We start from the raw sequence: 66,761 nt of genomic DNA on the forward strand, positions 1-66,761 counted from the left end.
GATGCACTGGAATTGGGTTCAGAAAGAATTCTCCAGGTATGTCTGGTGCTCAGTTTTCCAAGTAAATACCGCTTAACTCTGCTTTTAATCCAATGTAAAACCACTGGCTGAAGGTCCGAGCAGTTTGTGAATTTCACCTAAAATTTCCAATCTCTCTCAGTGTGAATTCATTCAGGCTGTAGAGCTGGAACAATTGCTATTTCATTATATAAAACGAGAACATTAAACTTGACAGCAATTCCAGGGCATAAAATTCCAGCAGAGCGGTGGAAGCGGTAGAGCAGCTATCTTCGACCTTTGGTCCATCGTAAATGGGGAAAGAGATGTTTGCCTGAAAGGGAGACAGTATCACGCTGACGCGCGGCCGCCTGCTCAGCCGTGCTCGCCCAGCTCGCGGGGCTCGCACCCGACCGGCAGCGCACCAGGGTGTGAGCGCAGAGGCAGAAACACCGAAACAGCTCTGCGGCAAACCCTCCCGAGGGCGCCGGGCGCTGGGCACGTTGGTGTCTAAGCTGTGCTGAGTAATCAACGCAATATGCCAAAAAGCACCCACCAAACGGGGCCGGCGAGGGATGTGCGCCGTGAGCCCCAGTGCGGAGCCGAAGGCCTGGCTTCTGCCCCTGCTCTTACTTCCAAGAGATGTTCTTAGGAGCCTTGAGGAGCTGGGCACAGAAAATGTGGAGGAAATACAAAGTACCAGAGACTTCTGATTTACTTTAGGGTTGAGGGTTTATAATGTTTATAAATATATCAAGGGTGAGTGCCACGAGGATGGAGCCAGGCTCTTCTCAGTGGCAAACAATGACAGGACAAGGGGTAATGGGATCAAGCTGGAACACAAGAGGTTCCACTTAAATTTGAGAAGAAACTTGTTCCTGGTGAGGGTGGCAGAGCCTGGCCCAGGCTGCCCAGGGGGTTGTGGAGTCTCCTTCTGTGCAGACATTCCAACCCGCCTGGACATGTTCCTGTGTGACCTCACCTGGGCGTTCCTGCTCCGGGGGGATTGGACTGGGTGAGCTTCTGAGGTCCCTTCCAATCCCAAACATACTGTGATACTGTGATACTGTGATACTGTGAGGCATGTCCAAGTTTCAGTTATAAATAACAAAGGAAGATCTCAATCTGTAATATCCTCTGCACTCCTCATAGCAGAAGAAACTGCAGATAATCCTTGGCCGGTGCTGATCAGAAGCTCCTCGTGCTCCACGCGGCTCCTCGCTGGCTCTCCGAGAAGCGCCCGTTCTCCCGTGTGGCCGCCAAGCTCAGCGGTGTTTCCCACTGACTGTACCCAGGAGAGCGATGAAGCTGCACTTGCATTCGCAGCTTCACAGCATCTCCCTGCTAGGAATATGTTTTTCTCGGGCATTGCACGAGTGTCCTCTTGGTACGCCCACGGCCACCTCCTGTTGCTGGCACAGCAGGGGTACTCCTACCCCCGCTCTAGGGGTATCTGTGATTTAAGGGGGTTTTAAAGCCACATAGCTTGAGCCAGGCAGCCAAAATGGAAAATAACACAGTGCACCCGTGCAAGGGCTCCCCTGGGCCAGCCTGCAGAGCAAAGGTGACCCCGTTCCACTTGCACAGTGTTCGACCTGCCCTGTGCCCCCCAGGGGAGCAAGGCGAAGGGCGCAGGATGGTGCAGGGCAGGGAGGGCGGCTCTGTCATGGGAAGGAGAAAGCAAGGGAAACTAGTTAAAACGGATGTGGAGCTGGTTTTTGCCACCAGGGCTGCTGCGGAGGAGCCGTCCCCTGGTACCAGCTGTTTTTGCAAATTTTGTAAGCCTTGAAAATGGTGAATTTGAAACTTTACTAAAAACACGTCAAATATGTGGTACTAATGACAGACGCAACATCATAGTTAAAAGCACTATGTTAATTCAACTGTGTTCTTATGGTTCTGATATTTCTGTGGAACAGCCATATTTTCTTCTGACATCTTTACAAGTTGGGTTCAAAACGTATCATTACGAAATATGGTCAGATGCATTAAAATTATAATTAAAAAATTGCTTTTCACCCTGACATGAAAAATTTAAAGCTGGTACCAAGGAACAAGGTACTTTAACCTACTGGATAAAAGGAAAGCAATGTATTATTTTTAAAGTGAATTATTTTTCAAGAGTTTATTTTATTATGGTATAATGACATTTGTGGACCCTAAAACAGAAATATTAGCCCTCACAGTTAATTAGCTCTTAGAGGCAATTCTGCAAACCCACGTTACGAGTTGTAATTGCCTGTTTCTGGATTCACAGTAAGGACACTGGGGGGAAGCAGCACCCCCGAAACCTGTGCAAAGGCCCCGGCCGCTCCGGAGGGGAAGAGGGGGGCAATAGGGCCCCCCCACGCTGCTGCTCCCTGAGGCCACCGTGTCCTCGAGCTGCGGCAGCCCCTCGTCCTCGTGCCTCTGATCCCATGGCTCTGTGGTGACCCTGTGCAGCAGCACGGTGGGAACCAGAGAAATGTGCCAAGTCAGGCTTTTTCCGTGATCTCAACTGAAAAAAATAAGAAACGAGGTGTTGCTCAAACAAGGTTGCACAAAAAGGTTAATTGTGAAGGGACTCGGTGGGGAAATCTGAGTCTGAGTAGCGGTTCTCCTGGAAAGCCACGAGGCTGTGGGGAGTGGGAGAGGATCAGGACTGATGCGGCTCCAAAACCATAACCATGTGAGCCAAATGGTCTCAAAGCGGGGAGACAGTCGCAACCCAGGGCGTGCAGGGAGCCAGAAGAGGGTGCTACGATATCTAATTATCCCGAGAACTTATTTAAATAACTTTGTTTAATATATTTCTGCCGGGGCTGCGAAGCCCTCCATCTGTCACGCACACAGCCCGACTGCTCCCGGCTGGGCACCAGGGTGAATTCGGTCACCGCGGGGGTCGGTGGGACCCCAGCACTGCGACGTGTTACTGGGCTAATGCGGTTTGGGTTGGAGGCCGCGTCCAAGGAGAAGGAAATGCAGGATGAAGTACTGGGCTGAGAGCTGTAGGCGATGTGGGAAACCCCGTTGCTGCCCTGCTCGCCACCACCAGCTTTACACAAGTTGTACCCTCTACTGCACCGACGGTTTCAGCGTGGGGAGCCAGGGAACTGTCACTTAGTTGCTCTGTTTTGGCTTGTCATGTAGTGTTATCTCCAGGTAATTATTCCTCGTACAAGCAGTGCAGTTCCAGAAATGTTGTGGTGTACTGGCCACAGTCCAAATAATATCAGAGATGGCTGCCTTGCATCTCATGATCCATTTTAACTTGTCTAATTTAAACCTTCACCTGACCAAGAGTGCCATAAAATGTACTTGTAAGACCTATATTGTTCATTACTTTGGAAAGTGCCAAATACAGGAGGGTGGAACAGCCTCTCTGCAGATGGGGAATTATCTTCTCCTGCTGCCAACCAGGTGGGTGCAAGGAAGGACAAACAGCCCTGGTGCCAGTGATGACATGACATAAAAGCCAACGTCAGGCACATTTTAAAATAGCTCCTGTAGGTGCAGGCTTCATGTTTCCGCTCCTTGGGACACTGCGGAAAGAGCTCTGGTCCTTCCAGAACCTTGCGCTGGGCGTCTTGACTTTACAGTCTATTAACAGGAATTCTGGAAATTAAAATAAGCATCAAATTAGCCCAATTGCTACTGCTGTTAGTACGTAACTGTGAACTGCTGAAAGAGCAGCCAGTGTTCCAAGAAGTGCAAGGAGAAGCTATGGTTTCCCATCCTCAGGAGCTTTGCCACACAGGCAGATAGAACAAGTCAGGCACAGGCTGTACCCTAATATTGTTTGTATGCCAGAAGCCTCTGTGCAGTAATTACAGAGATGTCTAGAAGCGCCATAATTATGAAGAGCTGTCAGCGTTTCCATTACAACCCCCTCTGTGCATGGAGCGAGGCTCAGACGCCCCAGAGGCAGCTCGGGGTGGGGGTCCCAGCTGCAGCCGTTGGGCCCCGCGGGTCCCTCCCGCAGCGCCATGGAGCTCCATGCGCCGGCCGGACAGACGGAGCTGCTCCGCCTTGTGTCTTAACGGTACGCCCCGTTCTCGCAGACCTCGAAACGAATTACAGCAAGGCAAGACATCTCCAGTGGAGCGGAGTGTACCGTTTAGCGTGTCAGGTTAAAGCTGGGGTGGCTCTGAGCTCCCGCAGCAGAGCGACACGTGCGGCTCCACGCAGGGCGCGTCACAGAGCAGCAAGTGCAGTTGCTGGGAAATATTTCTAAAGCTTTTAGCTTTTCTTTCCATTTTTTTTTCAAAGTTTTCCAGTTTAGAATTTTTAAGAGCAAATATTAAAAGCATCAGCAAACTTTTTTTTCCCTGCTTTTTTCTGAAAGTTTTATTCTTGACATACATGAATACTCTATAGGAAAAACGTGTTGTCTGGTTCATTCTGAACTGCTCTCCCCCACCCTCTACCTGGACAAAGGTAGATAATTCTGGTGATGTGAAGGGTTACTGGAATATGTGACACTACGCAATGTTTTTATACCAGTATCATACAAGCAGAAGATTTGGGTTAAAATGGAGTGGCTTTTCATGTCAGACATCGTGTTTCTGTTCTTATTCTGCTGTAGCTCACACTTGAATAAATACAATCTGATGCATACTACCTTATGAGGGTCTTATTTTAAATCGTAGATTAGAATAAACTTATAGGACTCAGACCCATGAAAGAAAGAAGGTTGATTTATGGTTTTGGCTCTGCTCGTTCCTCCTGTGTGTCTAAATGCAGCATCCTCTCCACAGCCATTTGCACTGATGGCAAAGCTAGTCAGTGGAAAAAAGATATTCAAGATATTAGGTATTTTAAGGCAGTATCTGGTAAATAAGATGCTATTGAAGCTAGTGAGTATTGTAAATACCATGGAGATGTAAACAGAAACTGTAAGCCCTTTTCCTTTCTGGTCCATAGGGAGACACAGGCACGGTGCAGATGTGTGGAACGTCTCTTGGGTCGCTGGGAGGATCACAGTGGCTCCAGCACCACACGTTCCCAGCAGGGATGTGCTGTCGTCCCAGGGGACCTGCTTCATCACTGCAGTAAGTCCAGAGCTAAGAGGAACATTAGGAGCTAATAACCAAAAGGCATCAATCTGAATCTACGATAACGCTAACCAGTTTAGAGAAAAAAATAACTATTAGCAATCCCTGCTGGATTGCTTAGGGAGGAAAGGCTGAGGGACCTGTCTGTGTTTTGAAATGCCATGTTATTTCGAGGGGAGATTGTATATTTGTCACTAGTGAGCAATTTCACTTGTGAGCACCGTTTGTCGTGTTGGGACCCGGCCCGGCGTTAGCTGGGCTGTTCCTAGAGCAGGGGTGCAGCCCCTGCCCCCCGGCTGCACAGCCAGCGCCGCTCCGGGAGCCGCGGGCTGCGACCTGGGGGTGCGAGGCACTCCTGGGGGTTCAGAGCCTGCTCTGCGCAGGCACCGCGGGGCACTCCTGGGGGTTCAGAGCCTGCTCTCCGCAGGCACCGCGGGGCACTCCTGGGGGTTCAGAGCCTGCTCTGCGCGGGCACCGCAGGGCACTCCTGGGGGTTCAGAGCCTGCTCTGCGCGGGCACCGCGGGGCACTCCTGGGGGTTCAGAGCCTGCTCTGCGCAGGCACCGCGGGGCACTCCTGGGGGTTCAGAGCCTGCTCTGCGCGGGCACCGCGGGGCACTCCTGGGGGTTCAGAGCCTGCTCTGCGCGGGCACCGCGGGGCACTCCTGGGGGTTCAGAGCCTGCTCTGCGCGGGCACCGCGGGGCATTCCTGGGGGTTCAGAGCCTGCTCTGCGCAGGCACCGCGGGGCACTCCTGGGGGTTCAGAGCCTGCTCTGCGCAGACACCGCGGGGCACTCCTGGGGGTTCAGAGCCTGCTCTGCACAGACACCGCGGGGCACTCCTGGGGGTTCAGAGCCTGCTCTGCACAGACACCGCGGGGCACTCCTGGGGGTTCAGAGCCTGCTCTGCGCGGGCACCGCGGGGCACTCCTGGGGGTTCAGAGCCTGCTCTGCACAGACACCGCGGGGCACTCCTGGGGGTTCAGAGCCTGCTCTCCACAGGCACCACGGGGAACCGAGAGCCAAAGGCATCCTGCAAGTGTCCGTTTCAGCTCAGCCTAATTGGCTGTGGCCTTTCAATCAGGCACTTCATGAAGACACTCAGGAGCGCGCCTGCTGCTCTTCTGCATGGGCAAACGGGAGATGATTTGAGGCACAGGTTACGAAGGGATGGGCCACCCCACCGCCATGATCAGCCCTCATCAATCACGGCGTCCAGCACGGACGCAGAGAGGCTGAAGTGCAGCTAACAAGACTTTGTCAGCTGAAAGCGAGAGCTGAGGGTACCACAAGTGTTAAAACACTCTATTTACTATACGTGAAGGTAAAGCAATCTATATCCCAATCGCTGGAGTCATTTGGGCCGCGCAGGCTGCTGACAAATGTGGATGGACAGATATGTAAAGATGATGCGTCATGAGCTCTGCTGATGAGTTTACAGCAGAAGCCTCTGAATTCACATCAAATGTGTCAAAGGGTGACAGAACTACATCACACCAACTCTGGCAGTTTAATTTGGTGTCAGCTATTAGTGTTGACTTTCAGCACTATTGCCGCTCAGTGTTTCTGCCAGCAAGGTGACACAGCCTCGTAGATTGCTGAATTTCTTTGTTGTAAGAAATGGGCTTTGCTCACTGCACACGTCCTCTAACAGAGGAAACCCAGAAGGTCAGAAAATTATTTTTGCAGGCTGCAATGCTCCATTTTGTGACCTAGACTTTTCATTACGTTACTTTTGGTTAAGTGTTTGATTGTGTCACTACACAGAGAAAACATCTGTGTCTTGAGTTTTTTAATTCTTCTCCGTTGTTTGGAAAGCTCTTATGTTACGGGCTGTGCTCAGCCATGCTGGAGTTCACCAGGTGGACTGTGGGACTGGAGAAGTGTGGAAGGCTTTGAGAGCTGAATTTTCCGTTCAAAATATTATTCAGGGCACAGCGATGGTTTTGGTGTGTTTTGTTCATCAAACACTTCCTTTGGAGACGGTTTGGGAGACAGGCGATAGAACCAAAACGGAAGCGTTACAGCTTCCCTTTATTCCATCCCTTCTCAGCTGTTGTTGCTGAGCCTTGCAGAAGATTGGGGAAAATAAAAAGGAATAAAGTGGAGTAAAAGGGGGAGAAGTGTGAAAACAAAAGCTATGCGCTATTTGAGAACAGAAGAGGCTTTAGGGCAAATAGGCAAATACATCCAAACCCAAAACATCTCAAAAGCTGTTATGTAGAACAGTTTACTTCATCAACAGAAGCGGGTGGCCAGAAAGAGCAGTCTGTCTTCTGGAAGGACGTAGACCGGTTGGTGTCCGCTCGCAGCCCTTCGCGGGAGTGCAGGGCGAGCAGCGGGTGTGAGCGGAGCGCGGTGACGCCGCGGGGCCGCCGGGCTCGCTGTGGCGCTCCCCGAGCTGCAGATGACAAAACGCAGCTCCCGGTGCCATGAGATTGTTCAACACACACGCTCTGTCATTCACCAGCGTAACTTTAAGCAGCACATAAGCCACTTTGACACAGCAATATATCATTCAAAACCAAAACCTGTGCACTCCGCACCGGGCATGGGCGGATGGATAGCTCATCAGGGGGAGAGAGGGTCTTCCATCAGCTGCCTTTCACCGGGTGATGACAATAATCATCTCAACCCAGAGTACACAACCTAGAGTGATGAAGGCAGCAGAACACATCTGGCCTGATCTCTTTAATACCGAATATTTTAAAAACCTGAGAACATTTGTCGGGGTGGTTCAACACAATGCCTGAGCCGTAGGAGAAAAGGTTACGTTTATTAAAAGAAGAGCCAAGAAAAAGGAAGACAAAGCGCCTGTGACAGAAAAGCATGGCTTGTGCTGCATCCCACTCCGACTGTGCCAGTAACTTCTCACCAGGGATGTCAGGAGGCCAAAAACATTCTACAGCTTTTAGCATTTGATCCAAAACTGATCAAAGTCAATGCAAAGCTCCCATGTGTTTCCATAAGCTTTGGCTCAGTACGTCATAGTTACACCATCCATGTGCTGTTCTATACAGCAATACTCAGTCCTTAGATAGTGCTTGTCCTCAGGGCATAGCAAAACGCGGTATGAAGGTGGTCAGCATCACTGCCACAGGTTAGCGAGCGAGACATGGATGCAGAGCAGTGAACTGGGTTGACCAGGGTCACCCAGCAGGTTCAGGGCAAAGCCATGTCTGGAAACACAAAACCTCTGAGTCCGCAGGTAGCGTTCAGGTGCGTTTGGGTCGGTTGCAGCCACAAAGCAAGCTGCCCGGTCTGGACGTGCTCTGGCAAGTGTCGCGTTGTCCGCTGGCAGATCGCAGGTCCCATACGTGTGCGATCCCACGCGAGAGCTGCACAGGGACCCCTCCCAGCCATGGCCGCCAGGGACGGTTCTGGTCTAGAGCTCAGGGGCAGTTTCCTGCCTGTCCCCTACATTCAACCAGTACACGTGAGAAGGTAAAGACGTCACGCGCGGCCACAAAGGACTGGCAGTATGGGAGGAAAGGCTGCGTGATGGGGCACGGGGGCAGGAGCTGCTTCTGCCATTCAGAGCCAGTCACACGCAGGAGAAAGCAGCCTGTTAGGAGCGGGAGGTCGCTTCTTGGCGTCTGAAGGGAACTGAGTGGACATGCACATGTGCAGCCCCCGGACATAGTTTTCTTACATGTGAGGTACAAATAACGACCCAAAGAAACCTGTTTGCATTTTGGTTAAATGGCAACGGGTGTAATTCGGGTTCTTGATGACCTTCTGCCAAGTAGGGGAACCTCAGCAAGTCCAGAAATAAAGCCCTAAAATAGAGCAAAATGATGTGTTTGGGTTTCTCCGAGGAGTACTTCACAGCGTCATCCATGTACAAACCCGGCTACTGCCCAGCAGCAGCAGTTCTTCATTTCCTGTGTTCAACGCAGAGCTTTTATTAAAAACCCTCTGTTAAAAGTGTCCTAAAAGCACAGTTAAAAATGGATTAAAAACTAATTAGTGTATTAACATACTGGTCAGAAAAAAAAAAAAGGAAAAGAGATGGAGAAAGGCACAATAAACAAGACAATATGAAGAAACAAAGCTAATTGCCAGCCTGGGAGAGCCATGCAGCACATTCCTAGTAAGCTGTCTGTCTTAAACCCTCTGGATCAAAAAGTGATTAATCCTGCAGACAAATGTAGCCTTGATGGTAGAGATACGCAAAATCCTCTAAACAGAGCGGTGCGGTGTTACACTTACTGTTCTGAAGGCCCCAATTAAAGGGTCTTTAACTCCAGCCTTTCCCATTATGTTCCCTGAGGTACCAGCAGATAATACCAAACTCCTGAAGTGACTTCAGGAATCAAAAGATCTCAGGTTAAGTGTAGCTGAACAAAGAAACCTTTCATATTATTTACACATTTACATGAATATTTCCCTTTAGAAGAACAAAGAAGATATTTTCTAGAAAATACCTTTTCTAAAAAAATGGAAGTTACTTCCCTCTTTAAAAAAAGCAGGGAGATTTTGGCTGTCTCTGCTGCGTGTTTTTACTCAGCACATCTCCTTTCTGGTTTATTACACGTTGTGTTAAGTGAGTCCTTTTAGACTCATCAGTACATCACTGATACAATGCATTAAGAGGCTTTAGAAAACACATCACGCTAAAAGTATGGGTGCTAGAAAACGCTCTAGGCACAGCCAGGCAGAACACGGGGCTGAAAGTCTGTCAGAACCAGACATCAGTTAAACAGGTCGCTGCTTTGCCACATCTGGCTCTGGCTGCGCTGTTCCCTGGGGCTGCTTGTGGCACCCACCGCTGTGACGGAGCGGGCACAGCACCCCGGCCCTGGGAAAGCCGACCCCCTGCACCCACCTGTGGGCAACCCAAAGGCCTGGCTCCCAATGGGCCACACCTGCACCCATCTGTGGGCAACCCAAAGGCCTGGCTCCCGACCGGCAACACCTGCACCCACCTGTGGGCAACCCACAGGCCTGGCTCCCGACCGGCCACACCTGCACCCACCTGTGGGCAACCCACAGGCCTGGCTCCCGACCGGCCGCGGCACCGGCGCCTCTCCGGCTGTGGTCCCGCGGAGCAGGCGGGGGTCTGCTGGCGGCTCTGGGCTCCATCAGCCACCTCTTGCAGTTATTCTATGTTAAAGAAATGCTCGAAACAGGCTTGCGACTACAGTGAGTGAAAACACAGACACGTGAGGAAAGGCTAAGCGAGCACCTTCATGGGTAGAGAAGTGAGGATGTGAGTTACGTGGCTGTGCTAGTGCCGCCCAGAAATATGTCTGAGTTCAGGGCGCTGGAGCAAACAGCCACATAAATGGGGAGAATCAGCCCCATGCATTCGATGCTGGCCTGGGAGGTAACTGATGTGAAACAAATGCATTGCTCAAATGTTTCACTCCATTTGCCAACTGCAGCCAGAATTCCTATGCTTATAAATAAGATCCTTGCCCTGCACAATGCAAGACTCTGCGGCTCCTGGCAGCGCTGTGCTGTGGCACATCCCAAACGCCGCTCATCTGCCGAACCAACTGGAAAGGACGGTGTTCCCATGGGAGGAGGGCAGGGAGCTAATACCTTCCTGACCCCTGCAGTTGCTCATTTTATGCTGTGAAACATGAAATTTGATTACTCTTATCATTAGCTTAGCTCACATAGCTACAAATGTTATTAGTAGCCATCAAATTATCAAGGCCCTTTTAAAATCCATTTTTAAAGAGTGTGTGACATGTATTAGCAGATCTGAAATCCTGATTTCAAATACCCTCACTCAAACATCAGAAACAAAATGTCGAGCTAAGTAACAGTGACAGGGCTTGAGAAGCGCTAATGAAGAGCGGTGCCATTGCCTAGGAGAAACATTACACATTATTAACACATTAGCCCACTAAGGCACTGTGCCAGCTGTAATAAGCAACCAATTTGGCATGCTAACTTAGATACACAGGACCATTCAGAAAATCTTCATCCATTTTTTTCCTCCCCGGTGGACAAACACACGGTGCAACCTGTTCCCATCCCGCTAATGCCCAGACAATCACAGTTCAGCTTTGCCCTAATTCCTGTGCACAGTTGGTCACTACACTATTAATACTTTGACACCGATCTTTCTGATGCAAGGTCCAGTTCACAAATTGGCGCCATATATTATCAGTGCATGGGAGTGTGGGAGGGATAAATCATATTCATTATTCACATTCATGAAATTCCAAACACATGGGAAGTGCTGATGGTGTCCTTGGGGAGCGAGAAACAGCTTGTCAGAGATATCCAAGTAAAAGGGGTGCAAAATCAATTATGAAAGGAGGTGTTTCCTGCTCTAACAAGCTAATTACTGTACATCAAGTCACAAAGGGAAAACTGATGCTTTTTATTTTTTTAATGGAGGTGCTGTCAGATTAAATCAACTTGAAAGGATGACTGAGTTTAATGTATTCCCTCAGCTGATGCTCTCTTTACACATTTACATATGCAAACATGTTAATCTTCTGTCGGAATCCATGAAATAGGACTGACAGGGCAGAACCTAACAAAACAGTTCTGTGACCCTGCTCCTGCAGCTTATTTACATCATTTACATACCCTGTAGCTCCAGCTCAAACTGAGAGCGATTGCTTGGGAGTCACTGCTGTGAAAGCAGGAGCATCTCACTGGGGAAATGACACATCCCTGCTGCTGGGAGGATCCATCTTAGGAGGCAAACCAAACCTATAAATTGCTAATGAACTATTCCTTCCTGTCCAGCACAGCTAGCAAAACTGCAGATGGTTGATTCCCCCTGGGATAAGAAATAGGTGAAGCCGGGGTATTTGTTAGAAGGCTTCCAGTGTTCCCACCAGGAGCAAACAGCTGTGCTGTGCTGCCCTCCCAGCCGCAGGGATCGGAGCGCGGGGCGTTTGCTGCGCCTCGCAGCCGCGGGCCAGCCCGCAGCGCGCAGGGCTCCCGGCCGCCCGCGGGCTCCTGCCCCAGCGTCTGCCTGAGCCCTGCCTGGTGCTTCTCTGCTTCCTTATACCCATTTCTCCAGCCTTCCCTGACAGACACACGTCTCCAAAAGCTGCCTGCGCACACAAGCGTCTGCATGGGGCAGCAAGGCTCCCCTGTGTTAGGGCTCAAGGCACTAGTGTTTCCATTCGCTGCTCGCTGGAAGATTTATTGTTTTCATGCCACGCTCTGCACTGGAGGCCAGGGGTTACACCCTGCCCACAGCAACATCGTGTATGAGCAGACACCCAGAGAACCCTGCACAGAGGAAGCCTTGCACCTCCCAGGCATGCGGCTGCTTCCCGGTGCTGTGGTTTCTGCAGCGTCAGGGCAGGGTGCCAGGGAGGCTCTGCGGTGCCGGACACACTCGAGAGCCCCATTCCATGGACACACTGGCCCCAGTGCAGTGCCAGAGGCTGCTGGATTAACAAAAGGTCCCATCACCCCATGTGCCTACAGGACAGGTGAACCAAACCCGGTCTGAGGTGTCTCTGACTCAGCAGAGCAGGCTCAGCAGAAGGCAACTTCGGTGGCTTGTCGGGGCGCTGCGGAGCCGGAGGCCACCCCCACGGACAAACGGCTTCCAAGGGGAGCGCACGGGCCGCACTCTGCGCCTGCTGCAGCCCCGCGGGCCGCCACTCGCGGGCCCAGCGTGACGGCTGCACCCAGCTGTGTCAATCCGCTTCCACCTCCAGCCGACTACAGCTGAAAGACAGATGACCTGTTATATATTTTCTTACCTTTAACTATTCCCACATGACCGGAGTGTTTCTGGGATATAGATAATAGGTCCACTCTTGAAGTCTTTATCAGGGCCAGGTTGTCACTGGTCCCTGCAACACCAGGTGTACAGGGGAAGATTAGAAGGAGCAATCAGATTTCCATTCGTTCAGAGCAAAGGCAGGAGAAAATTCCATGCTCAGTAACAAGCTGCTTTCCATTGTGTTCAGTGGGCAGAGCTTTGCTCCAAAGGGCTGGAGCATCTCCCAGCGCACAGCAGCCACCCGCAGAGCAAGCCGGGAGGGAAGGCTGCGTCTCCCAGAAGTATTTCAGCTTGGTCACTGTCGTATTGCTCTTTCAAAAGAGGAATGTGATCGAGCTCCTTATTCAAGCAAAACTCCCAGCACAGCTCTGCCTATGTGCAAAGGGACTGAGGATTCAATACCCAGTCCAAGATGAGCCCAACGTCTGTTTGTTTGCCTTTTACCTCCTGTCCTACTGAGTAAGCATGGACAACGCTGGGGAAACCGCGTCATTCATAACGTGGATTGATGTCCCTGGAGCTGTTCGGCTCCTTCTTGAGGGAAATGCACAGCCTGTGTCTTGCACTCAGATGGATTCACTCACTTTTGGAATTTATCCCTTGATACCCTTGTCTGACACAGGCTTTCCTTCACACGCACATCTGCAGACAGCAATTTCCTATTACAGATGCTGCCCATCACCTCCATGTTCCTTTCTTCCACTCACAAGGAATTCAGATGTGGGCACTTCAGAGCAGCCTGGGATGGTCACGGGGGCCCGGCCCCCGCTTGCCTGTGGTTTGGCACATTCCTGGTGTGGGACAGGGCAGGGTCTGCCCGGCGGTCCCGGCCCCGTCCCACTGAGATGCGCTCTCCAGTCAAGTGTGTCTCCTCAATAAAGGAGAAAATGGAGAAGATGGAGACATCTGCTGGGAAGCTGTCAGCTTTATTAGATACATACGGGCTTGGGGACGGAGCAGCAAGAGGATCTCAAGGAATCCAAGCTCAAAGAAATAAAGGCAACTTCAAAAGGCACAAGCAGACCAGCAGAATCACCTAACAACAGTAATTTTTTGCTGGCAATACAATTGAAAACACCTGAGAATCAAATTGGGATTCAGCCTATCCCTCTGCCTGGAATTGCAGCTGCTATTGATTCTGGGCACTAGATCTTAGGAAAGCTCCTCCGTAAACTCCTGACACTGGCCATTACAAGCGGTCCCAGATGTGAAAGGATTTATGGGATCCCCACACTTTAAAATATGTGCCAATTAAAGACCGTGCTAATTCTAAAGCTAGAGGGAGATCCTGCTGGTGCCCCCTTCGCCCCCCTTGGTGCGCAGTGTCACAGCAGTGCCCCTGGCTGGCAGGGACGAGCGGGCTCAGCCAGGGGACCGTGGGGCCATGGCAGCTCATGGAGGACCCCAGAGCATCCCCGAGAGAAGACTGGGAAAAACACATCTATAAATTCTCTGTCGCAAACCAGGTGAAGCTGCTGAGCATCTCCATCAGGAGACCTGGTGCAAAACACAAACCACCTGCAGCTGACAGTCCTTACCCAGGTCAGCTCTTTCTCATTACTTGAACTACCTTGCTGTGGCACAGAGGAAGGACAAGCTCCCCTTTGTCCCCCGCTGGAGGAACCCGTGTGCTGGGACAGGGCTGTAACCTGCTGGAGCTCCTGCGTGCCCCGCATCAGCATTGTGAATTTTCCTTCCAACTACATCCCACAGCTCCTGTCCAGGGGTCTCATGGCAGAAATGGGAGCCTAGGGGATGGAAACAGTCACTAATTATGGAGGGGGGGGAAAATGTGGTATTTGTAGCCTTTGCAAGGCGAAAAAGCAACCTGGTCCGCCTTCCACCCAGCCCAGTGCCCCTAATACCAGGGAATCAACTCGTATCGACTCAAGTCAGGGTGAGATCAGCCCCTTCGTGCTGCCAAAATAAATGAAGCCGGTCACAGTGGTAAATACCAGGTCAGCTGCATCCAGAGCAGGCAGCTTTGCTTCTGTGGCGTGAGGAGCATCGCTGCAAACCGCAGCATCACTAAAGACAGGCCAATGCCATGTAATTTCCTTGTTATTTGCCTTTAACAAAACAGTAGTCTTCAAAGTAAATAAATTACAATCTACCTGCTTGGAAAGCTGGGTGCGTGGCCGCTTGGCGGGGTTTGATTTTGGGCAGAGAATACAGCAAAGCTAGCTGCCAGCTTGTGCTCACACACATCTCCGAATCACCTGCGAGGTCCCAAAACCAGTGATCGATATGTTGTCTGTCGTGGTAAACAGACATTTTCAAAATATTCCTGTTTCAGAGTCCACAGAAGAATTTGATTTCTCTGCCTATTAAATAAGGATGGATTTTATGACAGTAAACTTAAGATCTATCATGTGACTGGGATTAACTTTTGCTGATAATCCAATACCTAACCCTATAGCAAAGTAACCAGTGCCTCACCTCCCCGGTGCAGCATCCACCCTCCTTCTGCAGCCTGAGCCCGGGCAGCTCCCAGGCGAGCTCCTTTCTTCCCCCAGCCCTCACCAAGCTATTGCCAGCTTGCCCTGCGCAAGGGAGGACATTCCTGAATAATTTGGGCACGAAGGTGGGAAGGAAGTCACCCAGATTCACAGGATCATTCCAGGGTATTGTTTCCTGTTCTTGTGTGTATTATATTTTAACGTAGGTATTGATGTCAGGTCCCTGTGTGCGCTCAGGTAGTGACAACTCACGGTTATTCCCATACTTTCTTGACACATCTGGCACAATATGAGCCTTCACCTTACTGTACTGCACTCTGCTCTCGGGCAGGGACTGTCGTGCGGGGCAGGGAGCCCTGGCCACGCGCTGGCACACAGTGCCCACCCCGCCGGGTACCAGAACACCAGGGTCTGCTTCCCCAGAGGAGGAAGGACTCCACCCTCCTCCCAGCAGGTGAGAGGCAGAATAAGTAACAGCTATCATAAGCTTCTCATTAACAAATTAACAGAGCTCATAAACAGAAAGGCAGCTTCCAAAGCGTGCCGCTTGGGTGAGTGACACAGCTGCCACACACATGCTTTGAACACACCCAGCCCCAGCTGAGCTGTTTGAAGCCCCACAGACCCCTGCACCGCTCTGAGTGATGTTTTCTTTTGCTTCTGCAGCCTCTAAGGTGAATACCTTGTAAAACTGTTGCAGCCAAGGGTACCAAACAGCTGTTCAAACCCTTCAGAAAATAAATGAAAGCTCTGCAGTCATTAACAAATACTTGTGCTACCACATTGAAAGAGAAACTACTCCCCTTCAGCAGCAAATGGTAAGTATATCAAACAAGAAAATCTATCAAATGTATCAAATTCTGATGTTATGAGGAGTATATAATTTGTCCTCGAAATGAAGGCCATGGGGTTCTCTTGCTAGGTACCATCCTGCTGCAATGATCAATGTTGTGGGCTTGCATGAGGTAGAGGAGCCAGTTACCATTGAAAGAGGGTGGAAACTCATTCTTCATTGCCTGGATCCCACGTCAGGAATCTCTCCTTGTCTGAGTATGTGTGGAATCTTGCAGGCAAAGCAGCCGTGGTGTTGGCTGATGTGGCCAGAGACCCCCTCTGACCCAGGGAGCGGTGCTACCATCATAGCCAGAGCAGCGCTGTCGCTCTGCCTCAGCTTGGCTTCTCAGCTCAGCCTAACCCAGGAGGCCAGCAGAGAGGCTCTCAGAAATGAGTCTGGTGTTACAAGGTGCCCCTTTTGGACCTACCTGGTTCCCCTGAGGGAGGACGGGGCAAGGAATGGGATGTTCAGATTGCCCCAGCAACTTCTGGGGCAAACGTTTACTTTAGATTAAGTGGCGTGTAAAGGAGAGAGGAGCCCGCTCTGGCTGGCTGCTAGGGTTGATAGTTAAATATTTATAATGTCCAATTAGCATAGTGAAAGCTCAATTCATCAATTTGTTCTGGTCTGTTTGGAGGAGGGGGAGGGGATGTTGGGAACCCTGCAGCCGTGGGTGGGCAAGGCGAGCGTGCTGTCTCCATCACAGGTCCACAGCACGGGCTCCCCCAGCACCAAGACTAGTTGCCCCCGTGAACACCCTTGGCAGGGCCGGGGAGAGATGGGCTGCGGGTCAGGCCTGCGGGGATCCCTCCTCTCCCCCAAACCCACTGCCCAGGGGCAGCCCCAGGCTGCCAGGGAAGCCGTGGGGAGCAGCCTGGCCAGGCAGCACCAGCACGGGGCTGCCCGTGCGGGGGCCAGGGAGGGTGCGGGCTGCTCTGGAAGGGTTAAGGCTTTTCAGACCGAAATCCCCCAACAGAAGGCAGGGTCAGCCTTGGAGCTGAAATCTAAGTGCTGATGACTGATGCCCTTCACCCCTCCGCTGCCTCCAAAGGCGAGTGCCCTGGATGAGCTGGGGCCGGAGAGCATTTAACATTTGAACTTCTTCTCGGCTGCGAGGCAGCAGGCCGTTGTGCGCGGGGTCGCTGACCCCCAGCCCCGCTCCCCCCAGCCCCTCAGCTGCCTCCCAGCCCTAATTGAATGACAGATGGTCAGCGGCAGGGAGAGGGCAGGAGCAGGGCCCCAAGCCCCCTGCGCTCCTGCCCACGAGCCCCGTGCCGGCTGCCCCCGAGGCTGCCCGGCAGCACAGCCCCACAGCCAGGGGAGATGGGGCGGCAGGCAGGGAAGGGCACCGTGTCCCCCTGGCACCCCGGGGCCAGGCGGGGACAGGGCTTGGGGCAGCCCTCACCAGCCTGACCCCAGTGCCCCGTCAGCCCTTCCCATCCCTCTGCTGTGCAACAAAGCATCGCTAAATTTGTGGAGTCCTGACCAGTGCAAAGCGGCCGAGGCACCTCACTGCTCCTGGCAGTGCCAGAACCAAGCAAGACAGGGAGCTGGGCTGAGCTGCTGGGCTCCTGCGGGGTCATGGGGCAGCCACAGGGACCCTGGATGGGGAGGCTGCACTGTTCCCAGCCGCTTCCCCTGCCTGCACCCCAAGGGGCTGCTCTCCCCACCCCCATGCCTCAAGCCGGGGTGCTGGAGATGTCCTGCCCTGGGTGGGGGATGCCACAGGTGACAGTAGGGCCCTCCCTGCAGCCACAAAGGGGGCTGTGGACATGGCTCTTGGTGGGGCCGAGCCTGCCCCTGCCTCCTGCCCACAGCCCTGCCGGCTCCCTGCCACACAGAGCTGGGGGTCCCCGCAGGGGCAGGGGCTGTGCCGCTGGGCCGCTGAGCGCAGCCCCTGTGCCCCCCCCGCAGCCCGCTGTCCCTTTAACAGAGAGCCGTGATTCCCACAATTACTTGGATTACAAGGAAAGGGTTATCGATTTGCAGCCTGCACTGTGTGATCAGCGCCCGGGCAGCCCCCCCGGCCCACCTCTCCTACTGTAAGCACGAAACCATTTATAAATGTTTTATTTCACTGATCGCCTCGCCCTTGCTGCATAATAATAACCCCGCCAGCATGGCGATATATTCTCTCCACTCCCCCTTTCCCCGCGCCTGCAGCCTGCAAAAGGCACCAACGTGATATGCAGCAGCTCCTGATTTGTGTGTATGTTTTAATTACCGCCAGAGAAACCTGTACACAAGCATAAAAAAGGGTGAGGGAAGGGGAGAGCAGGCCCAGACGGCGGAGGCAATGGCAGCCTAATGCACCGCTGGCTGACAGCGACTTCCGCTCAGGCACCTTCTCCAGATCGAACCCTTCGATTGTAACTGAAACAATTTGCATACTGATTCCTCTCATAGCCTCCCGATCCATAACCAGCCAGGCAGCTATTCAAATGCAAGTAGCATCCCTAAATGCAAGGCTAGACTGACCAAAATGCGCTGTCCAACAAGCAGGAGGAGAAGAAAAAACCCCTTGATTATTATTTCTATTTTCGTTCCTTTTAACCTTTAAAAGATTTAGCTGGAAGCTGTTTGTTTATGACTGGGGATGTAAGGGAGAAAATTGATCCTGGACTGGACTTAAAGATGCAGCAAAATGGGGCGCTGGAGAGATTTTTGGTTGTGGTTTTTTTCTTCTTTTTCCGATTTTTATTTTTACCTAAGCCACAAACTGAGGCTCTTTGGGGGGAAAGAGGGTCTGTCCTCTCTCCCACCACCTTTCTCCACCAAAACCATCTCAGCTCCTGCAGACCCAGGGAATACACAAATTGCTGCCCGTGCCTCTGCCTCTGTTGCATGTTGAGCTGATGAAGAACATGTAATTCTGGCTGTAAATTCTTGCGTTTAAGTTGGTGCAATAAAAGATCTCTCCTACACCTTGTGAGGGTTTGGTGCTTTATTTTTTAACGGGACTGGCGTGGCAGCCGCGGCGGTTGCATTTTTTTCTTCTTCTTTTTCTTCTTCTCGTTCTCATTTGAAATTATGCAGATAGATTTTTTTTTTTTATTTGCATTTTTCTCCTCCTAGGGGGAAATGTGAGAGGCGAGCCCGCATCGGATGCCCGTCCCGGCGGCGTGCGGCGGACGGTGGGGTAAGCGTGCCCAGCGGGGCACGGAGCGGGCGGAGGGCCGGCCGGGCGGGGCGGGGCGGGGCGCGCAGCGGCCGCGGGGCGCGGAGCGGCGGAGAGGGGCCCGTCCGGATGCGGAGCGGGGTGCGCGCAGGCGGGGGAGGGAGCCTCGTCCGGCTCCCGCGGAGCCGCGGCCGCTGCCCGCCTCCCTCGCCCGGCTCCGCCGCCGCGCAGCTCGGCGCAGGCTGCGGCCGCAGCTCGCCGGCGCGTTCAGGGCGAGAGCGGTCCCGGAGCTCGGCCAGCCTCCATGTTTGGGTCTGTCCCTCGCTAAATTCACCCTGGATGTCCCCGAAATCCAGCCCGATCATTTTCTGCTAGGAAGGGCCCCGCTTTCATTTGGGTTCGGATAAAGAGCGGTGCTAAGGCTACTGCGGATCGCGGGGATCGATTGCGGGCTGGTTTCTCCGCAGGTTCCTGCGCTGTGGAGACCAGTCACACGGATGCCTGAGCGTATGTCTGCCGTGTCGCTGTACGCAAGAATAAATGATGGGGATGCGTAGATATTTTATTATTTAGCGACAGCTAAGGAGGAAAGCTTTTAGGATGCTGTGAAGCTGGCTGACTCCTCGTCTCTCTAAAATTCCCATTTGCCTGGGGCTACGACCTGTTATTTGACCTTTAGACACCCCGAAGATGGCAGAGTTTTCCTTTCAAAATAGTAATAAACCGCAGCGCTGCGGTGACTCCGCCGAGCAGAGCCGGCCCCGGGCCCCCGGCCGGCCGGGACGCGCTCAGCCCTCCCGTGGGTGCGGGGGCAGGGGGAGCTTTCGGGGGGGCCGGGGCTGAGCCCAGGCTGACACGCGTTCATTTTTATTTCATTTGAAGACATTTGATGGTTGTAGATCTTTCTCTGGTTTGTTGCATCACCACAGTTCACCCCTTAAAACAGTAATTCAAGATGTAAGTAAAAGTGTTTTCATTTTTATTGATCCTGCTAACATCTTTCATTACCCAACACGTAACCACAACAAATGATTGCTCATTTGATACGGAGGATTTTATCGACGCTCTCCCCGGTCGGGGCGCGAATCCCAAATCCCGGCGGTGTTCGGAGGGGAGAGGCGCGGTGCAGCGCGGCTGCGTAGCGGGGAGGCCCGGAGGGCGCTGCCCGAGCCCCTGGGCCCTGCGCGGCCGCAGCCCCCTGCCCTCCTGCCCGGGCCCGCCGCCAGGGTCCCCGCCGGGCCGGGCCCGCCTCCCTCCGCGCTGCCCTGCCGAGAGCCGGGGGCTGGCTCCGGGGACCGGAGGGCCGCGCACGCCCCGCTTGCAGCGGCGCTGCGGGGAGCGCGGGGCCGGGCGCGGGGAGCCTGCCCGCGGGAACGGGGCTGTCCGGCGCTCCTGAACGCCGATTTCGTTCCCCGCAGCGAAACCCAAGTACCGGGAGGCGAAACGGCCTCGCCGGCCCCGGCCCCGCCTGGGCCGCCTCACGCCGGCTGCCCGCCCGCTCCGGAGCGCTGGGAAGCCAGGCTGTCCCTCGCTCCCGGACTGCTCCCCCCGCTTCTTTTTTTTTTTGTTTTTCCAATACGCTAAGTATTTATTTTTAAAGGTAATTTTCCTTAAAAAAAAAAAATAATAAAAAACCTTTGAGATTACCAAGATATTCCGAACGTTTTGAAACGGCAGATCCTATTTCATTTACACGATCCCTTCCAGCTAACGGCGCGAAAGCCTTTTCAGCCATCTAACAAATGCTCCTGTTTTAACTCTCTTTGAGAATATTGTTTTTGTCTTTAATATTGGACTGCAAGGCAAGAATATGAGGGAGAGGTTCAAACAATTGGTTTCGATGCAAGAGACCTAGAGTGAAATTAAACTAGGTGGATTCTTTATTAAATGATTTTCGGTCTTCTCTGTTTTTATGAAAATAAAAGGCAGCACTTTGTCATTTTTAACAATGTAAGTAGCCAATAAATCTAATTTTCACATTGATTTCTGTAGAAATTAAGTGTTATCTACACTATCTGCTGTGAATTGTTTTTGGAAACAAGTGAGACTTTATCCTGGCGGAAGCTGTTTTTTAAAATAACAATTACAGAATTATCTTTTTAAAATCCTACTTAAATAGAGCAGTTTTTTAAAGCGCGAAGTAATTTTATCTATGAGCATGACCGTGCATATCTGAGACGGCATCTAGACAAAGAGTTTTATAAAATGCGTTAAGGCAGGCACGGGAGAACACTGCACGGCAAAATGTGTAATACGAATTAATTGCAGTGCGGAACATGCCGTGGAGCGCCCGGTCTGCGATCGGGGAAGTGGGAAAAACAAAGGTTAAAAAGAAAAGTGAGCGACTGTATTCGCTCCTCCGTGTAAGTGATGAAGAGCTCAGCTCGGAGAGCCGGGGCGCTGCGAGCAGCCCTGCCTGATTAAAATGTGTCCCTGCTCTAATTGATAACTCAGGGCCACGTGCTGCCCGCTCGGGCAGGTGCTTTTCCCGGGGCGCGGGCAGCAGCACCTCCGAGCAACCGGCGGGGATTTTTAATTGCACCTTTCCCTAAATAATAAACCAGATTGATCGCGTTCACCCAAGTGCTATTGATCTCTATTGTGCTACCGTCCATGTTCGTCTGTGTGTGTGAATATACGCACTCGCAGTCTCCGCGGCAGCGGCCGTGCAGGGCGCGCGGATCGGTTTCGTTTCAGGGGTGCCACGGCGTGTCCGTGGGGGCGAGGAGCACCCCCGTGCCTCTCCCGGGGCCGGTCCGATGCGGGCGGGAGAGCGGAGGCAGCCGCGGCCCGGGCCCCGACGGCGGGTAGCGCCCCACGAACACAGGCCCCGCGGGCGGGAAGGCTCGGCCCGTCCCCGCGTGTCCGGGGCACGCCGTGGGCGGTGGCTCCAGGCTCAGTGCGCTCCCCGGGGAGGCGGAACACGGGTCGGGGCTGCGCTCCTCCTCTGCGTTCCCCCTTAACTCTGCCCCGGCAGAGCAACGGGGCCGCCCGTGCCGCGGGACAGGTTTCCGCAGGCCGGGCTGACGGTAAGGCCCCCAGAACCGGCTGCTTCGCACCCCGCGGAGTGTTTTCCCGCGGGTTTTCCGGGGCACCCTGGCAGCATGGGGAGTAGAGGGGCGCAGAGCCCCGCGGCCGTCACCGCGGGGGTTGCGCGTAGATTGCGCGTCGGTCGCGCATCCATCCCCGGGGCCCGGGGCAGCCCCGGCGGGAGGCGGCGGCTGGTCCCAGGTTGCCTCCGAGGAGGCGGCCGCGTAGAGTTCAAACGCATCAAACTATCGAAAGTAATTTATCCGGTTTCATAAATAATGTCCTTATTATCTCCAGCCCCCTTAATTCATGCTCCTGTCGGCTTGATTGCGGGGTTTCAGCAGATAAAAAGTTTATAAGTTGGTCGGGTTCTTGTTTTCCTTTTTCCATCATTAACATCATTAATATAAGCTATCAATAACCCTGTCGTTTGGAGCATAGCTTCACAGTATTGATCTGCGCAGCTATTCATCTCTGCCATAGAAGACACGGAATAATTTTCGCATTACAGTAGCTTGGATTTGCTTTTAATTCATATTTAAAGCTGCAACTGGCTCTGTGGAGCTCTCTGCGAAAGACTAGAGGCGCCTAATTAATAATAAGTTAGAAACGAAGGAAGGCACCAGTGGATAAATAATTAATACAGACATTTCTGTCTCTTTGAATATTGCTACTTTAAAAATTTAGACTTACCAGGGCCATACTGTAAGTCTGCAAGTTATATTGAGGAGATGATTTAAGAAAGCTATTTTTTTTCCTGAAATACAATGCTAAATTATTTACGGTGTTTTGCAATCTTCCATAAGTTCCTTCATTAACAAGCGCTGCGGTTTGCTCCGGGGGGTGCAAAGTGGGATCGCGGCGGCTCGGCCGGGACAGCGCCCCACAGCCCGGGGGGCTCTCGGTGCCCCGCTCCCAGCTCCGCGCCCCCCAGCCCGGGCAGGTGCCGGTTTCGGAGGGGAACCTGAGGGGACAAGGGGGCTGCCTGGCAGGTTGGGAGCGAGCCCGGCCACCGCACTGCTGCCATCGGGCTGGCCGCGGCTCCCCTCGGGCAGGAGAGCGTGGCCGAGGGCTGCGGGGGGAGCCGGGACCCCTCCGGGCGGGCACCCGCAGCGAGCCCCCGCCGCCCCCGCCCCGTCGCAGCTTCCCCTGAAAGCCGGGCCCTCCCCCGCCTGCCCCGACCGTGCAGCCCTCTTTTCTCTGCCTGCCCCCGACAGATGTATGTGTTTTTGTCACCAAGCAAGTTTCCAAGAAGCTCGACAGGCGAAAGTCTGGAAAAGTTAATCCCCCCCGGCAGCTGTTGGCTTTGGGAGCCTTCGAGCGTCACCTTTGACACGCTCCTCCGCGCGAGGGGACCCGGGTGCCGCAAGCTGTCACCGCGCAGGAGGCGCGGGAGAGCGGCGCCTGGACGGGAGGGCGCGGGCGGCGGCAGCGCGCACGTACGCGATTGTTTCCTCATTTTTTTTTGAAAGGGAAATAATAATAAAACTGTAACCCCGCTCTGTGCGGCCCACGGCAGCGCATTGCGATCGCTGCCCCGGGCCGGGCCGCCCCGTCCGGGCGGGCCGCGGTGGCCGCGCGGTGTTTGCTGGCGTCAGGCGGGAGATTACGGCCGTTTCACGGTGTCATTATCTCGGATTTAAAAAGCACACACACGTAACGCAATTCAAACAAGCAAAGTTGCGTTTTAAGTCCGCTCCGAGTATCTGCTGATCAAATAAAGACTTAAGGGCGGTAACGATTATTCTGTTAAATGTATGGTACTTGACTGCACAAGCAGTAATTGATTAGCGCACCGAAATGATCTCTCCCGACGCTCTCCCCTCTACCGGCGGGGCGGGGGGAACCGCGCCGGGTCCACGCCCGGGGGAGCCCACGGCCGGGCACCCCCGACGGTCGGGAGCCGGGGCGGCAGGGCGGTTGCCGTCCTCGCCTTCCCAGCCCCGGGCCCCTGCGAGCCCATCGCGGGGCCCCGGGACGCCCTGCGGCCGAGCCGGACCCGGGCGCCGTCGGGGAACCGCGGCACCGCCGGTCCTGCGCAATCTTCCGTACCCGCGGATTTTGCGCGCCAGGGCCGCATCGTCGTAGGGATCCCTTCAAAAAGTAACGGGAAAAATTATTTTTAACAGATACTTGTAGAATTAGGGGAAGGTGGGTGCAAATATACGACCGCTCTTTTCTAAGCTTAGAAACTGAACCCCGCCAGCGGCCGGTGTGTCACAGGACTCCCCGAATTGTTAGGCGTTTGGTTTTATGCTCCTTTCTTGAAGAAAAAATTGATGCTGTAATTTTCTACAAGCTCGAGGGAGTAACTTGTATTCACTATGATGTTTGCTTTGGTAACTAATCGCTGAACGAGTAGAGATTAAATATTTTTAATTAAACTGTAAATTGTATACATATATTGATAATGAAGAAGCTGACAACGTTTCGATTAGATCTGTGACATCACCTCGCGTTGGCCTGGGAAACAATCACAGCCATTCACTTTGGCCTCGAAATGCTGTTGATAATTTTGGTTTATTTTATCGTAAACATTTCCTGAGATTATTAATTAGGTTTCGAGTCTATTTTTTCTTCTTTCGCAGATACACCCTTCCTTATCTATCCCTCGCTATAAGAAACGGAGACACTGTTAACGTTAACATTACAAAAATTCAGAGAAACGTGGAAGCATTTAGGGACGAGTGAGTGACTGCAGAGGTAGGAACTGTGCGGGGTTTCTATGTGTTTTTCAGCGCGAAATAAAATATGCAGTAGCTTCGTGCACCCAGAGAAAATGAGCGGAGGTGAGTAGGGGGTGTCTTCGGAGACGTGATGCAATGGCGAGAAATTCTTACAAATCTGCATGTGTGTGTGTTAATTGGATGAATAAATAAATCCGCTAAGGAAATTCTGAATTTATAGGGGAAAAAACAACGTGACGATACGCGCTTCCACGGCCGTGTACGCACCATGCTGAGCAGGTAGTTGTCGTGATTTTAAGTTTCCTGCGAGCCTGCCCGGCGTCGGGGGCTGTTTTAGCTCACCGATCGCACGCACACACCGACTGTGCACACGGCCACGGCCGATCCCGGGCAGCGGCCCCCACGCTGGGCTCCCAGGGCACGGTTCCCCGTGAGCACCCCACGGAGGACCGCGGTCGAGGACGGGCCCGGTCTCCTCGCCTAGACCCCCCGGGAGAGTCACACCTCGTCCCCGCAGGCGCTGTGCCAGGGGCCAGGCCTGGCTCCGACGGCGGGGCTCCTCGCCGAGGCCTCTCCGCGCCCCCCTTTTCGGCCGCTGCTGCGGGAGTTGGGGATATTTTGGGCTCAAGGCGCGGGGCGAGGGGCCTCGCTGCCTCACCGAGCCGGTGCGGGAGCGAATCCCCTCGCTCTCCGGGAAACCTCCGCAGGCCTTGGCAATTACGTTTGGGCAATAGCTCCGGGATAAATAACTGCTGGGTGCTACAGTCCTGTCCCCCTCACCATGGACAAGACGGGGCTGTCCTGGGGTGAGCCTCAGCGCGGTGCGGACCTGCTTGCTGGCCCCGCGCCTCGCCGGAGCGAGGGGGCAGGCGGCTCCGCGGGGTGCCCGAGAGCTGCCGCGGGCTCCGACGGCAGAGCGAGGGGAAGCGGCGGCGGCCGGGGCGTGAGGCGGGGCGGCCTTTGTGCGCTGCCGGTCCGGTGCCTTCTGGCCGCGACCCCGCGGCTCTCCCGCGGCGCGCCTCGGCCCGCCCCGTCCCTCCCGCCGCTCGGCGCCTCGCACACGCTGCACTCTGCCCGGCGTGGTTCGTTATTGTTAATGGGCGAACAATAGGCACATCTGCCCTTTCTTCCAGCATAAAGGCACCTTAACTAACGAGCGGGGCTGGCGGGTGGGCTCGCTTTTTCTTTCTCCTCCTCCTCTTTTTCTTTCTTTTTTGGGAAAAATAAAAGAAAACCAGCGGCATATCCGGCTGCTGGGAGCTTAGGGCATATGCTCTCCTTGCACCGCCGGGCACGGCCCCCGAGCCGCTCAGGGTACCTGGCGCGGCGGAGGTTCCTCATGGCATTAACCGCTCGGACCATTCGAGATCGCAGCTACGGGAAGGGGGACACAAAAGAGCCTGGGAGGAGGGCGCGGGGCGAGACCTGAGTGGGAGGGGGACCCGCGGCTGGACCCCGGCCGCAGTGCCTCGGGGTTCCCAGCGACCCTCCCCAGGCCGCGTAACGGGAAGTTTCCCGGTGCGGCAGCGCAGAGCAGCGATCCGAAGGTCGCCGGGCGTGTGTGGTCCGGCGGCTGCGGGACACCGCGGGCGGACACGGCGAGGGGTGCGGGGGGTACAGAGCGGGCACGGCCCGCGGGCGCCCCGGGGCAGGGTGGTCTCACGCCCGGAAGCTGCCGGTGAAATGAGGGAGAGGAGGCTCCGCGCTCACGGAAAACGCGGAGTCACCGAAGGGGCGGGGCGGGCGGCCCTACCGCCCGGAGCCGCCCGCCCGGCGGGGGCGGGGTGCGGGAGGGCGGCCCTTTGTGCCCGGCGGGGCGGGGGGCGCTGGGACCCGGGGGGCGCGGGGCCGCGCGACATCGACAGCTCTGCCCGCCGGCGCGCGGGCTCGCTTCCTTAATAGGGGCGGTGACGTCACGGGGGGCGGGGCGGGCGGGGGCGCCGCGCGCATGCGCCGGGCAGCGGCCGCGCCGCTGCAGCAGCGGAGCCGCGTCCAAACGGCGGAGCGCAGAGAGAGCCATGGCTAGAGATGGCGAGGGACGCGGCCACACACCCGCCGCGGCTGCGGAGCCTGGCCTGAGGGAGCGGGGGCCATAGAGCCGGCCCGACGGTGTCACTGAACAACAGGAAAAAATCCCAAATAAATAAACTACAACAAAAAAAAATTAAAAAAAGAACGAAAAAGAGAAGGACAAGGCACCGGTTCGGCAGCAGCACCGCCGCCACCAGCCCACAGCGCCCGCCCGCCGCCGCCGGCCCGCGGGAGGAACCGGCCCGCGGCCGCCGCGAAGAGCTCCGGGACACCCCGCCGCCCACCAGATAGATGTGCGGTCCAGCCGCCCGCACGGCCGACGATGAACGCGCAGCTGGCGATGGAGAACATCGGCGATCTGCACGGGGTGAGCCATGAGCCGGTGCCCGCCGCCGCCGACCTGATGAGCGGCAGCCCGCACCACCGGAGCGCGGTGGCCCACCGCGGCAGCCACCTGCCTGCCCACCCGCGCTCCATGGGCATGGCGTCCATCCTCGACGGCGGCGACTACCACCACCACCACCGGCCTCCCGACCACGCGCTGACGGGCCCCCTGCACCCCACCATGACCATGGCCTGCGAGACACCCCCCGGCATGAGCATGAGCAGCACCTACACCACGTTAACCCCTCTGCAGCCTCTACCTCCCATCTCGACGGTCTCGGACAAGTTCCCTCACCACCACCACCACCATCACCACCACCACCACCCCCACCAGCGGATACCGGGCAACGTGAGCGGCAGCTTCACGCTCATGAGGGACGAGAGGGGTCTGGCGTCTATGAACAATCTCTACACCCCCTACCATAAGGATGTTACCGGCATGGGGCAGAGTCTCTCTCCGTTGTCTGGATCGGGCCTGGGGAGCATCCACAACTCCCAGCAAGGGCTGCCCCACTACGCTCACCCCAGTGCCACCATGCCCGCCGAGAAAATGCTCACCCCAAACGGATTTGAAGCCCACCACCCTGCCATGTTAGCCAGGCATGGCGACCAACACCTCACCCCCACCTCCGCTGGCATGGTGCCTATCAACGGGATCCCACACCACCCCCATGCCCACTTGAATGCCCAGAGCCACGGGCAGATCCTAGGCTCTGCCAGGGAGCAAAACCCTTCTGTAACTGGTTCGCAGGTCAACAGTGGAAGTAATTCAGGGCAAATGGAAGAAATCAATACCAAAGAAGTAGCTCAGAGGATCACCACCGAGCTCAAGCGGTACAGCATCCCCCAGGCTATCTTCGCCCAGAGGGTGCTGTGCCGCTCTCAAGGGACCCTCTCAGACCTGCTGAGGAACCCCAAGCCCTGGAGCAAGCTCAAATCCGGCCGGGAGACCTTCCGCAGGATGTGGAAGTGGCTCCAGGAACCGGAGTTTCAGCGGATGTCTGCTCTGCGGCTGGCAGGTGAGCCCGCTGCGGGGCGGTCGGGGCACGGCGGCGGCGGGGCTGGGGCCCCGGGCCTGGGCAGGCCTCCCCGGTCCCTGCCTGTCCCCGAAGCGTAGCCCCGGACCCCCTCCGCCGCTCCGCTTCTCTCCTCTCCCCGCTCCTTCTCCCGGCTCCGCGCACCGGCACCGTCCGGTTCCTCCGCGCCGTGCTCCCGGCTGCCAGACAAAGCCCAGCCGGGGCTCGGGCTGCGCACTGCGGCGCCCTGGCTTTCCTCGTTATCCCGGGCGGGGCGAACCCGCTCGGCTCGCCCGTCGCCGGCGGGACAGTGCCCAGCGTGCCCGGTAACGAGGTGCTGCCGACACCTGGACTGGGCTGGGCCGAGCAGGACCGCTACGGCCCATGGACGGGGTGCGGGGGACCCCCTAAAGGCACCGCCGAGAGGAGTCGGTGCGCCTGCTTTGTGCTGTTGGCGGCGGCCCCGGCGGCGACGGGCTCCGGTCCCAGCGCCCGGCGGGGCTCGGGCCGGTCTTGGCTCCGCGTACCGCTCGGGTTGGGTTAAGTGTGCTGGGACAGGGTTTTCCTACAGACGATACGAGCCCGGCGTGTGAGTGGTGGCTGAGCAATGGTGCTGACTTAAATCGTTATATTTTTTTTCTTTAATTGGTTGTAATTGCCATCAGGCAGTGGAGTTTGGATTTCGCGTGGATGCATGAGAGAGGCAGTCCGTGTCGGGGTTCCCGTTGTATCTGCAATCGGAGATTGCCCTCCCGGTCGGTACTGTTCTACTCTGCCTCCTTCCCAAACCCGCCAGCCTGCCCTCCCAGTGCAGAGCCCGGGTTTAATATGCCGTGAGTGAGGGTTTGTTAATTAAGTGATAGGTCTCCATTAATTTGTCCCTGGAGAATGCGAGATAGTCAATCCGAGTTGGAGCCGGGGTCACTGAACAGTTTCAGAGACAAAAATAAGAGAAAGGCCAAATCTACTCCTTTCAAAGGCACAAATGATCCTGCGCTTTCGGCTGCCGCGACGATGGGAATTGCGAATTGCGTCCTGACCGTGCGGGCACTCGGCTGGGTCACCGCCGTGCTCCTTGTCTGGTTTCAGCCAGCCTCCGCGTTTCGGAAGCCTAGAGCAGTGCTAGGAAGGGCCCGTGGCAGGATCGCCCTTCCTGCTGGAGCTGGCCCTGCGCTGCACGCCGGTGGGAGGACGTTGCTCTCCTGCGGAGTCAGTTTCAAAGGTCTGAGCTCGCAGAAAATGCCCCTTCCGCCTTCCCTTCCTCTACAACCACCCCACCAGGAGAAAACCCTCGTCTTACTGGCGCTACCCATGAGGGGAGGATGGAGTTTGTGTTTCCAGTATCCGCGTAACGATTGCAAAGGCCAACTTTCTTCGATTCGGAGCGTATTTTTACGACGATTCTGTCGACTTGAATCTCCGCTCATTTGCATAGATCGATACTGGAAACAACCCCTCGCTTCGCAGTCTGCTGGCATCCCCTCCCTGGCGCTGCCGGCCGGGAAGCTCTGCCAGCCCGGCTGCAGGCCCGGCCAGGAGGAGCCGGCAGCTCCCCGCGGCGCGGCCGCTTTCTGCCCAGCTGCCGGGTCCGGAGAGATCCATTGTTCGCTTCTGTCCCCAAACCGCCCCTTCCTCCAGCCACCTCAGCGCTGCCCTCGCATAAACGGATCCTGGTAATCCCGTTAGAGAGACAAAGCCTCATTATTCTGCCTTCCCTTTGCGATGAAACCCGAAAGCTGGCACCTTGCAGAAACGGCCTCCCCGGGGCGAAACGGGGCTCGCAGGCTGGGGAGCCGGGGGGGTCGGAGAGGGCCGCCTGCGCCCGAGTGTCCCCGCGTCCCCTGCAGCCAGGCCGGGCACCCGCGGGTCCCCAGCGCTCCCCCCGCGCTGCCGGGGGCTTCGCCCGGCGCTGCCCACCCTGGGCACGGGCAGCACGTGCTCATTTGCATAGCGCTGTGTCCCAGCCAATGGGGGCGGCCCGCGGGGTCCCCCGCCCCGCGCAGGCTGCGCGCCCCTCCGCGCTGCGCGTCCTGGGCTGCCGGCAATCTGCTGTAAATGCATAAACTATCGATTTTATTTTGTGCAGGTTTTAAATGTGCGATGATCTTACTAAGTGGTAAGAATCTGCCCCGATTGATATTGATGTATGAACATCCATTCAAAATATCATAAATTACTCCAGCCGACGCAAATTAAATTTCACGTCCAAATTATAACTCACTCCCGGGCGTTTAGAGAATTATCAGGTAGATAAATACCCAGAGCGGAGCCCTTGCCGCCTTCATTTCTCCCCTTTCTGATTTCCTGCAGGCGGAGGGATGGAGCCTGCTTATTTTAGGCCTCGTGGTCTTTGCTAGCACTTTATCTTCAGGATTTGCCCCTTCCAGCCATCCCTGGGGGATTCCTACCTCCCAGATTACAGAAGCTCCGACAAATAGAGGAAAAATTGGTAGTTACATGGAAGCAGGATTGAGGTCTTGACACTTCCTAGGCTGTCTCTTGAAATGTAAGCAGAACTGCTAATTGCAAAGCTGACCTCTTCCAGCCTCCATCTTATTCATCCCATCTTCCTTCTCCTCTGTTCTCTTTTCCTTTGTCAGTCTCCCTCTCGCTTCCCCTCCATCACTGAATATTTATCTATTTGACCAATTCTCCATTAGTTATTCTTCCCCCTCTCTCCCCGCCTTCATTGATATTTGGAAGGTCAGTGAAGGGAAACCGACAAAATAAATACGGTTCAAAGAAAATGTACAGCCCTTCTGCAGCCTGCTGCGATTTAAGGCTGAATTCATTTCAGGTTATTTTCGTAAGTGCGGGGAAAATAGGAGTGGATAAAAAAGGATAAAAAAAATACTTGCCTTTTCAGGAAAAAACCAATCTGCTTCGAGCCGTCTGTTATTAGAAACGCATCTGCCTGAAGGCCGCTTGCCGGCCCCGCACAGGCTGCGCCGCCAGGGCGGGAGAGAAGCGCCCGAGGGACAGACGCGGCGGAGAAACGTTTCGGGAGCGGCCCAGAGGGGTATAAGGGACCCCAGAGGCTCCTTTGAATCTACTGCAGGAGTGGTCCTGTTTGCCCAGGTGCACTCTGCGAGCGAGCTCGTTCCGAAGGGGCCCCTCCTCGGCCGATTCCCGGCCGGGTTAGCTGAGCCCGTCCCGGGCCAGCGGGAGCCGGGCGAGGGGAGCGGCGGCCGGGGAAGAACCGCGCTCGCCCGCGGGGCTGAGGCGGGACGGGTGACCCATCTCTCTAGAGCTTCTTGGTGTTCTCCTGTGACCTGACTGTTATTTTTCACAGCTGAATCTCTCTTCTGCACTCCACTCTTCCTTTCTTTCTCCCTCCAACGTGAAGCCCGGCTAAACAGAAGCCTTGGGAAGACCGCGAGAAATTCTCGCCAAATTAACTGTAAAGAAATCGATACAGTAATCAGAGCGTTTTCCACATTAAATATGATATCTAATGAACGCCGTTTACACCTCTCGCCCCGCTGGCCACCCCAAGAGTGCGCCGGGGAAGGTCGATGCCTTCCCGGCCCCGGTTGCCTCATTAGGGCCTGTTTAATATTTACCCGGCGGGGACTTTGCATAAACGCATTTGCATCAGGGAGGCGGAGGGCATCGACCGGGGGCTTCATCGCCGACACCCCGAGCGCGGTGCGGGCGCGGGGGAGAGGCCCTGCCCTTTCCCACCCTGCGGGCCGCACGGACGCCGCGGGGACGGGCGTGGGCCTGGCTCCGCGCATCGCGGGCTCGGACAGCGGCTGCCAAGGCGGTGCTGGGGCCGAGACAATGTGCCCCGGCGCGGAGGCGGGCGCTGGGAGCCGCGCTTGTTTGCCAGCCGTGTCCTTGCGGCGGGATTGATTTACAGCCGCTCACACACAGCCGCGTTTGCCTTTCGTTAATGTTTGCCCAGCGGGAGGCGGAGGAGCGGGGCAGGGCAATGGCGACCCGCGTTCCTCCGCACCGGGATGGGCCCGCCCCGCGGAGCCCCCGCCTCCGGTAGCACGGCTCGACCCGTGCTCGTTTGTTCATTTGTTTGTTTGTTTTAATTACCCGCCGCGTGGCGGGGAGGCGCCGGGAGAGGGGTGTGTGATCATGTCTCACTCACACCCTCGCTCTCGTTCGGATGAAATAGCCTCGAAACGGGACCGCTCTCAACGGCGGGCACCGCCGAGGCCACACGGCCGGGCTGTGAGCGCGATGCCGGCGTGGTCCTCCCCGTCTGCCCGCGCCGATCGGCCAGTGCCACCGAGCCGCCCGCAGCCCTCGCACGTTACCCCTCTGTTCCCGGAGGCTCTGCGCCATCTACTGACCGCCGTCGGGCGGAAGACGGTCCCGCTGGCCCGGGCAACTCGCCTGCACCGGGCAGAGGCGGTGGCAGCTCCCTCTGGCCGGGAATCGGCGGCTCTGCCGAGCGCTGCGGACCGAGGAGCATCCTGCCGGGTGCCCTGCACCGGTGTCCGCGCGGTCTCCGTCCGCTGCTGCCGCGCTCCCTCGTGCCGAGCGCGGACGGCGCAGCTTCAGCACCGCGGACAGCGACCACCGGTACGGCCCGGCCCCGCTCCCGGGCGAGCCCCCGGCGGAGCCCGCCCTCCCGGTACGGGACCAGCCCGCCCGGGGCCGCCCGCAGCCGGGCTGCTGGAGTCTGCCGAGCCGCTCCACGGCTGCCGGCCCCGGTGGGCAGCAGCGCCGCATGGATCGTGATTACCGGCAGCGGCAATGGGGGCTCTGCTGCGGAGGGCCGAGCCGGGCTCGGCCGGCTCCCCGCTGCTCGGACTGCCCGCGGCGGCGGGAGCGGCTCGGCTCCCGACCGGGCTGCTCGGCCCCGGGGACACCTGACTTGGGAATTCGTGCCTTCCCTCCTGCGGGTGGCCTGAGCGGCAGCGAGTTCCCTGCAGCCCTGTAACCGTGCGTGGCCCTGCCCCCGCCCCCGCCAGCCGCGCGGGTCGGGGTGCCGCAGGAGCAGAGGAGAGGTGCGCGGCGCCAGGACTGACCTGCCCCAGGTGCCACCCGTGGGGAGCCCGGGCACTGCAGCTGAGTGCTGCTGTGTACCACCTGCCCTTTACGCAGCCAGGAAGTGATGGTTAGATTGAGCCAAAATTATCTGGAAATGCACAGTGCCTGGGTTGGCACGTACCGGCACTAAACCAAAGCTCGTGCTTTGCCTCAGACAGCCTTTACCTCTCTTCCGTGTAGCAGAAGGATCCCCATAATCTCCACACAAGGGACAAGTCCGTTTCGAGAGAGACCTGAGGCTTTTGTTGAAGTGCTGGTGGCTTTAACCTGAAGAGTACAGGCATCGAGGGGAGTTTTTCCTGAGGACCAAGTAGGGACCTAGCGTGGCATCATGTCGAGTACTTCCGTGATCAAATCGATCAAAGTTCATTTGCATTTAAAATATAAATCTATCTGGATAAATCATATACCGACAGAGAAGCGACCGATGCTTACTGACTTTCTTCGGAAATGCAGCTTACTTGAGCCATTTTGCTTCAGAGGAAGTCAGTTTTATGATGCTGAAAGAGTAATTTATAGGGACAATTTATTAGCTCAATAGTAGTTTTGATTTTTTCCCATTTTAGGGAGATAGGAAGTCTCGGTGGTAGCATTTTATGTGCAGCTCAAATGGCAATTAAAACGCGGTGGATTGCTGTTTCGCAGGTGTGCAAGCAGCATCGCAAGATGCTGCGGGCTGTATAATGTCGGCGTTGGTGTGTGCAAGCACTTTGTGGTGGACCATTAGAAATGGCGCTGCTTCAAATAGCTAAAAGTATTAAATCTGATGGCGGGGGGGCCTCTTCCTTAGCGACTTCGCTGCAGAACCTGCTGCAGTGATCCCGCTCTAAGGTTATGGATATTTTTAAGGTACGGCAATACTGCATACATTGCTACGTGCCCACTAAATCTGCCGGTAAGAAGTTACCCACAGGCGGTGCAATTAGCGAAGGCGGATTTCCCCAGGTCCGCAGCCCTTCCCCGCAGAGGCAGGTTGCCACACTGCTGCCGTAACGCCCTCCAAACCAGAGAAACTTCTTGATGTCATCACTGCCGTATTTCTCGTTTATTTGAGACATGTCTCGCTACTTTGAATATATTGTAGGAACTGACTTAAAAATTTGAACAGGAGAACAGGGAACGAGCAGGTAGGTCCTTAGGAAAGGAGCCTGAGAAACTGGCCGGGTTTTTAAGTAAATCTGACGAGCCTTAATGTCCCAGCGAAGGTTTTGCGATGGATTGCGTCACTTCCACCTCTCAGAAACTCCATTTTTGGCGTTTGTGGCAGAGCCTCGGGCTGGGACAGCAGAAAGGGAATAACCTGGAATAACGCCGAGCCCTTTACCCGGGCGCCGCGGACCCCCGGGGGAAAGTCATTCCCACCGCGCTGTTCCAAGCGGGCGGCAGCGTGCGGGTGCGAACCGCAGCGCAAAGCCGGCAGCTCCAGTGTGCTTCCGCACCAAGATGTGCCCCGTAAACCCGCGCAGGAGCGGGCGGGGCGGGGCTGCCGGTGCTCCCGGGGGCGGGGCGGAGCGGCCGCTCCCTGGCGGCGCGGCACGGAGCGGGTGCGGAGCGGGCGGCGCTGCCCGGTGTAGGGTGCGAAGCAGGCGGCGTTTCCTGGCGGAGCGGCGCCGAGCAGTGCGGTAGGGAGCAGCGCAGCAGGGAGCAGCGCGGGTGCCATTCGGTGCCGTACGAAGTAGTGCGGTTCGGAGCAGCGCGGGTGCGGTTCCGCGCGATACGGAGCAGCGCGGTTCAGAGCAGCGCGGGTGAGGTTCGGCGAAGTTCGGTGCGGTACGGAGTAGTGCGGTTCAGAGCAGCGCGGGTGCGGTTCGGCGCGATTCGGAGCAGCAGGTGCGGTTCGGCGCGGTACGGAGTAGTGCGGTTCAGAGCAGCGCGGGTGTGGTCTGGCGCAGTTTGGAGCAGCCCGGGTGCGGTTCGGCGCGGTATGGAGTAGTGCGATTCGGAGCAGCGCGGGTGTGGTCTGGCGCAGTTTGGAGCAGCGCGGGTGCGGTTCGGCGCGGTTCGGTGCGCAACCCCCGCTGGGCAGCGGCAGCGGCGAGGAGCGGGCGCCACCCAGGGGCCGGGGGATGCCTGCGCCGCTGCGGGGGTTGCGGGGCGCTGGAAAGGGCTAACGCGATTAAAATATTGATGTAGTCGCAAAAATCATTCATTAAGGCAATTTAATCTTTGCTATTAAATGTCCTTGCAATTCATTTGGGGTAATTAAGATGCAGTTAAAGTGATTAAATTCTAATTACTTATGCTAGACAAAGAAATATTTGTCACAGTAATATGGTTAACTAAAGACCCAGCTAAAGAAATGTAACATTTGCTTCAAATGATATCGCAGGAAAATCGGGTCCTTTCCCCTGATTGATCCACTTAGCAACGTGTTCTGTAACGGTGATGTCAGCTCACTCGAGTGGTTACAGACCCATCAATACTGCAAGTTTATGTAAACCCCTGAATCCCGAATTGTTGAGTCAGTGCTCCTCAGTCAGATTCACTTTATTACACCAGAAAGCAGCAAATTAAGGTCACTCATTTTAATACAATGCACGAGTGAAATGTTTACCATTCACTCTCAGCTGGGATCTATATGTTGGCAGGCTGATGTCAATCTGTGAACTTCCCACATAGAAACATACTTTGATGTCTTTTCAACAAACAGAAGAGGAGTGTTGCCTGGGCTGGAGGCGGGGAAACAACATACACATCAAATGACTTCTGAGTAGATGGATACCCTCACATTCTAAATAAGTGTAAATACAAATCACCAGAGAGACAAGTGTGAAATGCTGACTGATGCCAGGAGTAGGAGAAACAAGAAATAATTGAGTGTGGGTTCAGACACTTCCCAATAGCCCATACTCTCTGCAGTTGAAAGGGGAAAGTTTGGGGCAGCAACCAATGAACCGTGTCACCATGTAGGCTTTCATCACTGACGTGTGAATGGCCTTATCCTACGGTGGCTTGAAGCTTTTGGGAACACTGTGCAGAATCGCTTATCATACTTTATGTATTATCATCACCATGAATTTACCATTAACTTTTGGCTACTTTCTTCCGCTGAGCTGTCATAGCCAGTGTGATTAGGACTATCTCTGATGGCCAAAGCAGTTTTAACCTCCTGTAGCAATCCTGCTGCCTTTTCCATCCAAAGGTAGAGGCTCCCTCAGAAGAATATCGTCCAGGATGTTCTCTAGCTTGTACCAGTGAAGAGTTATCTCTCTCTAAAAATGTTATTGGCTATTTTGTGGTGTTTCAAAACTAGCAGCAGGTCCTTGGTCTTAGTGGGAACAATTCAGACTGTAGCTCTGACAGGTCCCAGCATTTATAGACCTAACACAATAGAAATTAGAAGATACATGTAAGGAGAGAACTCTGAAAGCATTTTTATGTCTCTAAGACACGTCCTGTACACGTGAGGTTTGGATAGCTGAAAGACCAGGCTCTGCAAGAGGAGTAGGAAAAGATGATCATCACAAAACTTTTGAGAACTCGCTCAAGTCTGTCTAAAATGTCTCATATTGCACGTGCAGAATTGCAGGACTTTTGTTGGCCATTCTTTGAGCTGGGCTAACTGATTTCCTGGGGTTTTACACTCACAGGAAGGGTGACTGCTCTGAATCCACAGCAAGGAAGATGTTAGCTCGGGAACTCCTTTCTGGGGATCTTGAACTGCAATTTTCGAGAGAAGCATAAAGCAGTTGGTTATTTTGCTCCTGCCTGTCTGAAGCGAATATAATGCTCATGAATAGTAGGGGTGAAACAGCTCTGAAAACTGAGTCGGTCCAGTGAAGGTGGCAGTGAAAGCCCCAGAGCTCAGTGCTGAGTTCACCTTCTGAAATGAAGCATCAGAAAGTGCCTCCTCAGGCAAGACAGCCAAGGTCCTGCTAGCCCACAGTCCTGAGAGAGCCCCAGTCCTCTTTGTTCCACAAAATGAACATTTCAGCTACAAAATGGGTTCCTACAGACTCTTTCTCCCTGTAGCATCTGGCTCAGCCTTCCACCCACAGTGCAAATTCATGTCAAATAATGTGTCAAATGTGACGGAAATTAGTGTGGGGTGAACCTGCTCATGGGGAGCTGAACCAAAACCGCTGCCACATACCATACAGGGCACTCAATGGCCGTCAAGTGATAATGTCTTGTGGTCAGCAGTGACCCGGGCAAGAGCTGGAAACGTGACCTGTCACCTCAGGGTGAAAGGCCTGGTGGCTGCTGTGTCCCTTCGGAGCACGTGGCCGCTGCCTCAGCCCGTCGGCTGTGTGTGTACGGGCACGGCTCGCTTGGTGCCGGCTCTGAAACCCCCTAAATCCACCTCCTCCTTTCTCAGGATCTGCTGCTTTTCCATCCTGTGTCAGAGCACGTGCTCCATGACTGTCGAGGGTTAAGATTGCGGGGTGACAATAAAACCCTGGCAGATGTATTGTTAACCCCCTCTTCCCCCTGACTTCCCCCTTTTCCCCCTCCCTCTCCCCCCTTTTCACTAAGGAGAGGCGATTGGGAGGAAAAGAAGAACAGAGAGAAGAGAGTTGGAAAAAATTAAAGATGTTTTACTAATGCTACTAATAAGAATAGAGAAAATAATACAAAATATACAAAACCAATCTTGAAAGTCTCAGCAACTGCAGAGCCGGCACCCAAAGTCCTGGATTAGACTCCACAGCCAACCAGAGCTGGATTCAGTCTCTCACTGGCCTCAGTTCGCAGGGACGACTAGCAAGGTCCTCTCCCAATGTCGGCCATAGGGCAAAGGGACGAGATCCTCGTGGTCTCCCGTTTTATATGAAGTATTCACGTGAATGGAATGTTATACATAGTTGGTCAATTGTTTCTCGTCGCCCCTCTCGTGAGATGTCCATCCATGCTTATCAATAAGTTTGCATTCCATTGCTAGGTTTTACCAAAACATGTGTCTGGTTCTCCAGGAAAATGCAGTTAATATGAAGGCTTCAGCTGACAGGCAAAATTCACTGAAAGAGAAACTTGTTTTTAACAAAACCAGGACAGTGACGGCGGCACGGTGGGCCGCCAGCTGAGCGCTGCCTCTCGCAGGGACAGTGCTTGGTGGTCCCCAGCCCTCAGAGCTGGCCACAGGGCTTGCAGTGGGGTTTGCCCGAGCAGGACTTGCCATTCTCTGCTCCACTGCAAATCTTCCAGAAAATAAGCCAGCAAAACGTGGTGGAATTTTATTACGTGCCCAAATCAAACCAGCAGAAAGCAGGTTTCTTGAGAGTGTCACTGGTTTCATTCTTTGCTCTAGGCTTTTAGAAAGGCAAATTAGTGTTTGCCACATACAGCTATGCACGTGTGTATGCACCATGTGCTCCTGAAAATTGATTTATGGTAATCAAGGTTTTCCCTTAGATTTTTAAAGAGAAATCCAGCCTCTGGGGATGAAAGACTAGATCAAGTGTCAGGGTTAACACCTGAGCTTACTGTAATCTTGACTTTTAGACTGACAGAACAGCACAGTTCACATCATAGGTGGGCAAAATCTCATCCTTCACTATCTCATCCTAAAGATGCAATTAGTGCGTTTTCACAGGGGATGCGCTCTGCTCGCAGCTCTGTTGGAGCAGGGCTGGTCCCGCCGTGCTGCCCGCAGCTGGGCGCTGCACGGAGCGGTGACATGGAGCTGCACGGAGCAGTGACATGGAGCTGCATGGAGCGGTGACACGGAGCTGCAGGGAGTGGTGACATGGGGCTGCACGGAGCGGTGATAGGGAGCTGCGACAAGGAGCTGCAGGGAGCGGTGCCATGGAGCTGCAGGGAGCGGTGACATGGGGCTGCACGGAGCGGTGGCATGGAGCTGCAGGGAGCGGTGGCATGGAGCTGCACGGAGCAGTGACATAGAGCTGCATGGAGCGGTGACAGCGGCCGCTGCCGCAGCGAGAGCCCAGCTCTGCGCCACGCACAGGCAGCTGGGCCCCGGTGACATGTACAGCCCTGACGAGGTTTGGCAAGTTAGCTCGGCCAAATCCCTTGGGTGACTTAGGAGGAACCGAGGGAGACAAAAATAGATTGATGGACTGTATCAGGAGAATTGCAAGTGTCAAAAATATCTGTTGCTCAGGGCAGGGGAAGATGGAAGTGACTGGAAGAAGCCAGAGTTCAGCAGTGGATTTATACGGCTCCTTCTGGCACGGGTAATATTACATTGTCATATCTGCTCGTGTGTTGCCAAAGTCAGAGTGGCTCTTTCTTTATCCTCCACGTTGCTTTCTTCTTAACTAGACGTTGTTAAGGCTGGTTCACAAGGCATTGCGAGGAGCGCCGCTGGGCTGGGGCAGCCCGAGGCACGTGTGGCTGCACGGGGAGCGAGGGCGTAAAATAAAGATCCTTAAAAAGGCGTGTGGTAAACAGTTTTGGAGACAGGCTCGGGTGTTTTTTGAAATGAGGGTTTCAGGGAGTGCCTCTGGAGCCCCTGACTTAATTAAATCTGGTGTCAGAGAAGGACCTGGCCCAGGCAGCTGGGGCTTCTTTGAGCCTGGCCTGGCTGAGCGCAGGCTGCTGTCACCGGGCTGGGTGGCCCCAATTCATCAGCCCTCGCAGTGTGAGCCGCTTGGGCGCTGTGCCTGCTCTGGGTAGGCTCTCACGTCGGAGCAGGTTTTATCCCGTGGTGTGCATTTGTTCTTTGGCAAGCTGGAAGCTACAATTTATTATTAAAATTGATTGGTTCTAGTGCAGGGAAAACGATCGTAAGGAAACCCTATTACGGTTTTTCATTATCACCATTATTTATTTTTAAGTGCTATTAATATTCCTGCGTCTGGACAAGGCAGAAGATGAAAGGAGGTATCCACCCTTGCTGCTCGCAACCGGCGGCCTGGCAGCGCTGTCTGTAAGGGCTCTTGGAACAATTCAGCATATTGCAAAGTTTTTACTTCAATCTGCCTCTGGATGCTGGCAGGAATAGAGCTGAAAAGGAAACAGCTTTTTACTGCCTGAAGATGATCTACATTGTCAGGATGACCCCCATGTCCCCCAGGTGGAAGAAGGCTCTGGGAGCAATGCTGGGCAGGGACAGGGCCCATGTGCTGCTCCGTGGGGACGGGGCTGCAGGGGCGTCCGGGATCAGGGCTGAGTTGTTGGGCTGGGCTGGGCTGAGCTGAGCTGGGCTGGGCTGAGCTGGGCTGGGCTGGGCTGGGCTGGGCTGGGCTGAGCTTAGCTGGGCTGAGCTGGGCTGGGCTGGGCTGGGCTGGGCTGGGCTTAGCTGGGCTGGGCTGGGCTGAGCTGGGCTGGGCTGGGCTGGGCTGAGCTGGGCTGAGCTGGGCTGAGCTGGGCTGGGCTGAGCTGGGCTGAGCTGGGCTGCTCTGCTTTGCTCTGCTCTGCCAGGGGCAGAGGAGGCCTTGGTTTCATGTGTTGGGGCTGTGCCATGTTCCATGAGGACTGAACTTGTTGTGTCTGAGTCTTCCACGTCTCAGATAAGGTCCCAAATTGCAACTCAGTGTCTGTCTCTCTCTGAACAACTGTATAATTAGTCCTTAATTTGAAGCGGAAGAATGCCAACTTGAATGTGAGGACAAGATCTGTCTTAATTCACAAGCTAAACTAAAGCATATTTTGTTATTCTCTGTGATTTCAGAGAACTCACGTACCAGGTTGTGACCAAAACCCTGGAGGTTTACATCACTAACTGAAGTAGCTTTGTGCCACCTACCGCTGTGACTGTCACTTGTGACGTGACAATTCCTGCTGAAGCAGCGCTGGCTTGGGTCACTCTATGTATATAGTCAGGATTTTGTGACAAACGATGGTCTGGACGAGGTACCGAAGTGGGAGCTGAAATTTGTGTAGTCTTTGGAGAAGGAGGGAGTGAAGCAGCGCGAGCCGAAGTGAAGAGCTGGGCACAGCAAACGTTGTCTGAGTCTGCTTTGTGCTCTTTGTGCACGAGCTGGTTGGCAGCGGCAGAGCCAGAGGAGGGCTGGGGCTGTTACAGAGCTCAGCTTCTGCAGCTGCTTTCATGGGAACTTCTGATTGTCAAACGGTCAGGCTTGTACGAAAAACCGAGATTCTGTGTTGGTACCTTCTTTGTTTCTCATTCCTATTGTCAGTAAATAACAGGCTATTCTTGCGAAAGTATTTGTTACCCTTGAGTTATCAATGTTTGCTTTGAGTGGGGATGCAGAATTATTGCGGTGGGCGCTGATGCCCGCGGTGAATGCAGCAGCTCCGCCTCGGTGGTCTCGCTTGCATGAGGAAACCTGCTTTTCAGCCTAGGAGCTCCACAGCCTTTTAGAGGCCAGGATGGAACTTCAAAGCACTCTTCAAAGGTTTTCAGATAAAAATAACTGTAGGAGATATGAGCTGGGCATTCCAGGCCACTTGATCAATGTGTCATTGCTTATGAAAGGATGTATAGCAGGAATACGTATTGTTACGGAGATGTTCAAAAGCATGGAGGGGGCTGAGCACCGGTGCCGCGGTCCCTGCCTGCCGGGGCCGGCAGGAGCTGCCTCTGCATCTCCCGCACCTTGCTGCCCGATCTGCGCAGGGGCCCTTTTCTGAACTACAAAAGGTGGATGACTATGTTTATACCTCCCTCGAGCAATTAAACCTCATGCCAAGACTGGCTCTTGGTAGCAATAAAGCACGCAGGAAGGACCTTTGTAAAGTAATTTGCTGTTTTCATTCTAATAACCATGGGATAGGTGGAGACACTGCACAAAATTCTTCATCTAATCAGCACTGATCTCCACAGAAATCAGGACTAGTAAGGCACAGAGACAGAACATCCGTATTTCCTCCAGAAATGCATCTCTAAATCAGCATTAACGGACGTCGTTAGAGAAAAAAGGGAGAACAGACAATATCAGACACTTTCGAAAGTGAGACAGAGCAATCTGTCCTCCCAAGGAAACCTTTAATCCTAGTGAGATGCTAACAGAGATGAGCTGGGGGCGCTCAAAGGCTGGCGGGGGACCCTGGGGCCACCGTCCCAGCCCCCCGATCCCGCCTGGCAGCTCATCTGCAAGGCAGATTTCAAATTCAATAATGCAGAGCAAAATAGAACAGCATTCTGAAAGGGAAAGAAGAGATGATAGATGAAACCAGGTGAAATTCTGTAAGGAAGATTTACTACACCATTGTTCTGCATGTCCAAACGTGGTTTATCTTGTTCAGAATACAGTCATCTGGCCTGTAAGACTGTAGGAACATTCTGGTTTCTCCCAATTCCTTATTTCTCAGCCGATAAAAAGCTATAGAAATTAATTGACAACAAATAATAAAGGTAAAAAAGGGTGGGCAAGGTTAACTTTGGAGCTCAGTGCATTTCCACTCTGCCTGGTAGGGGTATTGCATAGTTAAATTCTCGGCACTTTTGGACTTCACCGAAGTGTAGACTCTCAATAATAGCATTTGCTGAGTTTTAACTGACAATGATAAAGGTGGTTTCTAATTTCTATTCCTTATATTTTTATAGTCTATGTTAAGTCAAAAAATTAAACTGGTGTCACACATCCTCTCCAAGTTGGAAGCTGAAAGGAATGGTCCTGTTCCCCTGCCTTGTCCTGTCCTGCATGCCCTGCCCACAGGCTCCAGCGCCCGTCCTCTCTAACTGTCCTCCCCTTTCTTGCAGCTTGCAAGAGGAAAGAACAAGAGCATGGGAAGGATAGAGGGAATACACCAAAAAAGCCTCGGTTGGTCTTCACAGATGTCCAGCGTCGAACTCTACATGCAATATTCAAGGAAAATAAGCGTCCGTCCAAAGAATTACAAATCACCATTTCCCAGCAGCTTGGGTTGGAGCTGAGCACCGTCAGCAACTTTTTCATGAATGCACGGAGGAGGAGTCTGGATAAGTGGCAAGACGAGGGCAGCTCCAATTCAGGCAACTCATCTTCTTCATCAAGCACTTGTACCAAAGCATGAAGGAATAACCACGAACTAAACCTCGGTGGAAAAGCTTTATAAATAAATAAATAAAGACAGACCAGGACCTCAAGATAGCAGGTTTATACTTAGAACTATTTGAAAAAAATGTTATTTATAAGTCCAAAGAAACCAAAGACTTATTTCACCTGCATTACGACTTTGTTCTAAGACACACACTTTAGTAGGACGACGACTTGCAAAAAAAATTGAGAGGAAGAAGAAAGTGAAACAGAGGGAGTGAAACAGAATGGGAAGAGAAGAGAAACAGACCACTGGTGTTACACCTTCACCCATGATCATCTTCACCGTACTTGGCTGTTTAGTGGTTTGGAGCATCGTGGTTTCTTGTCGTTGGATGGACATCTCTTCAGACATGGCTCTTCATTTCCACAGCAGTTGCCATGAAGGTGTATGGTGTACCCGTACCGCGTGCACGCCGGTGGGCAGGGACTTAGTCAGGGCTGGTCTTCAGAGCGGGTTGTGCCACGGCACGACCGGCAACGCGTGGAGTCGTCTGAATCCATTGGAACGGTAGTGTGAGTTTTGCTGTTTCGTGGTTTGAACTTAACCGGCGCGACGCCTGGAAACAAGTTCAAACTAGGCAAAGAAGTTTTGAATGGTACCTAAACCAGTGCATTCTCTTTGTTTGTTAAGGAATGTTCAGATTTTAAAAAGGAAAACTATTCCATCCATAAAAAAAAAAAAATCGACTAGCTACCAAAGAACACATTTAATAATTATATTGCAGGTATTTTATTGCAATGATTTTAATATTCCAAAGCTATTTTTACACAAAATACTATGTAGAGTTATAGGTATAAACTAATCTAACTGTATAACACATAAAACTTGTAACCAAGACTGTTATTTGCAATTAGTAAAGCCACATCATCGATTCTTTCCATGATTGGCAAGAAAGAATGTCATCCCAGGAGCCCGCGGCCCTGTGGGAGCGCGGGCACCGACAGCGGGGTGCCGCTGCTGCCGGGGCCGCTCGGCCTTTGTGCCGCTGACTTCAGGAGGAGCCGGGCAGGGGCTGTTCGGCCGCGGGCAGGACGGCGCGGCGGCGCTCGAGTGCGTGTCCGGCGGCGCTCGAGTGTGTCTGGTGTCTCTCGTGTGCGCGTCCAGCCGCTCTCAAGTGCATGTCTGGCCGCTCTCATGCGCATGTCTGGCCGCTCTCATTTGCGTGTCTGGCAGCGCTTGAGTGCGTGTCCAGCAGCACTCGTATATGTGTCCGTCCACTCTCGAGTGCACGGCCCCGGGTGACGCTCTCCCGGGTGACGCGGGCACCGTGCGCTGTGCAGCGCTCTTTGCAAACGGCGCCGTACAGAAACACGGCTCAGCTCTGCCATCTAGCCTGCAAACAGGAGACCCGAGCCATTCCGTATGCAAAATGAAAAGAATCACGAAATGTAAAACCACAGGGCTCGGCATCTGATCAATACTCATTGACATCAGTGAGCTTTTTTTTACCTATTGACTTCACTAGGCAGAGGAACAGCAACAGCTTTGAAGGCTCATGGTCTGTTCCTTTTGAACGCAGTGGAAGGAGATCAGATAGCGTTGGTGGGAAGCTCCGGCCGTGCTTTCGGAAGGCTGAGTGGCGGTGCCTCTGAAGTCAATAGCGAAGCTCCCATGGCGCCAAGATGCGGCCTGATGGTTTGTGGCCTCGTACCTGTGTGCAGCAGGCTGGGCTTGGCTCCTGGGCGTTCTTTCTTGCCCATCTATTAATCAGGATAATGCATGAAATAGTTTAAAGCTTGCAGCTGAAAAGCTTCAAATGCTATGTTGCTAACAGACCCGTAGAAGATAAATCATCCCATTAATACTCTAATAAATTAAAAAGAAAAGCGTGCAACATCTGCATATTAAATTTTAGCGTAAGGGGAAAATAGACTTTAAAAACCACACATGTGCCTGTTAGATTTCTAACTGGTGTTTCAAACTACTGTAGTAATTCTACTAGGTGTATTAAATTCCAAAGTAACCAAATATGCAGGTATAGGCCCAATGCAAGGATTAGAAATAGGTCATCTTACCTGCACCCTTAAAAAAAGAAATAAATAAAAATAAAAGAGAGAAAGGAAAATTCAAGGCAAACCAGAATCCAACCAGCATCAGCAACAGCAGATACTGGGTTTGGGATGAAGCCCACTCAAAATTCTCGTGACACCAAAGTTACCAATTCTGTAGCACCAGTTGTTTCCCCAGAGGACAGGGTCTGGTCAAGATTCAGGGTATCTGAACCAGTTAATTTCCGCTAAGTGTTTAGAATACAGCTGAAATATCTCTTTATTAAAATGTTCAAACAAACCCAAGGTTTTTGGCATAGAATCTTTCTCCACATTTTCCTACGTTAAACCCACTTTAAGACTGACAAAGCAACTGTCTATACAAATGTGATCTAATCCATGAGTTTTTCAAGTCTCTAGCTTACCCTAAATTGTAGCGAGCTTGCTTTTAAATGTTCCATCCCCACAGAGACATTACAGACACATTCATGAGCTCGCCTATAATGTATCTAATGAATGCCGCCTCATTAGTGTAAGCTTACTAAAGGACAGTGATAACTAACATTTTAGTTTTTTCCAGCAAAACACTGCTTTGTAATGTACTTATAGTTTAGAAAAGAAAGCCTTATTTATTTAAAACTTGAGAATTTAAAAATGCAGGGAAATTCAAGGTACATTGCCGCGTTTTTTAGTGTTTCCTTTGTATTGTCTTTAGAGACTACTTGCTGAAACCAAAGAGAACTTTCATACCAGCATTAAATTTGCACCCAATATGCAATTTCAGGATCTCTGATACACACACACACACACACACAGGCAAGTCCCTGAATAGGTCTGTGTATATATACATGCACACACATTTTTATGGGGGTGTATGTATGTATACATGTGCACACCTACATCCACACACACACTAAAACTGATGCACAAGTTATAGATTTTAAGTGTTTTGATTTTTTTAATGTCTGTTTAAGTATATGTAAACCTTTTGGTTTTTTTATAAGCCATTAGGAACAAAACCACTCTTCCCATAAGCAATACGCGCCTCATATTCTGAATAGGCAAAGAACACACTTTTCTTTAGTTTGTTTCAAAACATGAAGCAAATAAGTAGGGAGCTGCTCGTCTACCTGTGAAGCTGTTTGACCTGCGAGCAGCGTGCCCGGCGCAGGGCTGGAGCACGGACGGCGCCCGCTGCCCCGCTCCCACCCTGCCCGCCCCAGCAGCGCATCCTCAACGGGAGCTTCTCGCTAATGCTGCGCTCAGCTTGGCCCAGGAAAGCCCGTCCCTGTTGAATCAGCGTTAGGCTTCCGGTTCACTTCATTCCTGACAAAATGGAAACGAGTTCCAAATTCAACAAAAGGACATAAATCTGCCAGGGGGGTTAGGAGAGGGAGCAGAATCTGAACCAGTTTGGGAGCATCAGGACATGAGGCTTCAGTCCCAGGTGGCTCCGCGGGTGAGAGGGCATTAGGAACGTGCGTGGGCTGGCAGCCCGCATCCCAACCTGACCGCAGTGACCCGCTGGGGGAGGCTGGCCGGGAGGTGAACTGTCCACACCCATCCCCATTGTAAATGGCATTATTAGCTTTCCACAAAAAAATCAGACTGACCCGTACCCCCCACGTTAACCCCTCCTGGCTTCCCAGGGGCCTCAGCCTCCTCTCCTCACTCAGGTAAAGCAAACCCGACAAGAGCGAGCGAGACAGCAACGGGGCTTTCTGCCTGAGAACGTGCTCCAGCGGCACCAAAGCGAGTTCCCGGGGTCCCGGGCCCAGCCGTGGGCACCGCGCTCCCCTGGCGCCGGGCTCAGCTGCCGGGGTCCCGGGCCCAGCCGCGGGCACCGCGCTCCCCTGGCGCCGGGCTCAGCTGCCGGGGTCCCGGGCCCAGCCGCGGGCACCGCGCTCCCCTGGCGCCGGGCTCGGAAACACCACTGAGCTTATACCAAAGAGTCTTAGGACACCTCTCTTCACCTGAGTTGTAAACAAGACATTTTTACCCAGAAAATCAGTCCTTCTTTCTACTACTCTTCCTCCTATCCTCCTCCTCTTCCTCCTCCTTTGTACATAAGGATGAAAACTATGCATTTAGCAAACAAAGAGAAAGCACTTACCCTTTTCTATCTCGCTGCGTTTGGGTGCATTCAAAGGCCCAGGGGCTAATTTTGAGACTTTGCTTAGCCTCCTGGTTTATTATTGTGGTGTGGTTAGCTTTACAATACATTTGGTAACTATTTGCTAAAGACAAAGAAGCAAAAGGTAAGGAATAGCTACTTCCACGTGTTAAAAAAAAAAAAAAAAGGAAAAAAAAGTGTGTAAAGATCTACTATTTATAGTGTGAACCAAAGACGCTACCTCACTCGATTTCCATTGGTGATTTTAATCACATTGATGATACCAAAGAATACCAAAGATTTTTCATGCACGGCCTTGGTCTGTAAAGGGAACTCATCCTCCTCCTTCCCCGTCCCCATCTCCCCTCCTCACCTTCACTCCGTGTGCAACCTTGTCTTCATTCCTAATGGTAACGCTGATAACCGTACGAATACTTCTCTCGCTACAACTGCTACTACTGATGCTGACAAGGATAATAATAATAATAAATAATAATAATAATAATAATAAAGCTCTAGGCAAACATGTTGCAAACTTTGTAAACTCATAGGACGAGTGCCTTGCTTGAACCAAAGTGTTAAACCGCTGTTGACCTCTTTATCTCTCACCTTATACTCTTTGAATACCTCAGCCTCTTAGAAAGGCCACTAATGAAAAAAGGAATAATTCTTCACCGTGGTGCTTTTGCCGTGCAACCATGCAATGAAACTTTCTTTGATACCAAAGGAAAACGTTCTTTCCACTTTCTTGCTGACAAACCAAAGGTTCCCTCTTCTTCCCCCAGAGCAGCTTGAGTCCCTGAGCCCAGACAGGCCGTGCATCGCTTTTACCAATTCCTCCAAATACCTCATAGTAATAAATCTTTAGGGTTATGTTGTATAGAGAGTCTATGTGATAAGGCAGAACTTACTAGTTTGATAATTGTTAAGGTTACTTAAAAAAGCTTTATAATTCTTATTTATTTTGTAGGGGTCGTTTTGTTTGTACGTTCCTTTTATATCGTTTGGTTCGGGTTTGGGTTTCTTCTCCTTTTCCTTTCTTTTTTGGCAGAACTTCTGTGTTATCCTCAAGGAAGATCTTATTCCTGGGAATGTTTCCAAGTGGGTAAAGGTTGCTGTCTGCAGTGAACGCAAGGAAGGGAAACGTGGCTTTGATTTCTTTGTGTTTGCCAGTCAATGTTCTTTTCACAGGGTAAAAGAAATATTCTCTGCTGTGATAAATGGTTCCTATTTTTTCTCTATAATGTGCTGTGATTTTTAATTTAATTACATTTTGTATATGCTTATTTAATCACTGCTTTAATTTATGACTATGTAGTTTAAAAAAAAAAAATGTATATAGTAGATTCAAAAATGGCCAAAGCTTTATGTTACAATCTCTTCATTGTTGATGCCGAGATGAACTGAAGGAGAGTGCTTCTCTTGACTGCAGGGTGTATCTTCAGCCTTGTCTTGGCATGCACTTCCACCGTGTTACAAACACTGCCAGGTTACCCCCCCGGGCCTCCCTCGCCCCAACTTGTACATGCCAAAATGAGTGTTCCAAGGTAGTACTTTTGTCACTTAGAGAGCAGAAAGGCATTATTAGTGTGTTTTTCCTTTAATTTATTTGTCTTTTTCTAGAAAGGTTGCTTTGCGGGTGAGACCCGCACATCCAAAGAGTTTTGAAGTCGTTTAATGTTTAAAAGCACTGGCATTTGTGAGAGACTTTGCTGAGTTTTTGTTTTCCTTCGCCATTCGCACGGGTAGCGCAAGTAGCGGCGTCAGGCTCGGGAGAAAGCTCACTTGAATTTGGAAACCTTGCTCGCGGAAGCGCCGTCGCCGGCCCCGGGCCCCGCGGGGGTTCCGCTCCCCGGACACAGCGGGGCGGCCGGGGCGCGGCGGGCGTGGGACGGAGCCCTCGGGGCTGGGGCCACCACGGCGCGCCCGCTCCAGCCCAGGCGGCGGGGGCCGGCCCGGGGGCTGCGGGGGCCGGCCCGGGGGCTGCGGGGGCCGGCCCGGGGGCTGCGGGGGCCGGCCCGGGGGCTGCGGGGGCAGCCGGGCGAACCGCCGAGCTGCGGCCGCATCCGGGCTCGGGGCGGCGGCAGAACCGCGGTGCCCGGCTGCGGGTGAGCGGGGGGCACGGCGGGGCAGCGTCCGCCCCTCCGAGTGCCCGGGGCTGCCCCAGCCCCTTGAGGGAGGAAAGAACTGTTTTGAACTGAAAAGCAAAAAAGAAAAGTAATGACAATGATAATTCTGCAAAGCTGATGATGGCATCAAGGCACAGAAAATAGGATGCCACTCACCTGTGTTTTATTTTGCGTAAACAATAGGTTCTGTTTCAACTGAATGTTGTGGGCTGACATGGTTTGTGATGCTGTAAATACTTCCTTTCCTCGCACAGTAGCTGAGCTCCAGGTGTACCTTGTTTTCCCTTGGGGGATAGCGGAGGGGTTGGGGCGGGGAGGACAAGGGCAGGGCGCGAGCTTTTGGTCAGAAGTTACATTTTCTAGGTACATTTTTATACTTCAAGTATTGAAACGGGGCAATAAATACGCTCTGAAATGCAGGATCATTAAATGGTCTGTCGGCAAGCACTGGCTGCATGTCTGCTCTGCATACATGAACCGGTGCTGTGCAGTTACATTTCACAGGGAGGGGGGAGACAAAGCGTTAGTCTAGGACTCCAGCTCAAGCCACCGAGCACTGGACAGAGCTGCGCTTAGCAAGACACGGTTTCTTTTCCCCTTCCCCTAGTCCGATTTTTCACGGTCCGTTCTGCATTTATTGCATCCGCACTGTGGAACGGCGTTAGTTTTGCAGCCTGAACCGAACAACAGTGTTAAATGACAATAACCGTCAAAGCATTGTCTTTTACTTGCTTTGGTAGCTGTTTCCACAGCCCTCTGCCCGCAATCGGCCCCAGCCGAGCGGAGCCCGGCTCCCGGCCCCCCGGCTCCCCGGCCCCCCGGCCCCCGGCCCCCCGGCTCCCCGGCCCCCGGCTCCCCGGCCCCCGGCCCCCGGCCCCCGGCCCCCGGCCCCCGGCTCCCCGGCCCCCGGCCCCCGGCCCCGCTCCGGCCGCCGCCGCGCAGAGGGCGCCCGAGACAATCACAGGTCCCACATCCGTAGAGGTAGGAAAATATTCCAAGAGCAAGAGGATGTTCTTCCAGAGCAACGAAACAAAACGGGGAAAAAAAAAAAAAAACAACAAAAAAAGTTAAAAAAAGAGAAAAAAGTAAAAAAAAAAAAACCAAAACCAAAAATAAACAAAGCAAAGATTTTGATAAAACACAACTTTGCTGTCATTTTTAGTTCGCCCATTAGGAAGCAGTAGTAGTTTATGCATCGCATCTGCATTTCAGACTAAGTGATTATTGTACCTAATTACAGTTGATTGCTAATATTTCCTCAATCTCTTTCTTAGTCAAGCGCTTCTTCTTCTGTATTTTTGTGTGTAGCGGCGACAAGTGTGATGCGCTAGGCATTATTCTGGTTTGGTTATGAGTATCTCCTGTACTGCGTTAAGATTTCCTTCAGTTCCCTTTTTTAAGCTTTGCTACTGTTCTCACTTGATGCCGTGCAATATCATCTGCTGTGTTTGCTAAGCAAAAAAAGTCAAAAAAATTTAAAAAAAGGAAAAAAAAGAAAAAAAAAGAAAAAAGCAAGTGATGATGTCATCATGCTTTTCAGTGTTACAATGTTTCAGCGTTTATGTAGTCACAAAATGTAGTAAATAAAAGGTTGGATTTTCCAGCACTTTAAATTTAGACATTTCTTGCCTTCTGTTGTTTCTTCATGTGCAGCCACGTTGGGCTGAGCCGGGCGGCAGGCGGGCCCTGTGGGGCACCCCGGGCCTCCCACGGGACAGACATCCCTGGGGGACACGGGACAGACATCCCTGGGGGACACAGGACAGACATCCCTGGGGGGACACGGGACAGACATCCCTGGGGGACACAGGACAGACATCCCTGGGGGGACACGGGACAGACATCCCTGGGGGACACGGGACAGACATCCCTGGGGGGACACAGGACAGACATCCCTGGGGGACACAGGACAGACATCCCTGGGGGACACGGGACAGACATCCCTGGGGGGCACATGGAATGGCACTGGGGGCCTCCTGGCGCTGGGCCTCCTTCCCTCGCCCTGTGCCCAGGTCTGCAGCCCCCGCCCCAGCTCAGCCCCCCACGCTCCCCATCCCAGCTCAGCCCCCCCGGGCTCCCCACCCCAGCTCAGCCCCCCCCGGGCTCCCCACCCCAGCTCAGCCCCCCCCGGACTCCCCATCCCAGCTCAGCCCCCCAGGCTCATCATCCCAGCTCAGCCCCCCAGGCTCTCGCTCCCAGCTCAGCCCCCCAGGCTGTTGGTCCCAGCTCAGCCACGGGCCCAGCAGGGTGGGCTCGGGGGAACCGAGGGCTGAGCATCTGAAAGGCGAGCGCGGTTCATACCAGATGCTTTTCTCTAATTGAGGGAAAAAACATTAAGAAAATAAGTGAAGCAAATAATCTTGGTTTCCTTTATATCATCAAAGAGTATGGATGTCACCAAACTAATTCACAGAGGTGTTTCCTTTTGTGTGATGGAGTCCACCTCAGGCCCGCAGGATCAATATTTAATTGTTTAAAGGGATATTGTATTCCTTTCCTGTCACTGTTGTTAATGCCTCCGCGCTCTGTAATCCCACGGGGTCTTTTCCCGGGGATCTGATCAGAGAGATTACCCATCACTCGGAGTGGTGGGAGGAGGGTCCGGCTGTAAAAGATTCAGCAATGCATTGAACCATTTTCTCTCTATCTCCTAATGAAGTGATGAAGCGTGTGCCACAAAATTTAACAGGGTTTTGTGGCAAATCAGGTTGCACTGCTGAGAGGAGGATTAAACCTTCATCTTTGTCCCATAAATCACAGCACCAGCTACATTTATTCTGATGGATGGTCTGGACTCTACTGACAATATTTTATCTCTGGAAGCGCCTGCAGCCTGTGCCCTGATGTGCAATTTCTTTATCCCGCTAAGCCCAGAGAGGCGCTGGGTGCATCTCCCCTCGAGCCCGGTCTCTCCAGCCCACGCCATAAACCAAACCATTACCAGCAACCCACGTCCAGGCCAAGGGCAGAGACAAAGGGGAGGTGGGAGGACAGAGGTGTCCGCTGTCCCCAGGAGAGCGCACAGGATCTGTTCTCCACAGCGTGGTACGGCCAGGCCTGGCATGACTCGGTGCTGAGCCCGGTGCTCCGTGGGATGGAGCTGGCAGGGACCGCGGTGCAAAGCGAGGGCTCCGGTGCATCCACCCGAGACATGTGCACCTCTAGGGACAAAGTGCTTTATCTGGAAAAACAACCTGGAGATGGTTGAAGGCCACCGGGCAGCGCCGAGCATCACATCCCACAGGCCAGGGCAGGACAACAGGCAGCACACAGGCAAACCCCGGCACAGCTGCAGCAGGTCCCCTTGCTGTGACCTCTCTTTACTCCTCCCGTCCCGTATTTCCTTCTCACATGGGTCATTTTGGTCATTAATCTCCCTGTCGTCAGGCACCAGAGGGTGCAGTGTCCCCACCCCACGCCCTTGGACACCCCCCCGCCAGTGCTGCAGGGACAGGCCAGCTGCCAGCAGCAGGGGGACACCGCAGCTTCCCAGGTGTTTCGGTATATTGGGGTTTTATATCTGTACTGGAGTTATATTTAACTCTGCTGAGCGCATCCTTTATCTCAGCACGCCTGGGGAGCCAGCTGGGCTTAGCACAGGTGCCCAGAACCCAAACACCAAAACGAGCTTCCCAGACTTTGCTGAGCACTGACAAACCGAGGAACAGCACAGTGGTGCAGAACAGCCCCCAGCACAGGAGGGGCTGCTCCTGCCGCCATTCCGCATGCACGTTACAGGGACAGAGACAGCAGCAGCTGGGTGATGCCACCAAGAGTGGCCTCGGAACACACAGGGAGGGTGACGGCAACACGGCAGTTGCAGCCTATTTGCATGTGATTAACCCAGGCCAATTAAAGGCTGCCCAAGCTGGGCTGTGCTCCCTTAGTCAGAAGAGCTGTGCCTGGTGAGTGGGTTTGGTGTGTTTTGGCAGAAAACATGGGCTGCTTTGTGCTCAGATTCAATCTGCCTGAGGCTTTGTGTTTGTGTGTGAGAGGTGGTGGCTCAGGTGACCTGGATGGGATGGGGCAGAGCTGCTGTCACTGTTATAAATTAGCAGTAAATGTAAAAGCCTGAAGCGAGGGCATGGGGGATGGCTAACGAGGCAGGGGACAGGGCTGGAGGGACACGCTGCTGGGGCCCCCGGGCCACCTCTAGGGCAGGGAGGTCCCCAGTGGGCGCAGGGGGTGGCTGCGGGGGCTGCCTGGAGACCGGGGCAGGCCCAGGACAAGCCCGAGCAATTCGTTCCTCGTTAGGACACGGTCAGCGCCGCAGGGGACAGGACAGGAGGCTGTGACGTGCCCGCCCCGCTGGGGCAGCCCGTGGTTGCTCTTCCCGGGAGACAACGGCTGCTTGGGTGGGGATGTCGCACCTTCGCATCCTGGGCACTGTCAGTTATGTACAGCAAACAGACCTTTGTAAAAAGTGGTCTGTTCATCGAGCAAAATGATTTCCTGCCCAAGGGAGGTGTCCAGAGTTTGATTCTCAGTGCTGGTTTTGGTACTAATTATCACTTAAGGTTAAAGATGATCAGGAGGCAAAATGAATGTTCATTATCAACTGAAGGGCTGTTGTAATGCAAAATATAAACATTTGAGTAAAATCCATGGAGGCTGCTAATACATAAACCACGTTGACTGAAAAGCACTGGTAGCTGCTCTGGCTGCACCCTCTGCCCTGGGCACCCGCCGTTGTCCCCTCGGGTCGCACAGACGGACTCTGGTCTGACTGAGGGTGGCCGCTCTTTGTCCTGGTGTCCTCATGAGCCAAACACAGGCCAACAGTCAGCACCTGCACCCCAGGGCAGCGCTGCTGAGCCAAGGCCCGGCTGCCACCCATCGCTGGTGGGGCACCCTGCACAGGCAGGCAGGGCTGCTGACAGAGCTGCGTGGTGTAGGGAAGGGTTAACAGCTCCTTCCCCCAGTAATGGTGAAAAGGCTTTTGGATGCTGGAAAGTGGAAGCAGGATATAAGCTGATAGCCAGTGGCCAGGCTACACCACATTTGTGGCCGTGGTCATTTACGTCTCTGGTGTCACCTGCAGGCTTGGGCTCCTGGACTCGTTGTTGCTGTCCTGGAGACCTGGCGCTTAAGTGTTTCTCCTGCTGGACAAGCACAGTGTCTTTAACAAGCCGCTGGGCACAAAGCCCCGTGGTTTGGTGCGCTGTGACCCTCACCTACCGCGCTCAGAATGAAAGGGCTGGTTGAAGGGCAGCGAAGCGTCTTCCTGGAGCTTCTCCTGGCACGGGATGCTTCCAAAATTTGCCAGTGACGTTGTTCTGTGAGGAGCGGGTGCCGTGAGGCCGAGGGGCGGCTCGGAGACCCCCCCGAGGGGCGGCGCAGCCCCCTCCCCCGCAGCCCAGGGTGACGCGGCCGCAGGAGCCACCGCGCTCATCGCAGACGTCCCCGGTGACGCAGGGACAGGGCCAGTGAATTACTCAAATTACTCGGATCTCCCCAGTGGTGTAGAGAGATTCAATCTCTGCGTGGCATTAAATCAAGTCAGTGACATAGATCAAAGGATACTGCTTTAATCACCTCGTTAGGCCACAGACATCATTAGTTACTCATTATGATATGTTGATACCAGCATTCTCTGTAACACAGTTATGTACACTCGCTATCAGACATTTTTCTCATCAAGCGGGATGTCAATACTTTAACATCTTAATGAGTTACAGTCAATATCCATTGCAATAAAGCTCATGTTTTCTCATGATTTCATCTACCCTAAGGGTTTTGATTAAAATGGCTGCTTTTTCCAGGTAATTGATTGAGGAATTATGGAAATTCCACATAGGAACGAGCACACGCTGCTACACAGGCTCCAAAAACCTTAGGTTGCCTCCAAATACTTTAGAGCCTACAAGAGAGTTTGCTATTTTAATATAGATTTTTGGATACTCTTGCTTAATTCTTCTTTCCTAATCACTTGTCAAACAGGTTTAGTATCAAATAAGGTAATTAAAATATCCGAGAACGTATTGGAAAAAATGTTACAAGCAAATCATTGGTTGGCAAAGGTCTGAGAATGAGAATCAGCGCGGCTGTCAGGTGAGCTCTAGTTCAGATGGACGTGCACAATATTAATAGTAAGGTTTTCTGATTTACCATGTTGGCAGAACATTAAATCACCTGCAGGAAGCTGGAAGCAGCCGGAGCAGGATGCGGTGTTAGGCTCAGCTTTAGCAAGTGTAAGTCTGCGGAAGTCCCCAGTTTTGCAAGCTGGGGTAAGGTGGTATCTATCTAGGCAAAGCGGTTTTGGGGTGTGTGTGTTTTTAATCAAGTGAAGTACCGTGCCAGCGCAGTGAGAAGTCCTGAGGATTCCCTAGCGTGCCGACCACCTTTTATTTTTTCCTCTGAGAAAAATGTTTGCACATCACCAACAGAACAAAATTAACCATTGAAAGGAAGACGATGCAGCAGCAGCCAGCCAGCAGAGCTGACTGGTTCCCCACAGCCGTCTCCCACCCCAGCCGTGGCACCGGGGACTAACTGAAACGTACGGTCATGTTGGAACGTCCTGCAGCCAAACTGGAGATGGAACAGCACGCGTGTGCGATCAGAGGTAAGCCAGGCAGCCTTGGGGAAGCGGGATGGAAGAGAGAGCTCAGCGCAGGCTCAGACACCGAGGGGCAGGTCTGGGACACGCCACCTCCCAGCTGCGGCAGCAAACTGGGGCAGGTCTGCGGTTAGATCTGAGGAGAACCGGGCTGTGCTCAGTCCTGCTGCACCGGCTTTTCACCAGAGACAGCAACCTGGATCATCAGCAATGTTCACAGACTAGAGATGCCGCTGCGGACCGAAGCGTAGAAGAATTTATTATCAATGTGCTTAATCAAACGAGCTCGGCCTGGCATGCTGAGCACCAAGCTGTCCAGTGGTGAGCGTTGCTCCTCCGCCGCAGCACGCTGACGGCAGCAGCATCGCAGGGCTCCTGCCCCGCAGGAACGGTGCTCCGTGCCCCGCATCCCTGCGGAACGGTGCTCCGTGCCCCACGGCCCTGCAGAACGGGGCTCCGTGCCCCACAGCCCTGCAGAACAGGGGTCCTGCGCCCCACAGCCCTGCAGAATAGGGGTCCTACCCCACAGCCCTGCAGAACGGGGGTCGTGCCCCACGGCCCTGCTGAACAGGGGTCCTGCTGGGACGTCCCCTCCCAGTGCTCATCCACACCCGGGCGGTGACACATCACACAGGTGAGACCTGAAACTGATCTTAGAGGAAACAGTGGGTTGGGAAGAAGTTGTTGTTAACGAGCGAGCGATGGGGAGCTCGTGATGTTTTCCCAGCTGCAGAATAACTGGCAGCGTGGCTGCAGCATCTTTCTCAGGCGCCGTTCCAGAAAAACACTTGAGTATTGCTTAATTAAATCATGTGAGAAGTTTAAAGGGCCTGAAAGCATGCAGCTGAATGCTTTGCTGGGGACTTAATATTAATGCCTCAGTTTCCCTTCTCCATCACAGAGAAAGAAATATTTACTTTCCATCCAGAGTACTGACAAGCTTAATTCAATCTTACTTGTAAAGTGCCTTGTGGGCCTTAGGGAAAAGGTGCTATAAAAATCAGAATGTTATTCTGCACTGCCTGGCAAGGCAGCACTTAGCTTTATATATTATCCTGGTGGCGATACATCTCCCTCTGGCTGACAGCGGGAGCAATTAATGTATATAAACCAAAAGAGGCTGTTTGAAGGCTTGTGTTCCGTGTGACCTGCAAACACCTGATGACAGATCTCAATCTGAAAATGTGGAAACATCAGTGGTTTTAAGGGGGTTTAGTACAAACCATGCATGTGTGTGACTCCAGCAACGGGAAGAGGGCTCTTCCTCCAGGAAAGTATTTTTTATTCCCTATTCTTTTTTATAGCCTTTGCTATTATTTTTTCGGCTTTTCCGGTCTTTTATGAGTTAGCAAACTGTACCCTAACCCTGTTCTCTGATTTCAGACGTTGGGGTTGGGTTGGAATCACGCGGAAGGTGGGCGGCCGCGGAGCGGAGGCAGCTCGGCCAGGGACGGGCCCGCGGGCGCAGCCAGAGCCCAGGGCTGGGCTCACTTTTGGAAAATCCAGATTATAATTTAGAACAACCCTCCAATTGTGATCCTGCATTTATACATGTTGAAAATGCTGCTCAGGACAGAGTATCCCGAGGAGCACGCATTTTCCTTACGGCTCACTGGCGTCGGTACAAATAGCGTGAGTATTTTGGACACGTTGAAGCTCTGTCTTTTCATGCGGTGCAGTACAAGCGTGCAGTAATGCCTGTTCCCGCGCCAAATGTGACCGAGAAAGTGTTGCTCCAAACCATCCCCCAGATAAAAAACAAATGACTGGGAAGACTTCACTGGTAGTTATTGGGAATCCTCATTTCCAGCCTGTATTTCTGAACACTATATTCTGACCTAACTTAATGTTTTTCCTATTTTTGTCCTCTTCCAATGACATTGTAAACACCAAGAACCATAGCTACTTCTTTGGCATTTTTAATGTTTACTATGTATTTCCTTTGCAATACTATTAGGATGAAAACGAATTGTAACAAATTTGTTGAATACCTGACAAAGTATTTATAGCAAGTCACAAATAAGTGGTTTTGTTTGTGGGTCTTTTTAAGTATGAACATTAGCAACTCCCTTCTCTGTGTGTGTTTCTGCCCTGCCTTTCCAGGATACCGCCTCTTCATGGAAAGAACACTTCCTCTCCTACGCCTGCTGCAAGCGGCGCACCATGGAGCCTCCTTACTCAGCACGGGTCTACGCGCCACAATAATCAATAACGAACCTCACAGTATTTCGGTAGGTAACGCTGCCCCCGCCTCGCGCACAGCGGGTGCCGTCCCACCCCGGCGGCGGGTTCCTGGGAGTCCCGCCTCCCCCAGACCTCTGGCCCCAACCCTGGACAGGCTGCCAACGCTGTTTGTCACCCCGGGACAGTTCGAAGGGGAAGGGGCAAGGGGGACGTGAGTCCCCACCACCTGCTCTGGCTGCTGCGTCGGAGTCGAGGGTGGAGGGAGTTTATAACCAAATGATGCGTTCTTTGCTCTCATGGACCCTTCCAGAGCTGTAGTTTCTATCTGTGCTAGGCAGGCATTCATTTTCTGCTCCCCACATGTTTTTTCTCTAGCTCAGTTAAGCTTGGTTTTATGATACATACTACACAACACGGGAGTTTCACACAAATACTCCAGAGGATGAAACGCTGTTCGGCTTCCATTGAGGGAGGGGAGGAACGCAGGGCTGCCCACCCGGCTCCTCCGGCTCCGCGCTCCGGGGCCGGTGCTGCCCGGGCACTGCTGGCTCAGGACGGCTTGGGAGGCTGGTGAGGACAGTCCCTGTCTGAGCAGAGCTGATCAGCCTTGCTGTCCCATTTGTGTTCATCTATAACTAACTTACTGCATTCTCCACTTGTTTTCTTCACCTCTGGAATGCCTATTTTCCTCCTTGCTACTATAGTACTGAACAGGTATATTCCCTCACCCCGGAGGAGCGCGAGGGAATCTCTGGGTTTCCTCCTCAACATAAGCTGTAGCTTCTCCACATGCCATGGCACCTCAAGTGCTTCATTTTGTAAACAAATTTCAGGTTACTGCTTTGCTGGATAATACAAATGTAAGGAACTGATCAGCACCCATGGTGTTCTTGGTGTTTAAGTAACATCGTAAAAAAAGACCAGCGCCAATTTTATTGACATTTCCAAATCACGCCCTTTGAAACTTCAGGTGCAAGTTGTTTGCGGGGCAGAGCGCGTCAGTCAGACACGCGGCTCTGGCTTGTGTGACGCCCGCAGGCTCAGTCCCCGCTGACACCACGCGGGCAGCGTCAGCCGCTGTTATACAACAGCCGGGGCTGCCGCCAGGTGACACTTGTGGCACCTGTTGTACAGCTGGAGGAGAAGGGGAGTCCCACAGTGCAAACAAAACCTGGTGTTTCCTGGTCAGCACCCAAAATCTGCCAAGGTAAACAAGCCAGGGGCAGCCAGGGGTGCAAGGTGAGCGGGGGGTGCCCTGCCAGCCCCCCGGTGTCCGAACAGCCGCGGGGTCAGCGCCCGCCTGCTCGCCCCTGCCCTGCGCCGCCCAACAGGCTGCGGCTCGTGCCACAGCAAGTTCCCATCGCAAGGAGGACATGGCTTTCAGATTGTTAACCAAGGGAGGTGGATCCAAAGGCTGGTAACAAAGCAGGGATGAGTATTTGGTGCTGCAGTGACCAGAGCCATGTGAAGTGTGAGTGAAGTGACTTCACGCGGTTTGCGGCTTGTGCTGGGGCGTGCAGGAGGCACCTGCCACGCGTCGGAGCAGCGTCCTGAGCCAGACGGAGCCCCAACACGGCCTCCGCCTCCCAGATCCACACGCGGTCCTTTCCCAAGCAATGTACTTACTTAAAGAAGAGGGGAGGGGGAGATTGTAAGGCTTGGTATGGTGCTGCTTTCGTGTGCTGAGCAAAAATCTGAAAGAATTAAGTATGCAGAACAACTGACTTGGTGAAGCGAAGCTGAGGAATGGCTTTGAAGAACGTGCCACGTATTTGTTGCTGGAGCTGTATTGCTGATAGCTGGTGACAGTTTGCTACTGGCTCTGGGCAGTGGAAAAAGTCATCTCAGTAACAGCAAAAGGGGACAAACCCCTCCCTTAAAGACAGAGCAAGGCGATGGACTCGCAGCGTGATGAGTTGTGACTCAGGCCCTGCTTCTGAAACGTGATCCATGTGTGCAAATCCCACACAGAGCAGATGCCAAAACTGCAGCACTTCTCTGACATTTCAGTTGAGAAGGAGAACAAATGTGTTCTGTGCTCATCTTTTCTTTTTTTAAGCAAAAACAATTAACTTTGCAACAAGGGCTTTGATTGCTATCTCTGACATCAGCTTTACATTGATGTAATTCTATGGGCTGGTGGGATCACTGCTGGTGTGCACTGGTGTAAGCGGGAGAACAATCAGGCTCTGTGTTTTCCAGGCAGTGGAGCTGCTCGTGTTTTGTGCAAAGAAAGAAACTCAGTTAAACAACTTAAAGGGAAAATAAATTAACCAAGAAGTTCAGAAAGAGCCAAAAGCAACATAAGCACAGATACAGCTACAATGTTCTAACTGTATCGCTCCTTTTTAAAAAGTACCTAGCCTAATTAAGTAAAGGTTGACTTTGCTATAAATATGTACAGGGATCTTTTTCATTTTCAAGCTCTAATTGACATCCAAAAGTGAGCAATTTGATAACTTACGGCAATGTTGTTTATTTTTTCAGTCTACATCCTGTACCTGACTGCGTTTGTTTGAGATCCCGGAACAAATGTCGACTTCCCTTCCCCTTCAAATGTTACACAACATCAGAATAAATCTGATAGGGATTAGAATTATAATTGATCTAGAGTGAAAGCAGCAAAGCAAGCGCTACCCAATACAGCCCGAGTTGAAATCCCAGCTCCCTCTGTTTGAAGGAGAGTTGACCTTTGTGTACGTGCCAAGGATTTGACCATCGATGACATTTGCCAGACATGGTTAGTGGGGTTTTTACACAGCGAAGTATAATCAGGCCTTTCAGCTTTTAATTTTTAATGCTGATTTTTTGCTGCAGTTGCTCTTGTGCTCTCACTTTCAGAGGATGTCAGACTCCTGAAAAGAGAAATTGTGTTGGTTTGGGTACAGTAGAGCTTACAAACACTATGCTTGGGGTGCGAGACATGGGCTTGGTCTTTATCAGGAAAGGTTTGGTATATGGAGAGAGTGGAGCCGGGTCCATGGCTGATACAAGCGGCCCTGACACGAGTGAGGTGGGCGGTAGCGTTCTTCCCTATGGACTATACGATTAGAGGACAGCAGCTAATGAATGGAATGTCAGGGAGCACATTTTAGCTAAAGAAGAACAAAAAATGGGAACCAGTGAAACCCACATCTGGGTAATTTTCACATTTCTGTAATGAAGATATCAGTCCTGATTGACTATGTGCAATCCTTTCTGCTCAGTGCTGTTTCATTTGGTATTCACTGTTAACCTGTAGCTTATGCCACTAAATAGCCCTGAATGCATTAGAAGGGTTCTGGCTAATAACTATGCAACTAAAATATTTAGAACAAGACCAGGGCAGTTTTGCAATAGCTCTGGTGTTTACCTAATAAGCCCCAACTCACTGACTACTTTAGTAAATGATATGTGACTCCTCTTGTAAACCATGCATGTGGTTACATTAAATACTGCCCTTATTTAACAACGTGATACTTTCCTGCCCTACTCTCTTGTAAGTCTAGGAAGAGTTGTGGTATTAATTTAGCCTGGGTGGAATTATAGGCTGGGCTTGCTGCTCCAGCAAGGCTATCACTCCTCTACATAAACGAACTATCCTTTTCATTTATGGTGCCTATGGAAAATTGTCTGTCATTTCAATACCTGCAGTGTGGCTGTAGTAATTCTTGGATGTGTTGCAAGCATGTTCACTGTGTCAGTTTTCTCCAAGGTGCAACAGCCGTGCTTGATGGGTGTGACGTACAACCAGGTGGCCCTTTGGAGGTTCACTGGCGCTGCTCCGCCTATGGCACCGCGCACCTCTGGAACGGGACCAGCGTGGCAGCGGGCGAGCGCTGCCTGGAACCGGTCAGCCCAAAGCCCTGCCTGGCAGAGGCTGAGTGGTACGGTGTCCTGGTTTTGGCTGGGATAGAGTTAATTTTCTCCCTGGTAGCTGGTACAGGGCTGTGCTCTGTATTCAGAATGAGAATAATGCTGATAACACACTGATGTTTTAGTTGTTGCTAAGTACTCAAGGACTTTTCAGCCTCTCAGGCTGTGCCAGGTGCACAAGAAGCTGGGAGGGGGCACGGCCAGGACAGCTGATCCAAAGGGATATTCCGTACCATAGGACACCATGCTCAGTATATATTCTGGGGGAAGCCGGCCAGGGGAACTGCTGCTTGGGAACAGGCTGAGCATCGATCCATGGCTAGTGAGCAACTGCATTGCACATCACTTCCTTTATATACTCTATTATTGTTATTATAATTGTTGTTGTTATTGATTCCCTTTCTGTCCTATTAAACTGTTTTTATCTTAACCCACCAGGTTTCCCTTTTTTTTTCCTGATTCTCCCTCCTGTCCCACCGGGGCGGCTGGAGCAGGCGAACGTGTGTGGTGTTTAGATACCTGCCGGGCCAAACCACAGCAGATGGCAAGTCTGCAGACAGGCAAGTAGGAAACTCGGCAAAAGGGGGTTGTGGCACAAGCTGCAGCTGAGGAGCCGGTGGCAGTGGAGGCAGGTGAGGGCAAAGGGTGCCAGCGCGGGTCCTGCTGCGGGAGGAGAGCACGCTGAACCGTGGCCCTGCGGCTGCCGCAGGACACCCAAAGTAAACCGGGCTGGCAGAGCCATCAGAAGTTGAACTTGGTGAACTCCTACCAGGTGGAGTTACACCAGTCATTAATTTGGTGCAATTACTCGTGCAGAACTGTGCTGGAAATTATTGCGAGATAGATCAAGGCATTAGCAATAGGAAAGTAGCACTGCGAAACTCCAAACACCTTCTTCCAAGTGTTATGTGCTCACTTTCCATGGAAATAATATAAATGGGGTGCTTGGATTCTTGCCCAATCACTGCGATGAGTAACTGGGCTATAGCTTCTGGATATACCTGCTCAGAAGTAAAGCGAGAGTGCTGAGTGCTGAGAGATGACCTAGATTGGAAACAGGTCTCGTGCTGCTTTTTCCCCAAACATGCCACTGTTGGGGACATCCTGCTGTTTCTCTTGGCAAACATGTATATCCAGCTTCTGTTCAGGGAATGTCAGGCCTTGCTTTTGCTACAAAAGCTTCAATTTTCATACAGAAACCTATATATTTCTGATTAATGGTTCCATCAAGCTCACTCCTGGGTAAACACTGGCTGGTGTTAGCATTCATCAGTGAACTGGCACCAACCCCTTCACAAAATACTGAAGAAAAACCCTGAACAACCTTTTTACAGTCTGGAATGAATGTTACAGCCACAGAAAAGTTCCTTGTAAAACAGAATAATCTCCCTCTCTTTCGGAAATTAACAATCTATTCACAAGTAGATGGTTCACTTGTCAGTGCATTACCGCCTGATTAGTCAAGAGCTGTTGCAATAAAACTTCACTGTTGTGATCTTACTCTGTAGGTATCTGCTTAGATTACATCGCCTAACCACCCTTCTGTATGTGTCAGAGCATTGGCCTTACCTGTCTTCATGCTTCTATATTTCCATTACCACCAGTCGCAGCTTCAGCTGAGACACTACTATTCTCTTTCAGAGCTGGTATTTTTTTAATGTTTGCCTTGATGCTACTAAAATACTTAAATCCAGCTGTTAAATAAAGACAAATGAGGCTAAAACATAGTCAGAAGTATTGGAGGCAGTGACACAAAGGCAGGCAGACACAGAGGAGACAACGCTCTCAAGCTATCCTTGCTATTGTGGTTATAGGTATCTTGAGAAAGAATGACGAGTTCTCTTCCATTCAACTAGACCCACTGATCTGTATGTGATGATTAACCAAAAATCAACCCCCAAATGGCCATAACTCCCAAACCTAAACTTCTAGAGCATATTGACATTTTAATTATATTGGTTTATAATTCTCTCCGTTTCAGTAACAGCTGGGGCTTCTGTTCTTGTGGACTAATAAATCCCTGCAAGCACATAACTTGTTTCTATTTTAATGCTCTTTCCAAAGTGGTTACTACTGGTGACAATTTAATTACAGTTGATTTTTCATAATTTTTTTTTAGCACATTTCAAATCTGCTTCATTGCAAACTGTATCTTTTAGTCTATCTCTGACGTCTCCGTCCTTTGGCTGTAACATTCTCCCAAGTGTGGTGGCTTTACACCACAGAGGTGGCAGCTGTGTCAAAAGCAGTTGTGCCACATCACTTAACAGGCAGTAATTGCCTCCAGGAATCTCGATCTGCTGCATCAGACATCACTTCTTTGATGATTAAAGCTGAAAAGACTCTTGTGGATATAACCTGAAATACACTCTGTTGCAGGACCATGCCGAAAGCGTAGTGCTGAAGTCCTGCAAGAAAACACAGCCATACATTGTCTTGATTTACTTCAAAGGAAACAAAGAAAACAACTTATATTCTAGATGAACAAGTCTTATGTGACAGCGCTGGTTATTTTTAAGTCTGATGGCCAGTTTCAGTCAAAGTGCACACGGGTAGTGCTCATCAGAGGGGTCTGACACACTCAGAAGATAAAGAGGTGCAGTGTCCTGTGAGGATTTCTGCTCAGAAAGGGGCTGCCGCTGAAGCTCAGCTCTTCAACACCAGAGACCGCGCGTGCAGGAGCCGCTGCGACTGCGTGGATGCTGCAACCTCAGCTCTCATGGGTCTCCACACCAAAGTTAACCAACCGTAAGACACAAACTGGTAAGGAAACCTGGTTTTGTCCCTGCTTGTTCCCAGCAGTACGTGTTGATCTGGACTTGGCCGTGGGAGGGCAGTTAAAGTTTTGTTCGCATTTCTAAGCTAATCCCGCTTTTGCGTGATGCTGAATGCAGCCATGCACCTTTCAGACGCTTTAACCTGATGTTCAGCTTCTGAGATCAGAAATGCGTTGTCACTGCAACTGTCATTGTTCTCAAAAGGTTTCTGGGTGCATGTCAGCGAATTCCCGTGGTTGAAGCCCCTTATGCCGTATTTTCTCTGTGTATTCATGCAGCGCTCATTGGTTGGTGACTGGGAGGAAAGTTATGAGTTCAAGGGCATTTTTAGCCAAATAAGCGCACAAATTTGTTTGGAATGATTAACCTTATTTTGCTTTTAATATTATATATGAAATATCATTGAATTAGATCTATTCATTCTCAATGTGGTGTTCTGCTTTTTTTCAGGTGCTATATGTCTATCTGGTCAAATGGGAAACTGTCCTTCTTTGTCTGAAGCGCAGCCAGAAGTGAAACATGTATCTTAGACATACCTGTTGCTCCCTGGGTGCAGATACGGTCTCAAGAGGGGAAGCTGACCTGGAATCCCCTGTGCAGTCCCGAAGAGCAGGGCTCTGCACACCAGGCCTGGCTTACTCTTGTCATATTCCTTAGAATTTTTTTTAAATGATTAGTGGTTTTGGGGCTGGCACCTGCATTTTCCATTAGCTTGAAATCCTGAGAAGAACCATGAAGTAATGGGAAAGTGTGCACTTACTATAGGCTCATTAATTAAGAAAACACTATGGAGAAAGTGCTTTGTGAGAGCATTTTCTTGGAAGCTGGGCCTATTTGTGTCTGGTGAGCTGTTTAAAAATTGCTGAAGTGAGATTAAGACTCTAAAAACTATTAAAAAATACTATGTGAAGCATAATAGTTAAATAGATACAGTTATAGTTAAACGGTAGAAAGGCAGATTTTACTTTTGACTGTAAAACCAATATTAGAACAAGCTACAAACTAATTTACAATGTTTTACAGAAACAATTAGTGGCCTAAAAGATGTGACTTCTCATTAGGATGACTATCAGTGGTAGGAGGATCTGACAGGTGGCTGAATCATGCCCAGTGTAGTCATGCTGATCTTCACATGTACATGCACCTACCCCATTTATTGCTCAGTCAAATTCCTCCTTTTATAATTCTGGATTGCCACATTTGCAATTATATTGCATCCGGTGGAGAGCTCTGAGATCTGTAATTACCAAATACATCTACAGCAGTCACACAGCAACAGAAGTGACGCTCCTGTACTCATGAATGTAATATCAAAGCACCGCATGTGATACCCTCCTACTTGCCTGTGTAGCTCAGGGTATGGCTGAAATGAGAGGTGTTTACTGGACAGCTTATTCTCTGAAGAACCCTCCCAGTGTAATGACGCACAGCTGATAAATGAGAGGGGGAAACAGACTCAGCTCATATGAGCCAAACAGCATAGAACCGAGTTGTTCTGGAATTTTATGTTCTTTGCAATATCTTCCGTGGCTGCTTGTCTACCTGTATATGCATCTGCTGGGATCCTGGCACGCCAGAAAGCGGGGGCAGTTGATTGACCCATGAGCATTGTTTCTCTATAGAAAGGGCAGAAGATATTTATATATCATTTATATTTATATATCATATTTATAAATCGCCTTGTTGTCAGGAATGAGTGGTCTCCATACGGCTCAGTCCGTAAGATGGAAGTGTTAGTAAACAATAATCACAGCGGCAGGGAATTGCCAGTGCGATGACTGCGTATATCCCAACTGCAGGACCACATCAAAGCAAGAGGGGCCTGTATCACCCCTCTGTCTTTCCTGAGCCCGGCTCGAGCAACAGGGCTGCCCGCGAGGCCTCCCCTGGCCGTGGCACGGTCTGCAGGTGGGCCCTGGCGCTCCGCTGGAAGCGGGGAGGCCCGTTCCCTCTGCTG

The 66,761-nt window shown here is 52.6% G+C and overlaps 1 protein-coding gene across 1 annotated transcript; it reads left to right on the forward strand.

Moving 5' to 3' along the window:
- Window positions 1–26,518: 26,518 nt before the first annotated feature.
- On the forward strand, window positions 26,519–43,172 carry ONECUT1 (one cut homeobox 1; the record flags this gene model as incomplete). The annotated part of the gene is made up of 2 exons (XM_080351261.1): window positions 26,519–28,304; window positions 42,880–43,172. Exons 1-2 carry the CDS (start codon window positions 27,224–27,226, stop codon window positions 43,170–43,172), a joined length of 1,374 nt encoding a protein of 457 aa, XP_080207387.1. The 5' UTR covers window positions 26,519–27,223.
- Window positions 43,173–66,761: the final 23,589 nt, after the last annotated feature.

Source organism: Nesoenas mayeri, assembly GCF_963082525.1.
Source record: "Nesoenas mayeri genome assembly, chromosome: 11".
In the NCBI taxonomy this organism is placed as follows: Eukaryota; Metazoa; Chordata; class Aves; order Columbiformes; family Columbidae; genus Nesoenas; species Nesoenas mayeri.